The following is a 60,948-nucleotide window of genomic DNA, read 5'->3' on the forward strand; positions in this document are numbered from 1 at the left end:
TTCCTGCTCTCCCTTTCAATTCAATGCTCAATTTGGAAATTAGAGTAGCTATATATTGTAGCTAAGTTTGCTTCAAGGAAGAAAGTAGCAGGGCAAGAAACAAACTCAAATGCAAGCATCCTTAAGGCACAATTTCCAGGATTATCTGATTTCAATTTTAAGAAACCAAACCAAAGAAGCTATTTTGATTCAGAAAGATCATTAGCAATCTTTGTACTCTTTGGTTGTCCTGTGGGTTGGATCCACAGCCATAATTCAAACTCCTTTCAATCATATTGACTTACAAAAACAGAGGTCATATAATACAAGACTGTCCAAAAGGGAGTAAACAGCAGTAAAATAAAAGGAGCAAAAGGCACAGAGACTAGCATATAGAGCTACTATAGCTGAATTTGAGAACTCAGTTGTACAGACATTGACATATACTGACATATCCTTCCACCCTTTTACTCTTTACTCCCTAAAGTATTTCCAAATAATTTTCTTCCATGAACTTCACCTGTCTCTCTCCTCTTTACTTGCCTTCATACTATGCTACTATTTTGCTATGCATTCATGCTGACTTTCATACCAAGCAAAGTATTTTAAGAATTTCAAACCTTGATATAGTTTCAGGATGCCTAGAGCATAAAAATCAGTGCCCCTTCTAAGTCCCAGTAATACTAGACTCAAACATGATAGATTTGAAAATGTCATAAAGTCAACTAAGCATAAAAAAACTGAAGCCATTTTTCATTGAATTCAAAACTCACCAAATCTACCCATATGAAAAATTTCATGTTTGGACTAGGTCCAGCTGGCACCCTGCCTCCCCAGCAGCCAGGAAGAGAAACATGAGAGCAGGAAGAGTGGCACCATAGTGGTAATTTCTGCGGACATTGTACCTACAGGCTTTCCTGAATCAGAGTTTGTGTATTAAATCTAGTTCCATTAATTTTACTGAGGAGTTCTTGAACCATCTTAACTCAGCAGTTACTTGTTTTGCTCCAATCCAGCATCAGGTTTCTTTCCTAGTGCTGTTACAAAAAACAGAGGGTGAATCTGGATTTCCGTGGCTATTTCTATAAAACAGGGGGAAAAAGCAGTACAGGGAACAAAATAGGAATACACAGCTAACCTCAGTGTGAACCAAACCAGAAGGGTTATTTTGGCTATTCTGTTTCATGTTCTTTTGAACTTTTAGGACTTATTTTGGCATCTTGCTGCTTCACTTTTGTGTGGGCAAAAAGCCTGGCAGGAGAAAAGAGAGGCAATGACTCTCATTTCACTCTGAGATTTGGTTGAGTTTTGTCACTCCAGTTGAAACCTGAATGAAAGGGAGTCCCAAATCAAGCTCTCCATGCACTTCAGACATCACCAGTAATTTTTACCCTAACCAGTCCCAAAAGAGGACTATTCAGACTTGGTAGTAGGGTATGAGATCTCCACTGCTTCAGTCTGTGCTTGCAGTCAGGGGGTGGGGAAGGGGAATAATTCCCACTCCCACAGCCCTGGCCCTTGATTCCTGTGTTCCTACAAACTGCTGTTGTCACCTGATTTGAAACCATTGCAGTTTGATGAGCACATGTTGGTAAACAAAGCAGAAATGGAAGGGGAGCATCCTGTTTATATTTCACTGCAGGATGATTCATTTACAGTTCTTCAGCAGGGTAGAGTCTGTAATCATGCAAAAGGTCAGCAGTTTCTGCTAGGGCTTTTGCATTTAGTCAGATACTGTTTAGGTTTAAAAAAAATCTGGTGTTGATATAATCCTGCTGAACCATCTTCATCTTTCCTGGAAATCAAGAGTTTGACGTAGATGGAGCTTCTTTAATTTAAGGTATGGAAAACTACTCCCAAAGTTTCGAAAGGAAGTTGATTGTCTCCAAGTACATCTCATGTAATCTGCCTGCAAACTGTACCTTCTGGCAGGCACTGGCAATGTGCCACCTCCCACAGTTCTCCAAAACCTGTGCTGCCAGACCTGCAAGGTGAAGGAACAAGAAATCACCCTAAGCATGAACGTCCTCTGTTAAATAGGGTTGGGGGAACCTCTGCCACTGGTTGGATAAATAATTACAATAGGCAAATAGTCTAAAGCATTTACACTTCAATTATAAAGTACATGGCCTTCAGGATCAGCCACTGAACTTCAGCATCAAGATACTGAACACAACATCCAGCACAGCAGGAGCTCATCCGTTTCTGATGAGCTATGATTTCTTAATGCTTAGCATTTGCCTGGAATCTTATATTCCACCCCAGTCACTGAGCTGTAGCTTTCATATGCACTATGTAACATATTTTCATGGTGAGGCCTCACTGTGAGAGCAACACATGTAGGCAGTGCTTGTGTCCCACACCGTCACTGCCAGAACACACTTCATGAGATCCATGCATAAGCTCCCAGATAAGTTATTGATTTAGAACTTGACACCAACTCCTAAATATAGCAAACCCTCCAAAGGTGTACTTTCTTCAAACACTAATCTTAGCTCACCTTTACCAGAATACACACAAGGAACAACCTTCCCCAGAGTCTGACCTTAAAATGCTGCATTATTTATATTACAATCAAATAAACATGGCCTCTGAGAAGATTAGAGCTACTTTATTGCTTTCCAAATACTCCCTCACATAAGTACTTTCAAGCCAAAGATGTCCTTAAATCTGTAACTACTTAAAGAAACCCTCAGGGAACTAGGATGTAATTATTACATGTATTATTAGCTCCTGATTAAGGACTTGTTTGAAAAAGAGTTCATTAGTTTTCATGCACATCTGATTGACTGTGATGGAAGGGAGCAGACAGAGAGCAAGGTACTTCTTCGCCTACACAGTGCTTAGAGCATCAAATACATGTCTATTAGAAGAAATGCCACCTGCTTCTTTTCCACCTCTGCTATTCCTTAACCCCTAAAACCTCATATCTCTCCTTTTCTTGCTGACCAAATTATTATCAATAGTTCTGTGCAAGTCTGTCCAGATTATAAAGATATTCACAAAAAACAGTGTTTCAGGAAAGTCTGGTCTGCTTCCAAAGAGTGCCCAACAGGAGAGAGGGACACCAGCATGACTGTGGAAATAACCTGCTGCCTGTTTTCCATTTCATTTAGCTGCTATATAAAATACAGCCATCTTATAGTGATATGAAAAGTCACTCTGTGCAACTGCTAATACCATGTTAAGGATTGCTCAGGAAAATGTGACTATAGCTCCATTTTATGAGCACATTTTAATAAAGATTTCATTACAATTTTACCTCCTCTTGTAAAGAAGGTTTTAAGTCTTTAAAAAAAGTTTATAAGCTTTACAAGCCAGGTCTATGCCATTGGATTCACTTGGCCAGATTTAGTTTGGAAACCAGAAGGAAGACAGGTAAAACTACCTCACTACTTCAGCAAGACAAAGGGCACTGAAACAGGAACTACAGGAACAAAAAGTACGTGGGAGTACACAGGTCAATTTACCTGGCAGTGTTCCCCAGCATCAGCTGACAATGCCACAAACCCACAGGAAGGAGGGAGCCCCACATGCAGGGAGCCCAGGTGCCAAAATAGTTTCCCTCTCTGGTTCCACCCCTGCACACGTGAGCAGTTACTTCGCATCCAGTTTCCCAATACCTGCATACAACCTCACCTGGAATACCCTGGAGCTGGCTCAATTTTGATGGAAAAAATGGGAAGAAATGCTGTAGGAATGTCAGGAAGGCTCGTTTTCTTCATACCCTGGAACAGCAGAAATGAAGAGCTAACATCTTTGTCCTTCCAGTTACTTATATACTTCTTCAATTTGTAAAATATTTACTATTTTAGGTCAGACACTAGTACAGCTTTCAAGCAAGTGTCACAAAATTGCTTGCGGACAAAATTTTTCACGTTATTAATTCCAGGGAACAATGCCTTGAATAAATGGGGGCCATGCCCTGCCCCATTGCTGCCTGTGGGGCTGTCACTGAGCCACAGTGACACACAGCCCCAGCAGTGGCTCCAGAGAACTGGGAGACATGGTCACCACCCCTGGGGTCACCCCAGCAGGAGGTGGGCACTGCAAGCCCAAGGTCACATTGCCCCCCCATGCAAGAGCCATCTTGGTGGATTTTAACCCACTGCCTATCTTCTGGGATATTCAAAAGCCATGTGGACATGATCCAGAGCAGCCAGCTCCAGAGAGCAAAAAGGTTAGGAAAGATTACCTCCATAAGTCCCTGAAAACCTCCACCATAGCATGATTCTGAAATTGGAAATTTTGTTGGTTCCTACTGAATAAAGCTGAGTAAATCCTGTTCACCTACATGTAATAATCATAAAAATTATGTGACCAACTCCACCCAGTGCTTTTGTTGAGCACTGTAGAACCAGAATAAACTAAGATTTTAAAACTCATAGAACACAAATCAGCATACTTATATGAACATTACCAGCTGGCCTTAGATCCAAGAAAATCTTGATTTTCAGTAGAAAAGAAATATGGTTTAATCAAGCTGTCCCTGCATGACTGCAAATTAAATATTATTCTGATTCATGGGAACTTTGCAGTTTATAAAACTTGTGTATAGGAATACTACAGAGATCCAGAAAGAAAAGTGAAAGGCATTTAAATCAATACAAAAATGCTCAAAACCAATAAGACATGAAGTGAATTACTTGCATTTCTCTATAAATGGAAGAAAATTAAGATCTAAGATCTGCAGGTAGCAAGTTATAGAAATAATGGTTTTAAAAATTGTTTTACCCCTACCCTTTTATTTTATTCATGTAAAAGTTTAGAAAGAATATAATAAATAATGTCACCACAAAAGTAATTACTACAAAAGTGCGCTTGCATTCCATTTAGGAAAGATCTGATACAAAAAAGCCAAGAGCTGCAGATTGCTGCTTTTGTTTCCCAAATGTAAACCCGAACATGTTGTAAGGTCCATAAAACCAACAAACAAACACGATGAGTTCATTGGACTAAGTGTTCACTTTAACCCCAGAATACATTAGGTATATTATATCTGCATATACGAGCACTGTGTGAGAAGAATTCTCTGTTTCTCAATTACACACCATGTTTTTAGACATATAGTAAATAACCTTTGGAAAGGTTGCCTCTGATTTCCCTGCATAGTAAACCAATTCACTGCTCAAACATAAATATAATTCACATTCTCCAGGAAAAAGAAAACTGGTTTTCTTGAAAAGTCCTGAAGGGGGAACCTGCTGTCCTGTGGTTGGTGGCTGCACTGGCATCAGTGGGCCCCAGAAGTGACCCCAGCAACAGCCTCATGCCCTGCAATGCTCCTCACACATGGGAAAAGCATTTCAGAGGGATAGATCAGCCTCCCTGCTCTGAGGAGAGCTGCTTGATATATTTAGAAGCCAATGTGTGGTTTACTAATACTGAAAAATGACTGGCCAACACAAGAACTAGCTACTGAAGATATGCTTTTAGGGACACCTGCAGGTATTATGCCTGCACAGGTGCCATCTGCAGGTGATTGAACAGGTAGGTCAGGAAAGAGGCAGCATAGTTACACCCAATCTACTCTTCCAGATCTTCATTTAGGTTTATTAGTTCCTTACCTACAACACTTGAAAATAACCTCTGAGTAGTCAGGCCTTAGAAGAGAGTTCATAGTTTGGTTCATTGAGGCAGGATTTTTACCAGTAACAAACATAGACAATAACTTGTTAGTCTCAAGAGGTAGTCCCAGCCTGAAGGGAGGATAAGGACATATTCTGCTTGCACAAAGTAGAACAAACTTCAGACAGGCAGTCCTCTGAACTTTCTCAGGTTGTGTCAAACCAGGCACCTTCAGCAATAGCTGCAGGTCTGCCCACTACAACCACACCATGTATCTTTGACTAGCTGGGGCTGAAAGCCTACAGCAACAGTGTTAAACTTCTAAACAGCATGTCCTTTAACAGAGAAGGCAGAAAAAATGAAACTTTCCACAGAAAATTAGAGGATTCCAAAAGGAACTAAGGACTGAAATATGATCTGTTCTCAGAGTCCTTATATAGCTAAAGAATTCTACATATGTTCTTATACACGGACGCTCAGATGCATTTGTTTTAAGAGTTACTATGGGGTAAAAAAAAAATTAGAAAATGTACAATGTATTTTTTAACAGATTTCATATTTTTGCAACACCATCTCCTACAGAAAGTCATGAGAAGTTTAACAATAAGAAAACTTCAAGACTTCAGCTAAAGAAAATTATATTTCCTACTTAAAACTTTCACCTCCAGTGCCTGCTGCACACTTACATCGCATAGTGACATTTGTGAGATGGTTAGTTACTTCTCCTATATTTCACCTTACTCTATTGTCCATCCACTCCAAACCCAAGTGTCTTCCTTCAAGCACCTGCTGTCCCAGCAGCCTAATCCCTCATATTTTGGTGTGCTTCATGTGTTCTGCCTTTACAGTAGAGCAAGATAGACTACAGAATGTTCTTTTCTATAAAAAGGAGTGTTTTGGGCCTGTCTTAGAGGCAATGGAAATGATTTCATGGGTCTGGATCTGTTAGAATTCCCTCTGCTGTACAGCTCTGCCTCAAGCACTGCAGCACAGCGATGCCATCTGCTCACAGCAGCAAGAGGCACCCACCACACACACCCCAGCCTGTGCACCATTGCTGCCACCACCAACCTGGGAAAGACGTAATCTGCCCTGCCTCTGGCATGATCAGGATTTGAAACACCCAGGGTATTGCTGCTGAGTGAAGGGGGAACTGAAACACCTGAGCTCTTCCTATAGGGCAAAAAAAGCAACTGAAGAACTGGAAGATAAGGGCAAAGGATTTCTTTCAAAATACCCTTTGCAAATGTGTTTTGGTTTGAAAACCTGGGCCCTGATTTGAATGGTGAATAAAGTGGAGACTCACAGAAGAGAGAGAACAAAAACTCTTGTGTGGGCAGATGGGGGATTAATTCCTCCAATACAGAAGTAAAACAAACAAAAAAAAAATCTATGGATTTACTTTTCAGTTCTTGGATGGATACCTGCTGTTTCCAAGGAGATAGAGACAAGAGTGGGCACCTTTATTTCATTAGGACCTATATGAATCCCCAAAGCCCTATCATAAAGGAACTTTCTGCTGTGTAAATGCTTGACCTCTATTACACATGTAGCCTTTGGTTTTTATTTATGAAAATGCTTAAGCACCTCTCTAGCCCCACAGAGCAGGACAATGTGCCCACAAATACAAAAAAAAAGGGGTTGAGGAACTGAAGGCATTTAACCAAGGACACAAACACCCACAGCATCTGCTTTTCCAGTAGTGTGATTAAAGAGAAGCTAGGGAGGAGTATTGTCCATCTCCCTGAGGAAGAGAGGCAGTATCACCTCATATCCATAGGCAAAGGCTGGCACATTAATACATCTTATTGCTTAACTCCTTTAGGTATGGATAGATAAAGGAAATTTCCTTCTAATTAGAAGTCTAAAATCAAGTCATGAAGTCTTGTTTTCAGTTATTATATCATTAACTCCCACTGGTAAACAGCAAGGGATTTGGTCTCCATCTCTGAATAAAGCAATTACACCTCCAAATAAAGGTGCCTAATGCTAGCTCCTCAAAATTGAAGAGTTTTGTCAAAAAGCTACAAAAACCTGTTTAAGTGCTCATTTCCAACAGGCATGCATCAGCACCAGAACTGCAGGGCAAGACAGAGATTAAAACATCTTATAAAAATCCACTGAAAAAGAAAACTCGAGGAGAAGCAATCTGGCTGCAGATACAAAAAATGAGAGAATGTTTCAACTACATCTTTTCTGTCCCCTAGTGACAGCTTTTAGTGGTTAACAGAATCATAATAAGCCTTTTTCTGTTGTCCATTCTAACTGTTTCTGTAAAGCAAAAAAGTACTTGTACTACTGTGAATTGCCAAGCACACATCTCAAAAGAGGCCAGGTTTTAACTGAAAAACACCAGCTTTACCCAAACCTAACTGCAAATTTTCAAACAGCATCATTGCAGCACATAAAGCAACATACAAGCCTCAAACAGGAGATTTACGTAAGGGGAGAATAACAGTAGAACTGAGAAGGCAACTCATTTTACTTCAATCTTTTCTTATACTAATGTTCTTGTTTGCACAGAGTTTGTGTAGCTGAAAATATCTCTGAATGGTCTTTCCCTTCTTGATTTACAACAGACCTATGCACACTGGCTGATCTACTTAAGAACATGATTAGCCAAACTCCAACTTAAAACAGACTGACATTTCATGCATTTTATGAGTACAGGCATGTATGGTATCAAAGTACAGTAGTTCCATGAATAGTGTAATTGTCTCTGCATTTGGGTGCTGGAATAGTAAAGTATTAAAAAAGTCCTAGAATACTTATGTGCACTAGCTGAGAAAAGCAAAACCATATTAATAGTAGCTCCACGAAAGTTATGAGCAGAGCAGGAGCAGAGCAAGCAGATCTCCAGCACCATCTTCTGGCTTCTAGAGCCTGCAAGGACCCCTGCAAAAACTTGAATTACATTGATAGACCCAGACACAACTAGAGGAGAGTGACGGGGTGCTAGTGCCCTCTGCAGCATTGACTTATATATGTTATCCTATTATTTTGAAAATTTCAGAAAGAAATTTCAACAGTAGCGGGATCTTTCCTCAAACTCGCCATGCACTGACACACAACAGCAGCAGCCAGGACATGGCTGCTGCTCCTGGGCACCCCTAACCTTGGAACTGCTCTGAAATACCTTCCCCAGGTCCACAAGGGGAAAGGTGGAGCAGGGGCTCAACCCAATCACCACCCACCTCTCCCACCACAGGTACATCAGATCACTTCCCAGAAAAGCCAACACCCAGCCCCCTACCATACTGCAGCTCTGCCAAGACTGCCATCGTTTCAGAGGTCATCAAAAAGATTTCAGCTTTGCTGAGGCTTGTCACACATTACAGTCTGTCCATCCTGGTCAGGTAAATCCTAGTAGATACTTCATACAGCAGAGCAGGGTTCTATCATCTTTAAAAAAAAAAAAAAAACAGTGAAATTGTGGCAGTACCAGGCTCCTTTGCTCAGCTTCCCTGCCTCCCCCAACTACTTCTCAACCAGTGAATTTCACCTGTTTCCTCCACATGCTTCCACCTTTACTCTTTGACAGAGCTTAAACACCTTGTTAAGTACTCAGACATCCACTGCAGGTATTTGATGCCTGCACCAGATACAGTCTGCCCCATGCAACAGTAAGCACCCACCTTCCATCAGTCACGGAACCACATAAAAAAGCTGAGTTGAAAGGGACCCACAAAGATAATTGAGTCCAATTCCTGGCCCTGCACAGCACCATCCCCAAAAGTCACACCATGTGCCCAAGAGAATTGTCCAAACTCTTCCTGAGCTCTGTCAGGCTTGGTGCTGTGATCACTGCCCTGGGAAGCCTGTTCAGTGCCCAGACACCCTCTGGGGGAAGAACCTTTTCCTGATACTCAAGCTAAATATCCCCTGACACAACTCCAGGCCATTCCCTTGGATCCAGTCACTGGTCACTCAGAGCAGAGATCAGTGTCTGCCCCTTCTCTTCCCCTCATAAGGAAGTTGTAACTGCAGTGAGGTCTCCCCTCAGTCTCCCCCAGGCTGAACAGACCAAGTGGCCTCAGCTGCTCCTCCTATGGCTTCCCCTCAAGGCCCTTCTCCATCTTTTTTACCCTCCTTTGTGTGCTCTCTAATAGTTTAATACCTTCATTACAGTGCAGCACCCAGAACTGCCCCTAGCACTGGAGGTGAGGCTGCCCCAGAGCAGAGCACAGCAGGACAATCCCCTCCCTTGCCTGGCTGGTGATGCTGTCCCTGATGGCCCCAGGACACGCTTGGCCCTCCTGGCTGCCAGGGCACTGCTGGCTCATGTTCAACTTGTCCTGGACCAGAACCCCAGGGCCCTTTCCATGGCACTGCTCTCCAGCCTCTCATTCCCCAGTCTGTGCTCCCCCAGCTCAGCTGCAGAATCTGGCACCTTCCTTTGCTGAATTTCATATGGTTGATCCTTCTCCTTGAAGCTTCTCTTCCCAGGCATGTTTCTAATCTGTGATGTCACTGTCTGTCCTCACTGCTCTATCCCACAGCCCCACGAGGCAGATCAGACCCAGCTCCTGATGCACAGCTGCAGCACTGCTGAAGCCCCCCGTACCCAGCACAGCCAAGCTGACCATCCTTCATTTTGCTCAGCTGTTTCCACCACCCAGACATGAGAGCTATGCCTCTGCAGAGTCCTCTTCACCCTTGGTGTACTGGTTTGAAAAGCAAAACCAGTGAGACTTCAAGTCAGTAATACAATTTTTAATAGGGAAGAGAAAAAAAGGAAAAACAAAATACATGCAATAATAAAAATAAAACCACTGACAGAGTCAGAATACCACCTGATACCCTGTCAGTCAGGGTGCTGGTGCAGTTTTCCTCCAAAGGGTCCAGTGATGATGTGGAAAAAGCCTGGTTCTTCCTCTGGAATCCAGTGGAAAAAGGCTGCCTTTGGCGTTCTAAACCTCAGTTTTTATCTAGGTAGGAAAGGCTTGGCTCGTCCTCCTGGCTGGAGCATCTCCCAATGGGATGATGTAATCTTATCAGTTATACAGTAGGACTCAATGGCCCATTAACAGAAGATACTTCCCACAGAGATAAGAATGATCACCCTTATCAGTTATGGCCCATCAACAGAAGACATTTCCCACAGAGATAAGGATGATCACCCTTCTCAGGTGGTAATAGAATATGTATGTTGTATTGTAAACCAGGACATAATCTACACCTTATTCTATTACCATCTACATTATACCCAAACCAATACCCTATACATATATATATATATATATATATATATATACACATATAATACAGAATGAAACCCTACACACAGTTCTCTCTTAAAATAAGGTCTCCTTGTGGTACACAGCAGGTTTCCCCATCTTTCTGCATTACCCACCAAGTGTAACCAGGTCCTTGAGCAAAAATAATCCCAGTGATTGGTTTGCCTTTGCCTGTGGTGGGATTAATCCAAACAGTCTTTCCTAAAATACCTTTCATGTGTACCACAGGGATTCTGTCTCCATCCACTGTGTGCAGGGGTTCAGACTGGGCAGGACCGGCTCGATTGATGGACCCTCGGGTGTTGACCATCCAGGTGGCTTTTGCCAAGTTCATTTCCCAATTTCTGAAGGTTCCCCCACCGAGTGCCTTCAGGGTAGTTTTAAGGAGTCCATTGCACCGTTCAACTTTCCCGGCAACTGGTGCGTGGTAAGGGATATGATATATCCATTCAATACCATGTTCTCTGGCCCAGATGTTGATAAGGCTGTTCTTGAAATGGGTTCCGTTGTCTGACTCAATTCTTACCATGCCTCCAAAGGACTTGTTTTTCTAGGCCCAAGATGGTGTTCTGGGCAGTAGCATGAGGCACAGGGTAGGTTTCCAACCATCCTGTGGTTGCTTCCTCTATGGTCAGTACGTAGCGCTTGCCTTGGCGGGTTTGGGGAAGGGTGATGTAGTCAATTTGCCAGGCTTCCCCATACCTGTACTTTGACCATCGTCCACCGTACCACAGAGGCTTCACCTGCTTGGCCTGTTTGATTGTGGCACAGGTCTCACAGTTCTGGATGACCTGTGAGATGCTGTCCATAGTAAGGTCCACCCCTCGGTCACGGGCCCATCGGTATGTTGCATCTCTCCCCTGATGACCAGAGGCATCATGGGCCCAACGAGCTAGGAATAATTCTCCCTTGTGCTGCCAGTCTAGATCCACCTGTGATATTTTTACCTTGGCAGCTCGGTCCACCTGCTCGTTGTTGTGATGCTCTTCATTAGCTCGACTCTTAGGTACGTGCGCATCCACGTGTCGAACCTTCACGATTAGCTTCTTTACTCGGGTGGCATGTCCTGCCAAATCTCAGCAGCCCAGATGGGTTTCCCTCTGCGCTGCCAGTTGGCCTTTTTCCAGCGATCCAACCATCCCCACAGAGCATTAGCTACCATCCGTGAGTCAGTGTAGAGATAGAGCTTTGACCACTTCTCCCGTTCGGCAATATCTAAAGCCAGCTGGACGGCTTTTAACTCTGCAACCTGACTCGATCCACCTTGTCCCCCGGTAGCTTGCGCAACTTGTCGTGTGGGGCTCCATACTGCAGCTTTCCATTTTCGGTTAGTGCCTACAACTCGGCAGGAACCATCAGTGAAGAGGGCATATCATCTTTCAGTCTCCGGTAGCTCATTATATGGTGGGGCTTCCTCGGCACGTGCCACTTGCTCCTCTTCTTCAGAAGATAACCCAAAAGTCTCACCTTCAGGCCAATTTGTAATTATTTCCAGAATCCCAGGGCGATTTGGATTTCCAATATGGGCGCGCTGAGTGAGGAGGGCAATCCATTTGCTCCATGTAGTGTCAGTGGCATGATGTGTGGAAGGAACCTTTCCCTTGAACATCCAGCCCAGTACCGGTAATCAAGGTGCCAGAAGCAGCTGTGTTTCAGTGCCAATTACTTCAGAGGCTGCTTGAACTCCTTCATAGGCAGCCAAAATTTCCTTCTCTGTGGGAGTGTAGTTGTTTTCAGACCCTTTGTAGCTTCTGCTCCAGAATCCCAGTGGTCAACCCCGAGTCTCACCAGGCACCTTCTGCCAAAGGCTCCATGATAGACCATGATTTCCAGCTGCAGAGTAGAGCACGTTCTTTACCTCTGGTCCTGTCCTGACTAGACCAAGGGCTACCCCATGGGCGATCTCTTGCTTGATCTGGATGAAGGCTTGCTGTTGTTCAGGGCCCCAGTGGAAATCATTCTTCTTGTGGGTAACCAGGTAGAGAGGGCTCACAATCTGGCTGTACTCAGGAATGTGCATTCTCCAAAAGCCTATGGCACCTAGGAAAGCTTGTGTTTCCTTCTTGTTGGTTGGTGGAGACATAGCAGTGATCTTGTTAATTACCTCTGTTGGGATCTGACAACGTCCATCTTGCCATTTGACTCCTAGAAACTGAATTTCCTGAGCTGGTCCCTTGACCTTACTTCGCTTAATGGCAAAACCAGCCTTCAGCAGAATCTGAATAATCTTCTCTCCTTTCTCGAAGACTTCCCCTGCTGTGCTCCCCCACACAATGATGTATGTCATCGATGTATTGCAGATGCTCTGGAGCTTCACCCTTTTCCAGTGCAGCCTGGATCTGTCCATGGCAGATGGTGGGGCTGTGTTTCCACCCCTGGGGCAGTCAGTTCCAGGTGTACTGCACACCCCTCCAGGTGAAAGCAAACTGAGGCCTGCACTCTGCTGCCAGAGGAATGGAGAAAAATGCATTGGCAATGTCAATGGTGGTGTACCACTTTGCTGCCTTGGACTCCAGCTCGTACTGGAGTTCCAGCATGTCCGGCACGGCAGCGCTCAGCGGTGGAGTCACTTCATTCAATGCACCATAGTCCACAGTCAATCTCCATTCTCCGTCAGACTTGCACACAGGCCAGATGGGGCTGTTGAAGGGTGAGTGGGTTTTGCTGACCATCCCTTGGCTTTCCAGTTTACGAATCATCTCATGGATGGAGTCACAGAGTCTCTGTCGGTACGGTATTGCCGACGGTGTACTGTTGTTGTGGCGACTGGTACCTGTTGCTCTTCAACTCTCAGTAGTCCCACAGCAGAGGGGTCATCTGAGAGACTAGGTAAGGTATTCAGTTTTCTGATGTCTTCTGTCTCTACAGAAGCTATGCCAAAAGCCCAGCAATATCCCTTTGGGTCTTTGAAATACCCATTTCGAAGATAGTCTATGCCGAGGATGCATGGGGCCTCTGGGCCAGTCACGATGGGGTGTTTCTGCCACCCTTTCCCAGTTAAACTCACTTCGGCCTCTACTACACTCAGCTGCTGGGATCCTCCTGTTACCCCCGAAATTGAGATTGACTCTTCTCCTGCACACCATGATGGCATCAGGGTACATTGGGCGCCGGTGTCAACCAAAGCCTTATGTTTTTGTGGGTCAGATGTGCCAGGCCATCGGATCCACACAGTCCAGCAAATCCGATTGTCCATCTCCTCTACCTGCCTAGAGGCAGGGCTCCTCTATTCCTGGTCTTGGTACATGTTGCTCTCTTCCTGTAAATAGGTTCTTGAGGTCCCTTCAAGAGGATCAGTCATATCATCGTTCTGATACTGTTTGGAGTTCTGTGCACGAGAGACTAGAGCAGCGTTGACTCTAGATGAGCTTCTTGTGTTCAGTGTCCCTCTTTTCAGTTCACGTACCCGGGCTGCTAAGGAGGAGGGGGGTTTTCTATCCCACTTCCTCATGTCTTCTCCATGCTCCTGAAGGAAAAACCAGAAGTTACCTTGTAGAGTGCATCCTCTCTCCCTGGCTGGGAAATGCCAGCTCCTAATGGCAGAGACTCTTGTTGGTTCTGGTGAGATCTGGTAGTTTTCTGCCTTAAGTTCTTTTTTTAGTTTCTGATGACCCTCTTCAATCAAGCTCTGGACTTGCTCAACCAGCCTTGTTTCCACGGTTGAGACATGAGTACGAAATGGGGCAGTGACAGTGTCCTCATAAATTCTTAGTTTATTGGCCAAGACGCCTACCATGTCCTCACCTTCCCTCCATTGCAGCGTTGCCAGGTAACGGGAGTATATCTCTGGTCCAAGCCGTGCGAATCTCAACCACATCTGTGACGTGCACCGGACACAGTCTGGGCTCTTAGGAAATCTCTCATCTTCTGAGAAAATGATCTCCAGCACAGCCAATTCCTTCAGGCATCGGATACCTTGTTCCATTGTGCTCCATTTTCCTTGGTGCACCTGGAGATCTTCTTTACAAAGGTATCTGTCCTTCACACTTGTCAGCAGTCAGCGCCAGAGGCTGAGGGCTTCTTGGGTTTTCCCGATCCCCTGGTCAATGACCACATCCCGGGACAGAGATCCCAGTTGCCTGGCCTCACTTCCATCCAGAACTGTGTCATTGGCTGCAGCGTCCCAGATGCGGAGCAGCCAGGTCAGGATGGACTCGTTTGCCTGGTGGGTGAATTCCCTCCGCAGGTCACGCAGCTCACCCAGGGATAGAGAGCGAGTGATGATTTCTGGCTCTGTCTCTTCTGCTGGGTGCGAAGGTCCTGCCACGTCCTCATAAGTAACTATGCGAACTGATTTGCTCTTTGATTTCTTCTTCTGAACGGGGGCAACTGCTACTGGTCTGGGCTGTTCTGGTTCGGTGACAGTTTGTGTGGAGATGCTGATGGCACTTTTGGTTCCTTCCTGCTGGATAAAAGTCTGTGTAGAGACGGATGCTGTTTCTTTTCTTTTGGCTTTTTTCTCCTCTGTGCAGTCTGTGTAGACATGGACGCTGTTGCTTTGTGTTTGGTTCTTTTCTCCTTTGTGACACTCTGTGCAGACATGGACACAGTAGATTTGTTTCTTTTTTCCTCTTCCTCAAGAATACACTGCACTATACCATGTAGTGTTTTGTTTCTAAGCATTGTGAAGGCTGTGCAGAGAAGACAAAGCAGAACTAACAACAACATTATGCTGTCCTTGGCATCCAGCGAGAACTCAACATTTCCAAAAACTTCTGTGCCATGCCTGAAAGATTGGAAAAAATCATCCATTTCCCCTCCCCCCAGGGACTGGGTGTGATTGTTGAGACCCCAGATGTAGCAGCCTAGACTAGGACAAACAAAGTTGAGTATATATTCCGAATGATGTTCATTGCCTTAGAGGTTATCATGCAATAGACATAATAGACCAATAAAGCAATTTTTATACCATACACTGGTCTACACAGGAGCATTACAACTGGCAGATAGTTCCCCATGTGCAGAAAAATATAGAGAGTAAGATATAAAACCCCTGTAAGCATGTTAAGAATCATGGTGAATAGGGGGCTGGCACAATTCAAAATTGTAATGCTGATTTTTTTCTCAGTACCTTCGTGCCCCACGTTGGGCGCCAATAAATGCACTGGTTTGAAAAGCAAAACCAGTGAGACTTCAAGTCAGTAATACAATTTTTAATAGGGAAGAGAAAAAAAGGAAAAACAAAATACATGCAATAATAAAAATAAAACCACTGACAGAGTCAGAATACCACCTGATACCCTGTCAGTCAGGGTGCTGGTGCAGTTTTCCTCCAAAGGGTCCAGTGATGATGTGGGTAAAAACCTGGTTCTTCCTCTGGAATCCAGTGGAAAAAGGCTGCCTTTGGCGTTCTAAACCTCAGTTTTTATCTAGGTAGGAAAGGCTTGGCTCGTCCTCCTGGCTGGAGCATCTCCCAATGGGATGATGTAATCTTATCAGTTATACAGTAGGACTCAATGGCCCATTAACAGAAGATACTTCCCACAGAGATAAAGATGATCACCCTTCTCAGATGGTAATAGAATATGTATCTTGTATTGTAAACCAGGACACTTGGTTATCATTATTTCTTTAATTTCTGTCATTCTTTCATTTCTATCACTATTTCTATAAACTATTTTTCACTCCTCATTAGAGAAGATTATTCACCAGCTTTATCGCTCTACCCTCACTCCTTGAAGCAGGCTCTGTGGCTGCTACCTGCCTTTGGGCACAGGGGAAAGAAGCCAATGAGTCCTAATGCATGAAGGTCTCCTGCTCCCTCAGACTGAACAGAGCAGCTTCCAGGCAGGTTCTTTGGCTACCAGTTGGTTGTCTCTGCATCACAAAATCTACCAAAAATTCAAAGGTGAAGCCATCTACCTTTCAGAAATTTGAATAGCAGCCAAAAATTCAAATAGGAACAAAAAAATAATATCTCAGGAAAAAAAATAAACAAAAAAGAACACAAACAAAAATAATAATAAGAAAAAAAAACAGAAACAAAAAAACCCCAAACACGAAAAATACAACCCCCAAACACACAAAAAAATACAACTGAAAAGAGAAAATGAAGGTTTAACCTATATTGTAGCTGACCAGTGTTGATCTAGGCCAGACTGTGCATAATTCCTTTAATTCCATTTCAGTCAAGTACTGGTTCCCCCTCCTCAGAGAGCTCTGGCTTCTCTCCTCACTCCTACCCTACTCTAGCAGTGATGCATCTTTTAGGTACACCCTGGGTTACTTGGAGAATGCACTCTGAATCTCAGGCCTCACAGAATTGTGTCTGCTCATAAAAATACCTTCATAATTTTACAGAAGCTCCAGCTTTTTTTCTCATCCCTTCTTCGGAGATTTTCCCATCCATATGACAGGAAACTAACATCAGAACCACCTTTGAAAGGGCTTTAAACCAGGTTTGAAGGGGAAGGGGCTGCAGCTGGGCTGTCTGGAAGCAGTCCCAGGGGTGGTAAGCCTGAGCTAGGGGTGAAATCAGTAGCCCAGCTGAGGTGGATTTGTTACCAATGCACACAGCATGGGTAACAAACATGAAGAGCTGGAGGCTGTGGTGCAACAGCAAAGCTGTGGTGTAGTTACCATCACAGCAACGTGGTGGGACAGCTCACACAGCTGGAGTGCTGCACTGGATGGCTTCAATCTCTTCAGGAGAGACAGGAAAGGGAGAAGAGGTGGAGGGGTGACCCTTTGTATTAGGGAGGCTTTTGATGCCATGGGTATTGAAACCAGTGATGATGAAGCTGAATGCCTACAGATAAGAATTAAGGGGAAGGCCAGCAAGGCTGACATCCTACTGGGAGTCTGTTATCATCCACACAACCAGGAAGAAGAAGTGGACAACTTATTCTATAAGCAGCTGCAGGATCACCAGCCCTTGTTCTTGTAGGTGACTTCAACCTGCTGGCTACTGAATACAGCAAAAAAGAGGCAATCCAGGAAGTTTTTAGAGTGTATGGAGGATAACACACACACTTTTTGTTGCAGCTGGTGAGTGAGCCCACCAGGGGAGGGACTATGTTAGATCTGTTGTTGCAGCTGGGGATCAGTCACCAGTGGTGTTCCTCAGGGGTCTGTGCTGGGGCCAGTTCTGCTCAATGTTTTTATTGATGATGTGGATGAGGGTATTGAGTCTTCCATTAGTAAAGTTGCAGACGACACTAACCTGGGAGCATGTGTTGATCTGCTGTAAGGGAGGAGGGCTCTGCAGAGACCTGAAATGGTTGGATGGATGGGCAGACTCCAGTGGGATGAACTTTAAAAAATCCAAGTGCTGAGTCCTGCATTTTGGCCATAATAACCCCCTGCAATGTTATAGCTGGGGATGGTATGGCTGGGCAGTGCCCAGAAAGGGCACCTGGCAGAAAGGGACCTGGAGGTGCTGGTTGACAGCTGACTGAACATGAGCCAGCAGTGTGCCCTGGTGGCCAAGAAGGCAAACAGTCCCTGGCCTGTGTCAGGAACAGTGTGGCCAGCAGGAGCAGGGAGGTCATTCTTCCCCTGTACTCAGCACTGGTGAGGTCACACCTTGAGTGCTGTGTCCAGTTCTGGCCCCTCAGTTTAGGAAGGACCTTGAGACACTTGAGCACATCCAGAGGAAGCAAGGCTGGTGAGGGGCTTGGAACACAAGCCCTGTGAGGAATAACTGAGGGAGCTGGGGTTGTTCAGCCTGGAGAAAAGGAGACTCAGGGGTGACTCATACAACTCCCTGAAAGGTGGTTGTAGTCAGGTGGGGTTGGTCTCTTTCTCCAGACAGCAACTGACAGAACCATGTTGTTGTCTAGATAGCTGTTAAGGTGTTTGCAGGTAAAGCAGGAAGGGCCTTTGCATGGGTTCCACAGACATGTATCTCAGCTACATGTGTGGATGGTGTCGGAGGCAAGGCAAAGAGCCTGCTGAGGGTCCAGGTTAAGTACATGGGACGAGCAGAGTGGGGGAAGAGGTATCACAGACCAATAACCAGGGGACATAGGGCAGTACAGGGGTGGGGTTAGGGCATGAGAACCAACAGGGGAACAGGATGGGAGTGACCAAAAGACTGAGGGACACGGAGAGGGCACAGGCTGACACAGGAACAGAACAGGGGTATGCTGACCAGACAAAACAGGGCTTGGTGCTCTCAAAGGACAGCTGAGAGAGGCCTCTTGGGTCTCCCTAACTGGGAATGCCGTTTAGGGTTTCCACAGAACTAGAGGACACAGTCTTAAGCTGCACCAAGGAAATTAAATACAGGTTAGATATTAGGAAAAAGTTTTTTATGGAAAAGTGTGATAAAGTACCGGAATTGTCTGCACAGCGAGATGGTGGAGTCACCATCCCTGGAAGTTTTTAAAAAAAGACTGGGTGTGGCACATGGTGCCATGGTTTAGTTAAGGTGTTAGGGCCTGGGTTGGACGTGATGATCTTGAAGGTCTCTTCTAACCTAGTGATCCTGTGATTTGTTAAGTGGCACAAGAAAAATATTCAAAGAAAATCAAGGTCAAGATTATAAAGAACCTTGCTGAAGGCCAGGAAGCACAAACACATGCAACCTTCAACCTTCACTGGCATATGTTACTGTTAAGTTTTCAGTTGCACTAGCCTAATGCATTATTTGGTTTTGACTTACTTAACACATCATCCATGCTGTACACAGAACACAAAACCACTTCCCTCCTCTGGTACTGTGCTGAGTCCTTTATATTAACTTACCTTTGCATTCTTGTGGTTAGCCAGCAGTATGGTCCATTTTCTTCAAGTAAGTGAATTACCAAGGTTAAGGTAAGAATTTGCACAAACATCCACTAGAATCAAGATTTTGCTCACTCATTGCTAAGCCTGTCATGTCCTGACCAGCTTGTTCTCTCAACATTAATCAAAAGAAAAAATAAGAGAACCACATCAAACCTCTACACATCCCAGTGAAGATATTAACTTTCTTACCGTGAAACATCATAATCGGGAATCACTACATGCAAAAAATGTTGTCTGTAATCTAACACAAAACCAGCCACTAAGAGGCAGGGAGGAACATTTCACTGGCATCAGAAGACTCACTTTCCAGCTACATGATGAGGACAAACTTACTGCAGACCTTTATCCTTCAATATTATGAGACCTTTTGCTCCCATTTACCCTTATCACTGTAATTTTTTTACCTCTTTTGCCACCGAGTTCCCCACAATTTTTTCTGCTTTCAGCACATCTGCTGGGCTCTGCCAGCCTGCAGCTGCATGCTTAGGGGCGTGGTCAGCCAGGGAAAACCAGTCCCACAGTATATTCAGCAGTAAGTGAGCAGGAACAGAATTTTCTAGTGGAAACATAAGGTAACCATAACCACAGCCAGTACTACCAGTTTCATCTACAACCATGTCCTTGTTTTGCAGCAGTTTATAAAATGAAAGACTAAAAACTATAATTAATACTAAGTTATAATTTATCTGGAACATTAAGGTACTTACAAATAGCATTTTCAGAATAACTAATTAATTTATCTCAATTAAGGAAATGTAATTTTTCTGTACAAAGATTATTTGTGCATGCCAAATTTGGAGGTGGGCAATAAAAGAAACTGAAGCAAAGAAAAATAAATGTTCATATGAGGATTTAGTAAAATATCTGCGTAATTTACATTCATACTTGAGCTTCTTTCGAAACAGCCTTCCAATGCAGACAGAAGTATTTCTCAGCTTTTGGTAATGAAGGTTTGCATAAACAGTGGCTTGACTCAGCAGCTGCTTATAGTGTATGTCAATTCCTTTCAGATCAGCTCATTGCAGATAGCTTTCATTTTCATTATCTTTTCAAACAGCATGAATTGTTACCTAAAGCAGTTATTGTAGGAAAACAAAAAATTAACCCAGTCACTGAGGAAAAGGCCTTTCAGCCTGGCTATAATTTAAGGCAAGAAAAAAATGTGATATTTATGACAAAAGCCACCAGTAACACCAACCAAGCACAAATGGCAAGCACAGAAAATAAGTTACTGCTAACAATTCTACAATGTCCCCTTGTATTACATTCAAATTCTAATAGAACATATCTATGCCATACAGTGTGTGCATACATATGCTAGAAAACTCAAGGCTCTATTTTTCACCTATCCATGATGCAGCCACTTAAGCCCAGACAGAAAGCTCCTTGACCAGCTAAAGATGGTTCCACTTCAGCAGAAAGCAATGGGAGATTGAATACACAAGGATTACAATAGCACAGAGCCCCAGACTTGAAGCTATCACACAAAAGGAATAAGGAAGCTACAACACTAAAGCCACCATGCTGGAGTAAGCAGGATCAGAGCTACACATCATCTCCTGTACTGGCTACATCAAGTAGCTGACTGGGGGAAAAGCTGCATCACCTTCCCTGACCCAGCTGTGATAATACTAAGGCAACACTGGGTATTCTCTGGGTTCAGAGCCAGCCAGGAGCCCTGTGTTGGTACCTAATGCACAGCTGTTTCAGAACTTATAGGCTTAGAAGATCCCAACTCAGGACAGCACACCACCAGCCTGGTAAATTAGCAAAATGGAATAGCTCAGGCCATCAGGCTGGTCCAGGTTCTCAAGCATGTGGAATTTCCTGCAACCATTCAAAATCTGACACTTCCTGGAGAATGAAAGGAGTTTGTTTCCCTTTGCTTCCCAAGCTGAAACTCAGCAGTGCATTGCTTAGTATTCACAGAAAGAGTTCTCTCCCCACACCTCCTAAGAGAAACTCAAGTTCCCCCATATTGACCCAAGCTCCATCAGTCTGTTAAGCAGATGCCTGTCTGGACATCAGCAATCATCAGTTACCAAAAATACTCTTTCACTTAGAAGTTGTATCTTTCATCTGCATAGGAGACAGAACTAAATGAGCACTTGTCCTGCAGGTATGGAACAGCATTTCTCTATGAAAATCATGCTAGTGCCAGGGAAATAAATAGCTGCATACTAAAAATATGCAAGAAAAATGAGGTGTACATAGCAAGCTTATTGTCAGGTATCTTTTCAGGAATTTAAGGAATGTATGCTGCTATAGGGACTGTGAGACCTCCCACATCCATCAGATCTGATCTGCACAAGAGACTGCGATGGAAGGAGACTGTTGTGAATGTTGAACTCAGTAACAGAGCAGTAAACTCTACAGACCCACTGGTTGAAGGAATGAGGTTTTCTTTTTTGGTCTGAAGATGTCTCCCAGATGGTAACCCAGCAACAGACCTCATAATTTGCTTACAAATGTCTCGAGGAAGTGCAAACCTCCTGAGATAGAAGAGTTTTTGACACTGCCCTGTGCCCCATCCAGAGCCAGACTGCTTTGCAGATCATTGCCAGTGCTGGTTTAGCAAATGTATTTCCAGGTACCTCTAAGGAAGGCTGCAGAGAGATACAGGCTACAAAATAAATCACATTCAGTTTGCAATAAAACTCATTGATGACCAAGAACAACAGCATGAGGAAAGATGACCAGCTAGTCAGCACATTTATTATGCTAATGAGCCAGTGGTGCTCAAGTGCAATAATCCTTAATCAGATCAAAAGTTCCCTGCAGCTGAGTAAATTGCCTCAGCTGCTGCCTAGCAGCAAACAGAAAATGGAAAAACAAAGCATCTTTGACTAAACTCTCCTTCCACTTTCTAGCAGCCAGCACTTTAAACATATTTACTGAAAAATATATATTCTTTTAAAAAGAAACACTAAAGTTGAGGTCCCCATCTCAAATAAAGCAGATGTTTTTCCCCCACAGGCAATTGCACAAGGGAATAAAAATTAATTTCCTTCACACTTGGTAACATTTCTCAAAGACTGGGATGACAATTAAAATCTTCAGACTCTTGACTGGATCCAATATGAATCAGTGGACAGCTTTTTTGTAGTTTTAACACTTTTCAGCAAAGATAACTCACTTCTCTTATGCCTTAAGAAAGAGAAAGGCCCTGTAAAAGTAAATGAGGGAGGCCTCTGGTCATTCAGGATGAGGTAAAGGATCCCCAGTTCCCACCAGAAACTCAGGCACCCTCCATGCCAGCAGCAGGCAGAGAGTACATTCTCCATCAAAAGCAGATCAGAAAACTCAGCATGTGACTGATCACTCCTGTTTGCTTTTGAAGAAGGTTGGAAGAGGGAATCAGGAATACATGGTTCTCTGCCAGTAAAGCCAGGAAAATGAAGAGAAATCATAACAACTTCAAATCACATCTGCATGCAGCCACCTGTGATTACCATCACTGAAGTCAAGCTCTGTCAGCCCACCACCAACAAACTGTCTCCAAAGCTTACTAGTGCTCACTAAGGAAACGGGCAAGCTTTGTCACCAGCTCCTCAATCCTTTAAGGCTCAAGCAGAAAAACAAGTGAGGACTTATTGTGGGAGTGGATCATGGTTTACATATGAGAGAACAGAAAAGCCAATGCACTACTTAAATTGCCCTGGGAAAGGAACAAAGTCAAAGATGGATAAAGTTGCATTGTTAACTACTAGAGAATCAGATTTCATTCTTCTTTACATCATCAAGCACTGAAAGAAAAGGAAGGGGAACAGCATAATAAAATGCTTTCATACATTTTATGGAAGTGTTCTATGAAAACCAAACATTGGTATTTGGGTGATATTTCCCAGGAAAATAAAAAAACTAAAAGACTTCCCACAGTAAGTGACCACGAGCTTCTTAAGGTGACACAGAAGATGACAGACAGTCTACTCAGCTTTGTCATAAGTAAATATAACGTAAGGGAATCCACCTCCTCAGTGGAAATACCAAATCTCACCCATGTGAGGGGTGAACAGTAGTAACAGAGAAGGCAGATAACTATATAAGCCAGGGGCCACACAGACCTCTGAGGGGGTCTCTGAAATGGCAGAACTGACCACTGTACAGGACCAGAAATTAATCCACTAGTCTCAGCAGACACAAGAGGAAAAACCACACACAGAAAAGTTAAAGGCTATAAAAGTGTTTCACTCTACAAAGCAAAACCACCGCCCAATTCCTGCCACCTTCTTTGCCCACAGTTCATTTTAATCAGTGCTTCCATCACCAGTTTCAGGATACAAACTAGCAAAAAAGAAGTACCAAATATGACTAGAACTTCTACTTCCTCTAAAGACAATTTTCTCAATTGCAAAAATTGTAAATTTCCAAAGTCTATACAATTTTAACACAACTCTTCTATAATGATATTAACTTCTCAGAGAGTTAATTACTGAGGTGACACTTATTACTAAACTGAATAAAGAATGGGAGGAAAGCCGACCCCTCACTTTGAGAAATGCCAAGGCAAAACCATTTTCCCTTAGTATTAGTGCATCTATATATCACTACATAATTAGGATAGGCAGAAGATCCTGTTGATAGTATGTGAAAACCAAATAGTGAACAAACTACACCCATGTATCAAAATCAGTTAAAAAAAATCAGGATAAAGAAAGGAGAAAGGTGTATAAGGCATGCAGGTAGGAAAAACATCATTACAGATATGGTAGTTTTCTTTTTTAAAAGAAACATTTTTATCCTCTTGAATTGAGACTAGAAATGGAGTATTTCAATACACAATGTCAAAATACTACATCAACATTTGCAAGCCTCTTCTAATACAAAAACTGACCGCTTGAAAAGAAATACTTAAATTAACAATAAATCAAAAAGAGAAACATACCAACTTTGGCCCAAAATTGATGCCACCTTATAAAAGAAGCATGTTCCTAAAGAAATAGGGACAGAATCTCAACTTTATAAACAGTTTTCCTCAAGTTCTAAACTGCAAATAATTTACTCTAAGAAGAAGTAGAATTCAAAAACATTTTGACAGGGAAGGGTCTATAAATATAGATGTGCATATATATGCTATATTATAAACATATGTGATATCCCCAAGAACAGTTCTGCTTTATGAATTAATGCTACACAGCTTGTACAACTGTAGAAAATATTTAAAGAACTAAAATAAACCAAATAAAACTATAAATAATACAATATTGGTTTTTAAATGTGAGATCACAAAGAAAAACTCTGACACAGAATAAGCAAAACAGGTGGTTATTGCACACATATACTTTTGCTGCTATAAAAGCAAGATCTGGTGATGAAAGTATTTTTACCTTGTTCTGAAATGCACAACTGCATTGCTGAAATGCACAACTGCAGGTAATAAATACAAATGCAAACAAACTTGGCAGTTTTAAAAACAATACCCATGATGCTGTGCACTGAGACAGTACTCAGTCAATCAGTTTATTTCCCACGTAGTGGACAAATCCAGTCAGTGTAACGATTTTTCTCCATGTTGAATAGTAAAATCAAACTGCTTATTTTCCTACAAGTCACTGTGAGAATAATTGTCTTGCTATACCCCTTAAAGTTTTCAATTGAAAAGTTAATTCTAGAAATTTGGAACTGTAACATCAGGGTCTTTTGCCATTAATAACAATGACAACACTACAAATGGCTAAAGAGCACTTACTTGTAGAACAACTCAGTTAAGGAAAAGAGTTTTAGTGCACTTTGCTCATTTTAGCCAACATACTATATTGCCCTTTTTGCCTACAAAGTGGACTCATTGATTTCCACTGAAAGTAAGAAATTACTTGGCAAGCAAAACAAGTGCTGTGTCAAGCTGCCTTTTTTCCTTAGGTATTTTAAGACAGAAGCTTTGCAATACATTACACAATTCTTTGCTTTTATTATTGAGAAAGTCTGATTTGTAACATTGTCACATTGCTAGTCAGTGAAACCCTTCAGTGATTAAAGTTAATGCTGGGTCAACACAAGGCCTCGTTCTACAACATTCGTTTACAGAGAAATTATAGTGATTTTCAACACACCCAACAAAACATTGCTTGCTTCATTCAGAGGAAAGTCCCACCATTCTTCCTGTAGTGGGCATGTTACTACATAAATTATAATTTCTGTTTTTGGACAAAACATCCCCCAATTTTCACAAGAACAAATGGGCTTCTACAGGTGCTACAGAAGTCTTCACACATCATCATCATCTGATGTATCACTGCTGCTTGTCTCAGAATCCTCATTCTCCAGAGCAGGTTTGAAAGTGCTGTTCTTCCAGGGGCTAAATTTAAAATTACAGATGAGGCCATTTTTCAAAATGCCGTTTTTCCGAAGGCCATTTTTTTGTAACTGAAATATGAAAACATGACACATTTAGAGAAAGAAAATGCCAAATGCAACAATCTGTTGCAATTCAACACTTTCAATCTTCACCTATGGGCTACGCTGGATCCACACCTTTTCATATGTACACAGAAAGGATAGCTCCCCTGCAAGCCTTCACTTCTGGCCAGCCACCTGTATCCCAGTGTCTCCAGCTGTGTTGAACTCCTGCAGTCAATGAGAGTTCACCCTGTTCTCACCCATGTCCCCACAAGTCTTGCCCCAGAGATCCTCCTCCCAAATGGTCTCTCCCTGCAATCCAGTCCCCTTTCCCACAGTGCTGCAAACATCTGTGCTACGATAGGGCAAGGGGCAATAGGGGAGGGGCCCAGAAGAGATGCTGCATAGAGGAGTGGGTATCTCAGCAAATGGAAAGTCAAAGACACTGAAGAGAAAGGAAATAGATGATTCTGCAAAAAAGAAAGGAATTATTGCATTTCCAATATCATGCAGAAGGTGTGCACTAAGACAAGCACTCAAAAGTTTAATATTCCAAATGATCTACTCAGTATGTGTGAGGCTAGACACACATGGAAATACCAAATGTTCAGATTTAGCTCCACACACTATTCTCCTTTCTGACTCTCTCACTGACCCCGCCAAGCACACTCAACAGTCCTAATGAAAATAAAATATAAAAAACACCCAGAAAAATCGAGTCTAAAATGCCTTTTCATACTTTGTTACTAACAAATTAAATGTCTCTCAACTCCCAAAAAAGAAAACGTAGCTCTCAGAGTAGCACAGAAACTGCATAAAAACCTTGAAAGAAGACCTTAGGCTAAGATGAGGAGCATGAAAGCTTATGCACTTCCACCACCAACAATAGTGAAACTACTCAGAAGTACCCCCTACCTTCCCTTGATACTTTAGGACTAGGTCTGAGCTACAGTCAGCACTGATATCCTATTTTTTTGAAGCAACTATAGTTCCAAAAGCACAGTACTGAAATCATAGTGGAACAGCAATGTCCCTAATTATCAAAATTACTGCCGATCCTCCTCAAAGATAGGCATCTATGGTAACTAACTACAGGTTTAGTGGAAAATTAACTTAGTCTTACCTGTTCACTAATGACTTGGAACTCCCTCATCTCATCCTCAGTTAGTGGAGCACACGTTTCATCATTTTCACTGTCTTCCTGCCAGCCCATCTCCTTTAACAACCTTAAAATTAAGAAGGATGACATTAAGGATTTTGCTACACACATAGACATTTCAAATTCTGCCTACACACATGTCTAAAGACCTGTAACAAATGCATTGATTAATCAGCTGGTATTTTTTTTAAACAAACTCTTACTTAAGTGTGAGTTCAAAGTCTTGTAAAAGGTACGTAAAGCATAGAAGCTAAGTTCTTAAGTCCCTCAAAGATGTGAACTTTGAAAGAAAGTGGACTTTCTACCACTGTATGTGGTGAAAACCATACCCTCATTGTAGGGCAAGAGATCTGTGTCAGATGGAATGGTAAGAAGGTATTTCCTTAACATAACTTGTAACTGTTAGTGAAGCAGCAATGTACTCTCCTGAGAACAGTACAAAGAGACAAAGACACACTGAGGGACTATGCAGGTTTTCCTGAATAATAAAGTAGGCCAAAGCATGAGGAATATTGGTGATGTCCCCCAAAGTAAACCAATTCAGGATGCAATGGCCTCACATGATTTCTTTTTTATACCACATGCTAATGTCAAGAGCTGTGTCAGGCTTCTTCATAATTCTGTCTCAGCTAACAGCACATGCAGGTATTTCAGCCCAAACACCTAGGAGAGAATTTTGGGATAAGGGGAAGAAATGAGAAGAAAGACTCCTCTCCATAACTAAGCTTGAGATATACAAATGTGCAATAATCAGCGTGTTTTCACTAGTTCTAAAAGAAGGATGGCAGAGTCTGAACAGGAAGAAAGTGGTTTTACATTGGAAGATCCTGTGAAAACAGGGGTTATTTGAGGGTGAAGACACCGTGACGTTTAACAATGAAGTTATTAAGTTTGCTTGATGCAAAGCTTTTGCCAAAAGGGTTAGCACCTTCTTCAGGCAAACCAGGTATCTTTTGACTTTAAATATTAAAGCAGACTAAAGCTGTTTCACAAAAAATAAAGAGGTATCTAAAATGTATGCCACAGCTGGCACCTAAGAGCTAAAAATCAGTGAATATATTAAAATAGGGAAGTAAGACAAACTTACAGCTGATACCATATACCATGGACTTCATTTAGGCAGACATCAGCCCCCCAAAAAATGCCCTTCAACACAGCCCTCCCCACAAAGAACTCTATATCTCAATACAGTAGATGTGCACTGGGCAAATTTGCAGGTAACCAAAGCCACAAAAATCTGTTTTTAAAACTGTAACAAAAAACTGGAATTGTAGAAGGAGAAAAGTACTACTCTGCTTTAAAAAAAAAAAAACGTTAGTAGGGCAGTAACAGAAATGGAAATTGTATCCCCTGTTGCATTTGGACCAAACTGGAAAGCATAACAGGCAGGAACAATCAAATCATTAGGATATAGTAAAAATATATGCAAGTCATACAAAATTCTAAGAGAATACTTTGTACAGAAAAACACAATGCCAAATGTGGTTCAATGATAGTTGAGTTTAAGTTTTACTGCAAGCAAGCTCAAACATTAACATTGCATTCATGTAGTGAACAGTTACAGAGCTCCTCTTAATATAAGTAAAATTTAGGATAATGGCTAACTTTAAAGCAGCATTTCATAATGTTAGCAGCACCACTGTCCCTTTAAATTGATACCATTCTGGAATGGTTTAAAGTGTGAACTACATTAAAAAAATTACTTTGCATTAGCAAACTTGATACCAACAGGATTGCTGCATGTTGGAAACTTCCCCAGCAGGAAAGAAGACCTTTTGTACCATATGTGCCAATACTGTTACTAGATATGCAAAAGTAACCTTTTTGGGTCAGGAGCTAAGCTGCTGACCCAAAGTACAATTTACCACAAAAAGGCTAACCATAGTATCTGTCCACATGCAGGCTGAGCTCACAGCCAAACAACTGGGGCTGTATGTAGACACAGCCTCTCTGGGATACCACAAAAGAAAGACATTTACCCAGAAACCCTAGCAAGGCTATTTTAAGTAATTGGAATTGAAAAACTAAGAGTTAATTTGACTCCCATCTTCCAGTCAAAAAATCATGAGCCTCAAGTGGCCAAAGATTTCACAGACTCCCAGAATAACCTGAGTGGGACTGGACCCACAAGGAACACAGCGTCCAGCTCCTGGCCCTGCACAGAACCCCAACCCTGTGACTAAGAATGCTGCCTGAACACTTCTTGAACACTCAGGCTTGGTGTTGTGATCACTTCCCTGGGAATCCTGTTCCAGTGCCCAACTATCCTCTGGATGAAGAACATTCTCTCTTTCTGAAAGCCACAGATTTTCTCCCTACAATGGCAAGCAGCATTTCTGCAGTCTTCACATGTCCATGATAGTCCAAATATCTGGCAAGTTGAAGTCTCCCATTAGGAGAGCAGAAGTTGATTTTGAGGCGTTCTTTAGTTCCTTAAAGGACAGTCAGTGCTATCATCCTGGGTGGCTGACCTACAGTGGGCTCCAACAATATCTCTTTTTTTGTTTGTTCCTTAATCCTTATCCAGAGGTGCTTAAAATTCCATCACCAGCTACAAGCTCCATATATTCTACCCCATCCACTAGATAAATCACCACTCCCCCACATCTCCTGCTGTCTGCACCTCCTGAGGAGTCTGCAACCATCCACACCACTCCAGTGACAGAACTCATCCCACCTGGCATCACTTATGGCAGTGATGTTGCCACTCCAAGACTAGGCCAATGCTTTCTGTTTCCAAAGCCAATGGTGGGAAAAAAGGAACTCAGCAGGGTGCTTTGTACTCTTCATACTCATGAGGAGTAAGAGGAAATGAAAGTTCCTTCTACAGGCACTACAAAATTAAAAGTTGTCTAGTCCAATGCATAAACTCTATCACAAAAAAAAGAAAAAAAAAATCTGTCTAATCTATCACTGCAATGCTGTAGTTGCCAGAAACCGTAAGAATCTGACAGAGCTCATGACTAGCTCATTTCTAGATGGGGTTGTGATTTTCCAGCAGCATCATTCTCATATCTACCAACTTCTACTGCAGTTGCTTTACTAGGATAATAGAACTGTTTCAATCCTTTTCATGAAATTACTGTCTCACCTTCCAGCAGACTGTCTTGCTATATCAGTAGTAGTATCAAGAAGTAAGAAGTCAGCTACAAAAATAATTAACCACTTTAATGATGAAAAGCTCACTGGAGTTTTATATAAGATGCAGCATCTAAAATATTATTAATACAAACAGTAAGTACATACATTATTCTCCCCACACACCTAGACCAAAATCAGAGGGATGAAGTCACTATGTCGTTTGCTATATTCATTATTAAGAAATAAAGTTTATTCTCTAAAAATTCGATGTAAGTCAGTACACAGGTCTAAGAAACAAAGTATATCTCATGTTAAATTAGTACATGTCTAACAGATAAATTTGACATTACTCAGGAAACATTGCATGTGTTCTCAGTTTTCAGATTCTGACTTCTGAAGTAGTAAGAATTTATGATCATGCTCAGTTACCATGAAGGAACAGTCTTTATGTTATATAAAGTACATACCTATGCTCTGCCTCAAGAGAGCTTGAAAGAACATTTGCCTGAGGGAAAGCTGAAGACTGAATGATCTGCTGAGGTATAACTGAAGCATTGCCATTCTCCTGTGGAATCTCATGTTCAAAGTTTTGGTTTATATCTGTCTCACGATGAGGACTGTTGCTGTTATGTAAGCTGAAGGATTCATCATCCTAAATACAAAAACACTATGTTACAAAATGTAAAAGGGAATTCCATCCACAAGTAAATATCCAGAAGTGCTGAAATTCAGTAGTTTTGTTTAGTTTAAATTAAGTTTAAATGAAGAGGCTCTGTACTTCACAGGTAATTCTGTTCACCCCTCTGGCGTTTGAAATACCTGCATACTACAGAACTCCTAAGATACGCTGCTGATTAGGTAATGCAGAAAGCAGCTCACATGCTTTTGCTCAATTTTCTTCCACAAAGTTTCACACGTATCTTAAAATTCAAACTTACTTTATTTGTCCTTCATATTTACAGAAATAATGAGCTATTGAATTTTTAAATATTAGAGTTGTATGTGGCAGAAGTCTGAAAGTATATGAATTCTCAAGTTTACTTAGTCTAAGGGACAGGTCACAACAACCATATCTCAAATAGCAAATACTCTGCCATGAATTCAGAAAGACAGCATACTGCTCCTTAAATTCAGACAAGTTCACTTACACAAATGCACTCAACCCCAGCTTCTCAGGCTGTTGAGAACAGTAACTGCAAATTACTAGCCATGAAATACAAATCAAGAAGAAAATTTATTTAGAAAGCTGACTGTTCAGGTTCACTCAGAGATTAAAAGGTATTTAGCCTATAAACATGAGGTATTTCTTTCTACTCTACTCATTCAACCACCTGTAATTCTTATTTATGAATGAGAAAGCCCCAGAAGTCTTACTAACTGTAAAAACAAAGATGTGTACAATCATTATCTAGTTAATACTTTGTCATCAACAGAGGCCCTAAACTGGGCATGCAAAAGCATTACCCACAGCAGGAAGAAATCATGCAGTCTTCTGCAACTGTAAGAAATCTTATTTCAGAGCACAGAATCAAAACCATAATCACTTCCGTCCCACTCACATGTTGTCTGCTTTCAGTAATCTTAGAACAGTTAGCAAGATATTAAGAACACATATCCCAGTAAATATACATTCAGCTGAAGAATATGCCTGAACAAAAATTTATAAATTTATTAAATAATTCTAATATATAGGGCAAAACAGCTTCTTCTGAGTGCGATTCACCTACTGAGTACAATTTGCCTCATTATTTCATTATTCTGAATCTCTAGATAGGTCCTAAGATGTTTCTAATCTTAAATCAAAATCACTGTATATTTCCTGAATACATGAACAAAGCTATCCCCAATATCCATCTCAGGGCACTCAGTCACAGAACACCTAATGAAAAGACATGGGCCTTTTTTAACTCACACATACAACTAAGTTATAAAGTCACATTACAGCAAATTGCATTCTGCCTGAAAAAGGATCAGGGTCAGAAGAGTCAATCTAACCTTTATGAGCAATGTATGCTTTTCCTTTTTAAAAGGCATTGTTTCCTTTTTAATATCTCAGAAGCCTAATATCTCTTCCTCAAAATCACTTGTTTGTCTGTCTGATTTGTAATTTATGGGATTTTTTGTTTCAATGTGACATTTTAAACCACTCATTTACAGCAAAGAAGCTTGTAATCCTCTCATTCTGAATAATAACTTCTCTTCACTTGACCTAAGTAGGGTAACTTGTTGGTGGCTGGATGCATTCGACACATTCTCTAATAGCAATCAAGCTTTGCATGAATTAATTCAGACTGAATGAAAACTGATGATTATTATATACACAGCCATTATAAGCTTTCAAGTTCTCAATTAGTAGAAAGCCAGTGCCATGCATATGTTGAGCTCAATGGAAGAACAGAAGAATAGAGAACTTCGGGCTACCTAAACACTAATTAGAAAGGAAATGGTTTGAGAAGCAGAACCAACTTTTTTGTTTCGTAGGATAACTACCATCCAAGGTACAAAACACTGCCTTCCACAAGTCTGTTGGGGCCAGGTGGGATTCACACAAGAGTACAGAGAAAGCTGGCACTTCACTAAGCCACTTTCCATCATTTACCAGCAGTCCTCAATTACCAGAGAAGTCTCAGGCAACCGGAGGCTGGCAAATGTGATGCCCATTTGCAGAAAGGGTTGAAAGGAGATTCCAGGGAACTACAGGTCTCTCAGAGTAGCCATGGTATCAAGAAAGGTCATGGGGCAGAGCACTGTGAGTGCCATCACATGGCACATGCAGGACAACAAGAGGATCAGGCCCAGCCAGAATAGCTTTGGGAAAGACAGGTTCTGCTTGGCCAACCTAATCTCCTTCTATGACCAGACAACCTGCTTAGTGGATGAGGAAAAAGTCGTGGGTGTTTTCTGCTTGAACTTCAATAAAGCCTTTCTTTGACATAGTTTCCCAAAGAACTCCCTGCAAAAGCTAGCAGCCCATGGCTTGGAGAGCTGCACTCTTCACTGGGTAAAAACTGCCTGGATGGTCAGGCACAGAGGGTGGTGATGAGTGGAGTTATATTCAGCTGGTAGCTGGTCATGGGTGGAGTTCCCCAGGGCTCAGTACTGAGGGAACTTCTGTTTAATATCTTAATCAATTATTTGACACGTGCACCTCAGTCATTTTACAGGTGACACCAAAATGGATGGGAATTTTGATCTGCTGGAGGGCAGGAAGGCTCTGCAGAGGGATGTGGACACGCTGGATCATGGCTGAGGCCAATGGTGTGAGGTTCAACAAGGCCCAGTGCCGGGTCCTGCCCTTGGGTCACAACAACCCCAGGCAGTGCCACAGGCTGGCACAGAGTGGCTGGAAAGGACCTGGGGGTGCTGGTGACAGCAGCTGAAGAGGAGCCAGGCTGTGCCCAGGTGGCCAAGAAGGCCAATGGCATCCTGGGCTGGATCAGCAATAGTGTGGGCAGCAGGAGCAGGGCAGGGATTGTCCCCCTGTGCTGGGCACTGCTGAGGCCACAGCTCGAGTGCTGTGTCCAGTTCTGGGCCCTCAGTGCAAGAAAGACACTGAGGGGCTGGAGTGAGTCCAGAGAAGGGCAATGGAGCTGGGGCAGGCTCTGGAGCACCAGTGCTGTGAGGAGCAGCTGAGGGAGCTGGGGGTGTTTGTCCTGGAGAAAAGGAGGATCGGGGGGGTGCCTTATGACTTCCTACACCTGCCTGGAAGGAGGGTGTGGCCAGGTCAGGGGAGATTCAGGTTAGACACCAGGAAGATTTTCTCCACAGGAAGGGCAGTCAAGCACTGAAATGGGCTGCCCAAGGAAGTGGCTAAGTCACCAATCCTGGAGACAATTTAAAAGACATGTACATGTGACACTTGAATACATGGTTTACTTGCAGACTTGACAATACTGAGTTAATGGTTGGACTTGATGATCTCAAAGGTACTTTCCAACATAAATCCATCTATGATTAGGTTAGGTCAGTAAGGCTAATTTATTCTTTTTATTGTTGCTGAAGATACACAAGGACCAAGTCATGAACGTGTACTAACAGATACTGCAGAAAGACAAAAAAAACTTCAAAGCAGCACTGAAGGCAGAGCAGTACTTAGAGAAATATTTTTAAATTCATCAAAAGATATTCCTTTCCTTCATTTAGAGATCCAAAATCACTACTTAACAGCTGATTACAGCAAAATAAAAAGTAATTTATAGTTTGTTTGAAATCTACTGGATCTACAGTAAGTATGAACAAAAATTACCTTCTCTTGCCCATCATGATTCTCATCTTCATGTTCCTCTTTCACTCTATCTCTTTTCAATGCTTTCAAAAATTCACTCTTCTTATCAGTCCTCATTCTTGTCAATTTTGTTAAACGAGGCTGATCAGATTTGTCAACAGGGGATGAAGAATTTGACCGATTACACTAGTTAGGAAGTCAGAAAAAGAAAGAATGTTAGTAGTGTTTTCATTTAGAAATTTTTTAATTAAGAACAAAGGTATCTCTTGTTTTAGGTTTCACAGTCAAAAGCAGAGGGCAGATCTGTATTTTGGTATATATAGTTTGTAGATGTAAACCCAGAGATGCAGGTATATGAAGCACTGCTAATGAACAGTGGGCCTTCTGAAACATGTAATACCTTTAGCAGTTTTGAAGTCTAAATCTATCAGGCTATATTTCTAAATGTGGGTTTTGATTCCAAATCAAGCTTACAAAGGAAACTGCACAATACTTTAAGGTCACTGATGTGCCTTCCATCTTTCTTGCACATCAAGTTCTAAAAAACATATTTAATACAATTCTGCATAAAATTTACTGATCATCCTCACTTAAATAAATTAAATGTTTTATAGATGTAACTACAGTTGCTGCTTTACCTCTTTCACTGAATTTTGTGTTACAGCAAATGCCTTGACAGTTGATTTGAAAGGACTGAAATTGCCAACACCATATGCAGACTCATAAGGCAATGCATTCCCAAGTTTATTTTCTTTTGCTTGGCTTTTCCACTGTGTGGGCTAGACAGAAATATAAACAGAGACATAAAGAGTCATTAACTCCAAAAGGATTATCTTCAAGAATCTTAAGAAAAATGACTAAGCAAAAGCAAATCCTACGTGCAATCTTAATGTAGTGAAAACATCTGTTTTCTTGTGGAAAATAGGATGTTTATGGGCAATTCATCTACTCATAAATACTGTTCATGCTCCTTATATAAAGGCTAGAATTTCAAAACAATTAAGATCCTCATATTTGAGGTATTGAAAATGAAATATGGGACTTCAACAGCTGAAAGTATTATTTTAGACTAAAAATATTGCAGAGTTAAGAACTAATCCATCATATGCTTCAAGAGCACAGAAAAATTACATAAATAAAAAACCAGAGATTAAGCCAGTGAGAATAGCTCAGTTGGTTAGAGCCTGGTACTAACAATGCCAGGATCATGGGTTTGAAGTGCATATGGACTACTCACTTAAGAACTGGATGCGTGATTCTTGTGGGTCCCTTCCAACCTAGAATAGTCTGTGATTATGCACATGGAAAGTTGCATTTGGAAAGATACTAGAATTACACTAATAGGTTATAACATCATCTCTTTCTATTACTGGGGTAAATTCTGAAGGAATTATGCTGACTACACCTCTCCAATACATACCTAATTTTGTTCTGTTAAAATCATATATACAAAAGGGACTACTATTCCTTAGGTTAAAAACACCACTTTTACTCTTACTTGTACAGCTGCAGCACTTCTTAAAAGTGGTACAAAAGAAGCAAAGAGAGACTAAATTATAATTTTAAAAGAAAAATGCAAAAAAAAAGTTGTTTCTATTCAATTTTGGGGTGTGTTGCACTTTGCGAGTGTTGAATACATAATAATCTAGCAATGGCATTCTCAGGGATTAAATAAGCACACTCAGAATTACAGAATGATTTTTCTAGCTATGTTTTTCATAACACTGGTATCCAATACTCACTTTCGCAGGTGGAGTGACAGGTTTGGGGACTAATCCTTTATAAACACTTGTGCCAGTTCCATTCCTTACTGGCTGTGAGTGAAGACTTCCCACTACTGGGAATCCAGATATTCGCAGTTCTTTTGTACTGCCCTTTTTAATGACCAGCATTCTCTGAGATCTAGATTTAGGATTTAAAGGGTACTCTGGAAGAAAAAAAGAAGTGTGTATGTATATAGATATGCGTGTGTGTATGGATGTGCCTAGTTAGTTTTTAGTTCACAAGGTATTGGACAGCCATATGATCAGAGCAAACACGCATAAATCAGGAACTTAAATCAGTATTAGTTTCACAAGTAATGTGCAAACCTGGAAAAACACAGGTTCTTTTCCATTTTCTACAATTGTAATTTCAAAAATATTTCAATTGAGATGCAGGAATCGTACTTTTTGAAAGAAAATCTATTCTTCAAAGAACCCTGCTACACAGTTCTAAAGACTGCTGCATAACAATTCCAAAATCAAAATACTGTTAGTTGTTGGTAGTTACCCAAACTTCAAAAGAGATTATGGGTTTCATATTCCCCTTAAGGTTTCCTAAAGAATAATTAGTTATATATTTATTAACAGCTCGGTTTAGAGCTCTGCACTGAGGTTCTATAAATACAGGACAAGATGTGCACTACACGTTAGACCATGGCAATGACCAGTCTCTCTAGCTCCATGCTTCAGATGGACATAACAGGACAAAATTTCCATGTTCACTGGAGCACAAATTAGGAGACATACAGTCAGCTGTCAAACTAGACAAACTGCCATTTAGCAGGGCTAAAGAATATCTATTATAACCAAATTTTTAAATGCAAAAAAGTGAAAAAACATGTTTTTGTACATGCATTCCAGCAATGAGTTAAAAGCTTTCTCAAGGATTATCTCCTCTCCCTGCAAACAATTCTATTCCACATACTCACTGTATCTTCCGTTTAAAAAAAAAAACCAAACAAACTCTATCTTAAAAGCACACGTGACTTTCGCTTAGTTTAGCAGGCAGATGCTACAAAATAGTTATCATAATTGTAAGCTTCATTCTTATTAAACCTCATTACAAGATTTTTCATAATACTCACAGGCTCCCATCGCATACACACAAAGTGAAATGGAATCTAAGAGAGGCCTACATTTTTAACAGATATTAGAAGGGGTTGTAAAACTCGCTCTGTCCTGAATGTTGTCTTCTTCTAAAGGGAATAGTAAGAGCCTTAATTCCAGTCTCTCAATTCCAAAATAAGATTCTTTTATTGAAAGAGAGATTATCACATGAAAGCTGCTAACAACACAAAACCAAAAAGCTTTCCAATTATTTATGATGCTGCAAAGGTTTACAGCAATTAGACATTTATATTGAGAGGTTATCTAATGTTACTTTAAGTATAAGAAAAAGAATCAGCAAATTAAAATACCTCTAAAATCTCAGTATTAGCAGTAAAATAGAGAAGCAAAAGTTTTCATGCTTAGTTAATTTTTTTAAATAAAGAGAAATGTTCTTATTTTGAGTACCTTTATTACTTTAAAACCCCTGCCATCTAAAGCTACCACCTTCTTAGGGGTAAACAACTGACTATACAAGCCCATTAGAATTGTAAAGTCATAGCCAAACATAATCAGGTGAGGACGAGGAAACAATCCTGACTACAGGTCTGCTCAGTTTCCATGCTTTAGGCAAAGTATCTGTCATACAAATAATACACAAACACAACAAACAGCATAAGACATTTGCTTCCAGAACGAGACCTTAAATCTCTGCAAGTTAACCCACTCTTCCAGCTCTCCCAGGTTTCTTTCAAAATTCTTCCAACATATCTATTCAGTCAGAAGCATTATTTTTATACATTATAAAGCATTAAAGCATTATTAAAGTATTATTACAAGGCTTTCAGCTAGCAATCAACACCACCAATTTAGGTGACCAAATTTCATTGCACTTCCTCTTGAAAATAAAGGTGAAGATTTCTTGACATCTTTACAAAAGGATGCATACTTGTACTGGGAAAGAATACTAGTTGCAGCTGCACCTACAGACTAGCTGAGTGATACTCAAACTGAAGCCATTACCCTATAACAAAAAGATATCTACATTGTAATAATATTGAAGTCTTCTCAATCTATACCTTTATAATTCTAAAAAGGGGCTTGTGTTTCAAATAAAACAACGTCAGATCTCTGCTACATTTTTGCATTCAAAAACATCAAAAAATACTCACCCCACACACCTGCAGCTAGAGATTTATTCTGGTTTGGTTCCCTCTCATATTCAGGGTTTAAAGATGGCTGAAAGTAAGTTTTGTCATTATTAAATAAGTAACTCTCAAACTGTAGGATGAATGAAACAAAGACTCACAATAACACCAGCAGCATGACCTCTGCTGACAGACTAAACACCTCCCCCATTAACCAAAAATGCCAATGCTCACTTTTTCCTCTACTCCAACAAAATATCTCAGGCAGCAGCCAAATGCCATTACATGATCTGCCCAGAGAAAGCAAAAAAACAGCAATGTGTGTTTTTTCGAAGAGTAAGATCACCCTTCCCCTCACATCCTAATTGTAGGTTGAAGCATGGGATTGCAGAAGGCCACAGGCATGAAGATTACATTGTCACTATTTCAGATTCCAACAAGGTGACTGTGTAGAATTTAGTACATACACATATCACAGCAGATCAGAATCCAGCTGTAGTTTCACTTAAATACACAAGTAACAATAACAAACATATAGCAACAAAATCTGGATATAAAATGAGAAACAAGTTAATGGACAAACTACTAACACTCCCTTACCTATGAAAAATTCCTTATATGATGATCTGAAAATGGTGAAATCTCATGAAGTTACTTGTAATGGACAAAACAGTACTTGCAGACAAAATGAAACCTTTTGAACTGTAATTACAATTTACTTACAAAATCCTCGGCCTCAAACTGGCTGGATATTTCTTTGTTTTCCTTTTTGCGGGTTTCATTATCCGGTACATTGTTTTCATGCAGTCCCTGGCCTTTTCCACAATGGACAGTGCCACTGCGAGTACAGGAACCTCCACCATGTAAACCTGCACGATGGTGTATATTTTCTGGACCATTTCTTCCTTGTGAACGCCAACCATTCCTCTCTTTTCGCCCAAAATGCCCTTGGATTTTTAAATTTTAGAGAAATGTAACTACAAACAATTTTAAAAGAGTATTTTACTCTGAAGAATTATTAAAGAAGTTAAATCACAAGCTCTATTCACTGAGATATGGTAGCATAGGAAACAAGTTTTCACACCCATAAGAAGCGGGGAAGGATCTTACAAAGAAGTGCCAAGGAGAGAAGATATCCAGTCAATTCTACAAGTCAACCTCTTTTTCTGGCTGCTCATTTATATGTTGTTGGCTAGAGTATTAACAGTCTTATTCTACTCAAGAGAGAAATACACCAAGAATCACATTACTTTAACCAACCCTTAATGCTCACATCCTCTCCCAGAAGTGTCTTTCAATTATCATTCTTTTAATGCATAAAAAGCATTTAGCATAGATGAGCTATCATAATCAGACTTCCTTCCTAGCTAGTGCTACAAAGAAATGATGCAAACATATTCAGTGTTCCATAAATTATACCTCCATTTAGCCTTCCAGTGTTAGAATCAAACCCCTCCGAAGAATTGTGTCTCCTGCGATTTGCTTCATAACGATTCTCTGTCCATGAAAAATTTTCAGAATGTTTCTCAAAATTCAGCGATGACTGTAAAGAAGCATAAGTGGTAGACCTGAGATCTGATTAATAACAAAGCTTAATCATCAGAACTGTAATATGGACATTGTTTACAGTCTATATAATTCCTTCTTACAAGAACTTAGAGTGACAGACTTTGTAGCAGTCCTCATATTCAGAGCTGTGTCACCATCTCTCAGGCAACCAAAGTGGAAGCTGCATCTTCTGCTCCAGGACACTGAAACAGCCCTTAAATCACATGTCTGTGACACAAGGTAAAAAGTGTATACTTTGTTTTGGCAGCATAACAGAGCACAAATGACACGTGCTGCAGCAGAAAAAAAACTTTTTAAAAAATGTAAGAAAGGACAGAAGATCACAATTGGGAAGGCAGAAAAGAAGTCTAGGATCTTAATCTGGACACTACATACATGCATTCCATAGAAAGCAAGGAATCACTTCCACCCAAGGCAGCTATACCCAAATAAAGCCTAATTCATTAATCTTGTCATTATAACTTAAAAAGGCAAATACAAGTAGTTATGACATTCTAACAGAATCTAGAATCAGAAATGTCCAGATTCACAAAGACACTGTAAATGTTCATCTTACAAGCACACATAAGAGAAATTTAAAATAAATATTTAATATATCAGTAAGAAGTAGTAAACTAAAACCTTATCTTGAGAATAGCACCAAGAAATCAAACCACATCCTGACTAGGATTCATACCTAAAGGGATTAAACCAAAAAAACATTTTGGCTTACACAACCCATATCTTCCTCATTACTTTTCTCTGGGTGTACCTTTAAAATTACTTCCTTCTTCCTACATACCCCACAGAGGAAATCATACACACAAAAAAAAGATATCCAGACTCTATGGGAAATGCCCCTGTAGAGCTCAAGGTGCTGTTCAATATTCACTGCTTAAAATTCAAACTTAAGTATATATTTAAAAATCAAAGTATGTATTTTTAAATCGTACAGAAGTCAAATGTCCAGGCACTACCCTTTCCATCTGAGGCCTGGGATGTGACTTACTTGACAAATTCTCCTTGGAGAGAGCAAAACCAGAAAACAGCAAAAAGCTATTATATTATAAAGTACTTCAAAAATTACCAAATTAATCTAAATATTTAAGTGAAAGAAAATCCTTAAACAGATTTTTGAGTAAGCTGCCAAAATTTTCAGAAAGTGCTAGATCTGACAACCTTAGGTGAAATTTTAGAAGATGCTTTATGTGTTCATTTACGTACGACAACCTCTTAACATTGCTTTGGGAACTTAACTCACTTCTCTGTATTAACTTCAAAACAAACAACATTTTCACAATGTATGACTGATAGAATTTTTTATATTGTGTTTGAGTTGTGCATACTATAATGAATCTGTTGCTTCTGAACGGTGTGCAAAGATCATGCAGTTTGCATTTTCCCCACATGATGGAGATACCAGTCTATGAAGCCTCTCGAGGCAGAGATGACAGTAAGTTTTATAACCAAAAGGAAATCTATTGGCAACTTCTGTAAGTTGAGAAATCATCTGACTCAGTTCAGCCAATCAACACAGATTTTTAAGAAATAGAGGAAGCCTAACTGCTTAAAAAGAAGTAAAAACAAACTTGTAAATTTGACTTTATCATCTGCAATATCCCCTTTATACAGCAATACTTTCTTACAAGTTTTGTCCATATCCCAAGATGGTTTCACTACTCACTACACCTTCCCATTCCACCTGACCATCTGCAGTACTGCACTGATAAACAACTTAGTTCCAAACTTGCACAAAGCCCATTGAGTGACAGATACACATATATTTAGGTGAATTTTGCTGCGTAATTGACAGAGAGATGACAAAAGCTTGCTGTTAGAAGGAAATCAGCAGCACATATGAGATGGATTTCAGTCAAGCTGTAATATGTATGTCACATTAAAAAGCTCATTCGCAATCACTCCTTCCTGGTAGCAGGCTTCTATAATGCCAGCCTTGAGCTATGTAAGGACAAACATCTCAGCTACCAAGGGCTCAAGGGGAAAACCAAGGTTCTGTAGCTGTCATCTCTGAAAGTGATTACACTTCAGGAATATAAAAATTGACCAAGCAGAGCTCAGTTTCTAGTTCTCAAATCTAAATGTCATTGACACGATAGTATCATCCCAGGTCCATTCTGCATGAAACATGAGACACCTTGACTTCCTCACCCCTTCCTCTTCCTCTCCATCTCTCTTATCTGCTGTTCTCTTCTGCTTTTTGATATACAGCAGAAAGTAAGTATTTTAGGAAATAGAGGGGACAGGGGCCAAAACACTTGCAAGCTGTCTTCTGGAGTCTTAGTCTGACAAGTCTTTTTCTGTAAACTAAGAACTACAAACAGACTTTTCAAGCACTTAATATCCAAATGTGCTGTGTATCACAGAATGCTCATCATTGAGGGAGCATGTAATACAGGGAAATAAAGTGCATTCCAACAAAGACACACAAATACTACAACAAAGTAAGCATACAACATGGAGCTTTTGAAAGAGAAGAAAATCTAACTAAACTTCATGAGGCAAATAATCATGGAAGAGAACAGGAGCCAAAAAATATACTTGCAACAAAATTCCACACAATTCAGAAATTGGGTGACAAACACAACCCATACCTCAGATATATTCTGGTGGTACTAAAGTACTTCTGGAACTTAGTTTTATCCTGCTATATTGGCAAATAAAGCATGCCAATATAAAGCTCTTGCAGCAGATTCTAAATAAGTAGTGAAGATTGTTTTGCAATTGTGACACCATATCAAATTAAGCTCCAAATGCTTTTCCAATTTAAAACATACGACATTGAGAAAATCAAATCAAAATAATTGAATGCATCAGAAATCACAGAGAATGAAAACTAAAAGATTGCTTCTTAATTTGGATTTTTAGACACTGTATCCCAGAACAGACAGGCTTTATGTTCCATGAAACAGATTATACTAAGCAAAGAATCTAGATAGGTCAGCGTAGAAAAGACATAAAGCAAGTGAGATAAATAAGCACATTCAATGACCTGACTAAAATATATGTTTATGTAGAGATACAGACTCAAAGCATTAGGAACACAATTAACACTGCCATCTATCTGTGCATTTAACAATACCACAAGCCTATGGCCATAAGTTTCTCAGGGCTAAGCATTTTCCATGGACATGAAAGACTGCACAAAGCTTATATATTAAAGAAAAGCATAGCAATTCTCATAGCAGCAGATATAAATATCGAATTCAAACTACTACAATGAAGATAGGTCTACAAATAGGGAAGCAGATGACAGGAGTTTTAATATCCAGTGCTGACTCTTCTTCTGCATTTGCACAAATTAAGAAAGAGTAGAAAGGCCAGGAAAAAAACATTTCTGAGATAAGACATGCTCAAGACTTCCACGAATATTTACAAATTCTAACAATTCAGAGATTATTATTTCCCATTTGCAAGCTGATCCATTATAAAAAGTAACAGTAAAACTAGTCTAAATGTAACAGCAGTCTAAATGAGACAACCAGAGTGAAGATGCCTAACTGTATGAAAGCACCATACTCCACCAGTAGCAACAAGCATTCCACCATCAAATGCAGAGCTATTTCAGAAAGTCTAAAAAAACAGACTTTTAGTCACTTGGATGACAGAATAATACTCCTTTAAAACTTACAGGACACAAAAATCAGAAGAAAGAACATCAAGTACATGCTCTGTCTTGGTACTTCTAGCGTGAAACATAGTAATTAATTTTAAACGCCTGATGAAGGCAATCTTAAGCCTACCACAGCCAAGACTAGGCATGTGCTTCTCTCCATGTCATCTGTCATCACAGTGTTCATGAAGAGATTTGTATTTTTACTGTGACTGAGGCTACGACATTTAGACTTCCCTAATAATGAAAGTGCCTTTTCAAACAATACAAAACATACCTTTGTGGATGATGGTGGAGTAGGAAAATTAAGCCAGGCTGGAGCAAAGTCATGCTGCGCCATTTAGGTCCAGTCTCTCCAAATCAGTGAAAAAGGCTTAGCACCTCATGGCAAGTCCCTGTAATCAAAAGAAAATAAATTAGTCCTTTCAGATGCTTACATTACAAGGGAATTACACTTGCTGTCTTTTGTTCAGTATTTCCTTTCTGTTTTCCCGTATTATTTTCCTCACAGATCTGGTTTAGAGTCTAACTATAGTCATCTCATTTTCAGCATCAAATCTGTGCTTTTATTACCAAAGTAATATATAAAATATATCACAGGAATCATGAAAATATAACTTTAATATTTCTTTCTTTATTTTCTCTTATAAAGGGGATGAAGCACTTAGTGTTCTGGATCGGACCTTACACAATCTGGTACTATCTAGAACAGATTTCGTGAGCTATTTTATTAGCCTCCTAGAAGCTGTTTTTTTTTAATTAATCCCTAACAGTTAGTCTCAGCAGCCAAGCTGAAGTTCCTTATGAAAAACCTGCATACTTGGGCTCATCACAAACCTCACAATGTCTCTAGCTACAGTGGAAACAGATTTGCCTACATATCCAGAGTGCCAAAACCCAGGAAAATTACCTGGTTTGAAAATGGGCCAGAGAATGTAATGGTTTATGATTAAAACAATTTTAGTTGTAAGAATACTTTTTCCACCCTACACTCTTCTTGCAGGTAAGAAAATATTTCTCAATAAGCAAGAGAACACAAGGATCTTGTTTACTGAAGCTGAACTGTAGCACAGATAGGAAAGAAATGGATGAAACGCTTCCTGAACTATACAAGGGCAACTGAATCAAGCTCTGCAACTAGTCACTGCAAAATGGTCAACGACTCAAAAATATTTTAAGTATGATATACAAGCTACTAGAAATCCAGCTAGTGAAAACATCATAAACACCCACACACATTATACAGGGGGGACCAAATAAACATGAATTCTACATCTCTGTACAGCTGAGTGCAAATCTCTTAGTGAGCACAGATACAGTTCATTACAATCTATGGCTGCTATAATGCATTAATAAGACATGTGGAATCTGAACTTGGTAACACAATTAGGTTGTTCTCTGGCCTGAACCAGAATGTTGCAAGCTACTGCCAGATTTTCACTGACAGACAAGACTGTTCCAGCTTCTAAAAGGAAGTCTAACAGATTTGTTAGATTAAACTTAGTGCAAAACTGTACTTACTTGAGCTGCTGTTTCTTTTTAGTGAGCTCATATTTGGTTTTGTGTCCCTCCAATACCATAATTAAATTGGTAAATTAGGACATATAGTTATCACAGTTAAATAGAGACTAAGTTAAAGGTATGTCTCACCCAAATATTTAACTATAAATTACTCTGCTGATGTCATTCAACTCACTCCTAAACCAACTACAACAAAAAATCCAGAGAAATTTTCTAAGTGTTTCCAGTTATATCAAACTAGCAAAATTTGAATGAACAAAATTCCTGAGTCAATGAACCATCACAGAAATGGCTTATCTTTCTAAAAGGAACCATGTTCATTTTTACTGATATATCCCATTCAGCAACAGTATACAAAACGGCATTATATTTACAAATTAACCAGGAGATGCTAAATTGAGAAATAACAAATCTGAGCAGATTCCACCAGGAAAAAAATACATTCCCCTTCACTTAGACACAGTTCTCATCTCCAATCAGAAGAATCGTGGTATCTTCAGAAATTATCAACACCGATTTTTCAGTACTGAAAGACTGACAACAACAAAGTCTTCAGACTGAGGGACTTACAGTCTGAAAACCAGTGAGATTTATAAGAGTAAGAATATAAAGATTACACAAAGTACCACCAAGTTATTGGTGCATCAGCTATTAAGTACAGGATACAAATCCACTAACAATATAACTTAATAGATTTATCTTACTGTTTTTAGAAAACAAGTCAAGCTTCCTAACATTATTTATGCAACAGCCATGAGAAGAGTTTGCTATTAACTCATTAATATCCTTACCTTTTATCCTTTACACAAAAGACTGGGTGATCACCAAGTATCTGACGACTAGAAAGGTATTTTGTAAAAAGATATTTTCCCACAGCTCACTGACACTGGCTGCCTGTTTCTTCATGAAAATTTTTTTCTAGAAGCAGATTCAAGTCTTCCTCATGCTCTCAGCTAAAAAAGCTTTAAAAAATTGTTGATAGTATTGTTCTGTCAGATGTCAGCTGACTGAGTCAGCCCTTTTCTTAGAAAGAAAAACTTAAACGATAAAGGCAGAGATCTGGGCAAAAACTGCACAATACTCAGAGCACAAAGTCAGCATCAGAATACATATGCAAGTTTCAATAAGCCCATAAAAAGACAAACTTTTAGAGATAATTTTTCCAAATAGTTTTAATTTAAAAACCAGCAAGAAACAAAGCACAGATGTATTTCTAGAACACTACCTGACCAAACTCAGAGGTTTGCAGTTAAGCATTAACATGAAAAACAACTCCTGTGGATACTCTACACCAAAGTCAAGAAAACATTTTCTTTCACCTAATTGTATATATGCCTGGTCTAGCAATTAGACATGGGAACAGAGTGTACTTTCATTATTAAGTCTGTCTAACTTTGAATAGGCACAAACATCCCAGCCATAATTAAACTGGGAAACAAAAGGCAAGTCAGGAAAAGAGATTTTAAAACTGCTTTAGAGGACATAGCCGACCCAGTATTTTACCAGGTTTCATAAACATTCCTAACAGGTGCTAAATAAATGTTAAATAAACAGCTTTCTGATGTTGCCAACAAGTTTGCCCTGTATATGAAGAAAATTTTATTATAAGCAGGATCTCTGTTCAGATGATCTGACACATATTTGATAGCTAAAGGATACTCTATATTCTCAGAAACATGTTTTCGATAAACTGAAAACAGATCACAGAACCTAAGAATGGGATATAAGCAAGGCATCTCTGCAGCCACAGGCAGGATTTACTATGCTTAAACCCTTTGTGATCAGCTTGGCTGCCAACACTAGTGTGTTTCTGGCTTCTTTTCCAACTTAACTTGGACCAACAAATACCAAATTATTCTCCAACACATTCTAACATTAAAAAGGTTCTTTCTACCTTCTTTCCCTGCTATTCAGGTATAAGCTAAGCTATCCCAAAAAGTCAGAAATGTGTCTGGATTCTGCATCCACCAAAGCATTTGCAACCTTTATTCAGATACATACTATCTACTACTTTTAAATTAAACAAAAACAATATATGAAGTATTTTAATAGAATGAAAGTCAGAAGCATAAAATTGCTTTTACTATACTGACATGAAACCATATGTCTACTAGCAAGTTTTTTCTTGCAAGCACATCAAATACTGTTCAGTAACATTAATAAAGCAGCTGATATACTCCCAGCATTAATATAGCTATCAGAAGTAAACTTATTGAGGTGAACACCACAGATTAAAAAATAGTTCCAGGGCTTTCAGAAACTCTCTTGGCAACAAAAGAGCAGGCCCAGAATTTATCATGATTGTTTAAACCACCATTCCCCATTGGCACAGATCTGCCATTCTTCAACCTCACTTGGCTCAGGCTCTCAGCTGTGGAAGCAGAGCAATTCTAAAACAATTCTAAAATGATAAGAAAAAGATACTGAACTACTGCTATCCTCATACTATTAACACTCAAATTCATTTAAACATCTTTAGTCAGACTGGTCAAACTGTTGTCTCATCTCAGCACTAGCCTCTTGTGACCAATTCAAATAATGTATGACCTCAGCAAAAAAAGTCTTCTGTAGCCCATAAATTTAGATAAAAGTCATGTGTTGCTGTGCATAATATAACAGTTTAGAGCGACAAAAGAAGAAATCCTATTCTTAAGTTTTACATCTTGAGGGGGCAATCTGATAGAAGTCTGTAAAGAATTTTACTTTAAGTAACATGCAGTAATTAATACAATGTTCAATTAAATAAAATTTAATTCTATAGTTCTGTGAAGTATGATCTTCAATAATAAGGCAATGACTGACAAGGAATAATGAACAGCTGGTTCCAGATGATGTACAGTGGAGAGATTTGTCACAAATTATACTCAGTCACCTACTTAGAACCACATTTGGAGCTGAAATAACAACACTGCACCAATACACTCAACCAACACACAGAAAAGGCTGGACTGGGCTTTTTTTATGATTGAGTCAAGGTTCTTTGGTGACAGAAACTATTTCTATTCAGTCGTAAACCAGCAGGAAACCCCATATTCTAAAGAAATGTGTATATTCTGCATAGCATCTGGGAAAAAATTGATGTATTGTCTCCATTTTACAAAAATAAGTAACATGCTACGAAAAAAGAACCAGTAAGCAACTTCATGAATCAGGAGTCAAGCCTTCAGGGAAAAGGCTAAGAAACAAACCTAGGGTCAATACCCAAACCTGCAAAAACAACAAAAATTAAGCTGAAACTAGTAGCATTGGTTTATCTTGTGCTTACCAAAGTAAATTAAGAAATCAAACATTAAAGACTGTAGTCCATTTTCCCCATGCTACTACATTTTTCTTTTTTAATTCCCACAGAAAAAAATGAAATCACACTTAAGAATAACAGCACAGGGATTCAAGATTTTACTTGGTGCAATAACAAACTATTTCAGTGATCAATGACATGGAAAGCCTAAGGAAACTATCTGGCTTACTTTGCCTCACAAAATGAAGACATAAGTAGTATTTTAAAAGTGGTTATGAACATCTGAAGGAGAAAATTTCAGCAAGAAAGGAGATGTGTCAATCTGAAACACCACCAAAATCACAAGGTATCAGTCACAGTAGATTGAGGGTGAACAAACACATGCTCCTGAAAACCAGAAGAACAATATTCTGAAACAACTTAAAGACTTGGACAAATATTTGAACCTCTTAGTTTATATTACACTTCCAAATCAGACCCTAACAATTGTAACTGAAGAGTTTAATATGCAGGATGGTGCATTACACAAGGGTAACGCTGTAAAAGCTAATCCACTTTTCCCCTATTTTCAGTGCTACCTGTGCAAGAGTAATGTCCCCCAGCAACTTTTTTTTCTCTCCCCTGCTATTTGCAATCAATACACAGTTTTAAACACTTACTTTTTATCCAGTAAGAACACCCATTACAACCAAAATATAAGTAAAACTCTGCACTTTTTTTCCTGCAATAACACAAACAGAATTCAATACAACACAAAAGCAGGCAGAAAACACCCTCCTATTCATGATCTTTCAGATTAGCCATCTTTCAGATTATTTTAGCAAAGTGGTTCCTCAAAATTCATCTTAATATTAAAATTTTCACCTTATCTGCAACCAATAATTCACTATTAGTAGGACAAGCAAACTCGCTTACTAACATTCAAGTTTCATTAGCAAAGTTTGTTCATTAAAAAAAACCTCCACCACTCAGTTCACATATAAAACAAATGCATGAAATACACAGATCAAGGAGACCTAGATAAACAAATTAGCTGAAATAATGTTGTAGAGTACATCTTGGCTTAATAAACACGATTTGTTACACTTTAATAAAGTTATGTGACTTCTTGCAGTAAAAATGAATTTCTTTTAATACTAGTTTTTATCTCCTCTACTTCCTTACTGGGGGGTGGGAGGAACAGGCAGGAAAAATGCTTGCTCATTCTCACACCATTTGCACTAAATGCGGGACTGCTGCCACCACAGTCATCTTAGTCATGGATTTTATGCCCTTCACTCTGGGGCAATTCCACCCAACAGGCAGACTGCCAGTACATGGCAGTACTTTCCAATCACTAGTGAAGCCTGAGAGCACCACAGGCTAAGCACAGTGCAGAACCCCAGCAAGCATCTGCTACGCCAGATTGTATCCCTGCATAGCACAAAAGATGGGAATACGCTGCAGCCACAGACCCAATACAGGGTAACTGCAGAGTCACCACAGACAAAAACGTGCATATGAACTACCTCACTTAAATGCAGCATTACAGCAGGAAGCAGTTGTGCTGCCAAACATTATGAAGAAAAAGAATAAGACATGAAGACAGACCAAGATTATTTTTCCCCCATTCCAGGCACTCCTGGAAACAGTTAGCACACACAAAGCTCTAAAATAAACTAAAATGAAAAACAAAATTAAAAATAAATTAAAATACAAGCAAAACTAAAAATAAATTACAAATAAACTTTAAAAATTAAAAATAAAATGAAATAAACTTCTTTTAAAAATAAGAAAGTCCCCAGCTCAAACTCTGAAAAATTTACAGTGTAAGCAGAACACTTTCACACAGTAGAAATTCATATCACATTTTCTGCACTGCTTCTGACAACACAGTAGAATAGCAAATTCTTTTCCAAAAGTATTTAATCTGGCCTTAAATATATCATGAAAACAAAGGCTACTGAGGCCTAGAATAAACTGGTTACACAAAAACATAATTCATCTGATCACTCACAGCCCCTTTTACAGACAATCTTTGACACAGAATTTCTTCTAGTTTTAATTGTATTCATCAAACCTTAACAGCATTAAAAAAAAAAACCAAAAAACAGATATCTCTGTAAGACTTACACAACATTATAAACAGCCAGAGAGCATCTCTGGAAGAGCAAAATACACTCTACAGGAACTGGAAAAGTGACTGTTGTGAGAACTGAGTTGGAGGCAATCTCCACACTACGTGGACACAAGAGCTTATAGATGGCAGGGCAAAAGAAATCACCTTCTGAAATACTGCAAGATGGCAGGGCAGAGAAAGTAGATGTAATCAAAACATTCGGGATTTCAGTACTCTTGTACCTGCAGTCTCTAATCCCATCAATAGTACTAACAAAACTAAAGTATACCATATCATTTGCACCTTCATACAATTCTACGTGAGAAGTGAATTTAATGGCTCACTAATTTTAAATTTTGGAAGGACCTTCTGAAAAATTAAAATATAACATCCAGAGATAACTCTGAGAGACTAATGTCTTGTACTTCCCTAAACTTCAAACCAAGACTAATGGCCAACTTTTACTTCCCCAGAACTTTAAACCAAGTATCTATCAGCCTTTGCCCATTGGAAAGATACTGCAGACTCTTTACCTTCTTTGTGGTCCTTTATTGAACTCTCTCGACTAAGTCTCACCGTTTCTTGCATCAGGGAGCCTATAACAGTGTTAATACATCCTGAAAGGGTGACACAGTCCTCCACAAGTGGCTTCACCAAGGCTGCACACAGCAGAACTCCCCTTGACCTGCCAGCAACACTCTCCCTAATATCACCCAGAGAGATTTTCACTTTCCTCCTTATGAGGATGCATTGGTGCTGGCTCATGGTTGCCTTGCTGTTCAACAGGACCCCCAAGTCCTTCACTGTTGATGGTATATGCAGCTGCTATTCCAGAAAATTCACACTTCCCCTTTGTTTCATGAGGATCCTCTGTCCATACTTTTCCACACAGCAAACCAAACATCAGGTGTGTATACCAGCCAGTGCTCCACATCTTACATGATCTGCAAACTTGCTGAGTGTAAACTCTGCCCCACTGTCCAGGACTTTAATGAAGGTGTTCAACAGCCGGGGCTCCACTACTGAACCCCAGGGCAAAGTGTAACAGCTTCTTCCAAATGGCCTTTGTGCCACCGACTGGGAGGACCTGCGCTTGACCATTCAGACAGTTTTGGATATGCCTCACTGCTTACTTCTCCACACATACTTGTCGCCTTTTCCATGACAATGTCATAGAAGACAATGTCAAAAGCCTTAGTGAGGTCAAGATAAACACCATCCATTGCTCCCTCCATCTACCAAGCTAGTCACCTCATTATAAAGGGTTATTAGCTTGCTGAAGTGTTATTTCCCCTTCATAAAAGCATTCTGACTGCTCTCACTCACCTTCCCCTCCCTCACATTTGGAAACAAGTTTCCAGGATCAGATGGTGTACAACTTTTCCACAGACTGAAGTGAGGCTGACTGGCCTATAGTTCCCTGGATTCTCCTTCTCATCCTTACTGATGACAAAAATAATATTTTCTCTCTTCTCTTACTCAAGAACCCCTCCCAATGACCGTAAGACCTCTCAAAGATAATAAGGAATGGCTTTGCAATAACATCAGAACTCATGGAAGAATGGAACACACATCTTGGAACACACTGCACCCATGGACTTACACGCCATTTAAGTGTTCCCTAACCTGATCCCTTCTTCACTGAGGGTGGAGAAAAAAAGCACAGCATAACTTGAAGATGACAAGGACATGAGACCAGAGATGGTCCCCACCCAATTTTAAGGGTGTTGTTTAACTTCTCTAACCAGTATTCAGCTGGCAGAGACAGTCCCACTGGTATTGAACAGATCCAACCTCAGGGAAGTCTCTTCCAGTGAATAAAAGCATTTTTCTAGCTCAGAAATCTGTCTTCAATAAAGACTTAAAATAGGTTCCATTGCTTCATTGTTATAGATAAGATATATTTAGTAACACTATCCGTCTGAACTGTGAGAATAAATAAAAATGACTCTGTTTTTTCATAACGTTCTAACATGAAGAAACAGATAAAATAATGCTATTACTATAATAAGAAAAAAACAGGCCAATAATATAGTAAAATAGCCAACACTTCTACATTTTAAAAATTTAATCTATTAAAAGTTGTGTGCTTTTGGAATAATTTACCACAGTATAACTACATAATGGAGCTGACCAAAATTTTGTAGGAGAAACAAGTTTTAAAATAAAGCCGGGGCGGGGGGGGGAGGTGGTGGGGAGGGAGGGAAGCAAAACAACCCTGTCAGCACTGAACCCATTGGCAAAAGACAAGGAAAACCAAGGCAAAATTCTTCTGTATTTTCAGGTTCTATGCTTAACCTTTTGTCTCTTCATAGTCTGTATCGTTTCACAGGAAACAGTTTCTGTAACACTTAGGAACTTGAGAGATTGTCAGAAGACCATTAAAATAAAAGGCAATCTAAACTCAAACAATTAGGAGTACTTGAAGCTTGTGAATGGAATTTCAAATTTAGTAACAATGCGGGGAGGAAAGGTTCAATCCATGAATTCACAAAATTAGAAGAGATACAAATTTCTTGATGCTCCCTGAAGACCAGTTTAGCAGTTTAGTCAATTGATTTGCACAGAGAAAAGCTCGAACATAACACATGTTAAAAGCACTGAGATGATACACACATTTATATTTTCCAAGGGAATCTAAAATTATTATGTCTGCATATTTAAGTGGTGCATTTCTACGAGCTCTCATCTAATGCCTCACAGGTTGTTATGACAGTAAGTACAGCACAACACAAATTACATAGGGGACCCTTAACCTTAACTCCACTTCTCAACTACACACATCTGACAAACCACTGTCACTTTGTCAATGCAATTGTTAGCATAATATTTATAAATAGGGCACAAGAAGGTAGTAAGCCACGAGAATTAAAGCACACTATAGTGGTGTTATGTGAGCATGGGAATGAAAAGGTTATATGCAGCATCTAAATTTGCTGCTACTGCTTTGCTTCCTTGATAATAAGCTCCAGCGTACATATCAAATTCTTATTTCATCAGAAGACAAACAAGAGCATACGTATGAATTTCAGAGGGTCCAACCAGAATATTGGCCCTTCAGTCCTCCCACCATGGGCTAGCTTCGAATTTTGGCTTCAACTCTTTATCATGAGCCAAAGGAAAACTACCAAGTAGTGGTCTCAATCAGGCAAAGAAACTATGTGCACAAGACACATCCACCAGCCTACACACTGTTTCTTCATATACAGAATCATTCAGGACTTTTTTCAAGCTAAGCAGGCCTTCAAAATAACCCACGCCACTAAAAGATTTTTCTTCTGCCATTAAAACACATCTGTCAAAAGAAAAATTTCCAGTGATACCAGATCCTTGTTTGTTTTCCCCCTCTGCTATCTCTGGTTAAGAGCAGCACTAATTTGAAATCAAGTTGCTAAATATGAGGTCTAAACAATACTTTTATTTAAAATATATAAATCTCAGTTTTCATTCCCCTTTTGAAGGCAGTTTATTCAGTATCTTCCTAACCATTCTGTGATTCATATAGTTCCAACAAATCAAAATAACCTAACTTCAAGTTATTTTGCTATGCAAAATTTGCATTTTAATAAAACAGAAAATAATATTCAAACCCTTACACAAGTTTTGTGAGTTTTTGAAACTAGAAGCATTTCTACTGATCACAAATTGCTACAAAAGTATGACAATCACTTGAACTGAAGATTCTTTCCTTCCCCTCTGTGTAAATGAACAGCCACAACAACAGAATAAGTTTACATCTTAATAGTCAAACTTTTAACACTCCGAAGGGAAGTACCTTGTGGCATTTCAGTGAAAAACTATTTTTAAAAAATATTAGATTTGGGTATGCTAATTGCATCAAGTTTCTTGGTTTTCTAAAATTTATTGCCAAAGACTCATACATTCAATGGAAAGGAAAGGGAGCTGAGCTTTTGAAGGTCTCTCCCATCAGTTAAACAAAACATTCTGAAATTCAGTTCAACTGTAGCCTTTTATTTCTCAATCATGCTACTACAGAGTGAGGTAAATCTGTAGTTTTAGTTTTGAAGTTCCCACCATCCAATACAGAACTGTCCTCATACATATTCTACCACTGGACAATATAGAAGAAAAAAAGAAGATATCCATACAATTTATAATTTACCTTCTTGCCTCATGTTTTAAAAATAAATATAAGAACTAAGGTTTCCTGCAGAGCACTAAGGAAGGAGCAAGGTCCTCTGTTAGATTTGAACACTTAGGTATGAGGAATACACAGAGTCAAAATATAGCAGTCAGTTTTTTAACCAATTAAAGCAAACACATTCTTTATTATAGCCACAGACCCAATACTGACCTTTACAGAGATTAACAAAAATTTAGAAAACTCAACCAAAAAAAAAAAAAATCCACCCTCATTTCCACTTTGGACTCAAGTTCCTTATGGGAAAATGAACCAACTTAAGCACAATGGTTTTTGTATAAGCATCTAGAATGCTCTTTATCATACGGCCCCCTTTTCTATGCACAGTTATGGTTCACAAGCAACAGGTTTTAACATCACCTCTGTGAATCAAATATAAATGTCACAACAATCAAAACATCTTTTTAAAAGTGTTATAGGCACAGATGGAGCTGCTGAGTACTTCAGATAACACAATGATGACTTTTTAATAAAATAAAGTTTTTGTTTTTGCACTGTACCAAAATGAAGATGTAAAAAACATGCAAACTATTTCATAACATGAAATAACTTCACATATGAAAGTAAACTACAGACAGATTTCTACTTGAGAGTCTGACACACTTTGCTGTGTAATTATTCCACTAAATGGTACTGACCATTTAGCAAAAGCCTGATAGATGCTCATTTCTTGCCATTTAACAAGGTTCAAATTCAAAAGCTGAACTGCGACTTCAATTACATCACTGCCCTAGTCAGCATAGGTTACGTAGGAAATCACCAGGAATTCTTTCGCACTTTAGAATTGTCACAGGGAAGAAGTAACAGCTGAAAAAGTAGAAGTTTTGCCCTATGCTGAGCACATAAAGCAGATAAACAACCCCCTCTTTCAGCTGACTGTGTTTACCCAAGATATAAAAGGAGGAGACTCTGGAAGACTTGATAGCACCACAGAGGGCATTATCAACAGTTACCATGTTCAAACAGAGTAAGAAAAAACAAAACAAAAAGCATGTCTAGTTTCATTCACATTGGTTTATAATGAGGTCTGCAAAGAGTTGTCTTTGCAGAACAGACTTTACTCCTACTACGAAAAAGAAAGGAAACAATCCCAATTTTCTCAGGTGTTATTGATGAGCTGTCACTAAAACAGTTTTAGCCACACATTAAACAGAATAACCTTATTAGAATGGAGGACAAAATAAAATGAGCACAAAGTACATTAACTTATACCATGCTAAATATCTGCACAATTTGCCTCTATCACTTTACCGATGTAATTCTGTTTCAGCTTTACTGCAAGATTAAAGGATACTTATTCTCAAAAGTTTCCACAACAGTTTTTTTTCACACAGTAGAGTAACCTGAACCATTCTAAAGAATAACCCAGTACAAATGTACCCATTTTATGAACCTACCAGAATAAACACTTCAGTAAAAGACACAACCTGCTGACAGTTGCCACACTACAAAAGCTATGTTTACATCAAGGCTTAAAGTATAAACTCTTAGCAGCAAGGACATTATCTTCATAGATAATGAAGACATGTGTGCAAAGACAATTTAACAGCCTGTACTTGAAAAACAAAAATCTAGGGAAGAAATTAAAGTGGACCAGCATGCTTGGCATCCTCCTCAGTAAGTATGAATTTTGTTTAGGGTACAAGGGCACAGCTGTAAAAATTCCTGTATCTTTGTCAAAAACATATGCACACAAATTAAAAAAAAATACACTTCTATAGAATCACTGAAGGTAAGGGGCTAACATGCATATCTCAAACACCAATAGCTGGATGACTGCAGCGCCAACCAACGGTTGGTGGTAAGTGGGATGTGGAAGAAGGGGCCATGCTGAGGTAGGACAGCACTCTTCTGAGACAAACATCCTCATTCTAGCCCATGGAGACACAACAAACAAAAGAAAACAGCAGCACAGAAGCGGGCATGAACTGTTGACCTAAGGCAAATGTAGTAGGGGGGTAATGAGATCACCAGAGACCCCCCAAGCCATTTCCAGAAAGGCCTCAAAGAATGACCATGCAAGGTAACTGATTTACATAGAAAATTAAAACATTAGCTTCAGGATGAGAAAACTATCTATAAAAAGGTACCCCAGCAAGCCCTGGCTGCACACCTCAGGACATCCCATCAGCCAGACCAACACCAGGAACCAAGTGTTTTTTCGTCTTTTTTTTTCTCTCTCTCCCTGTCCTTAATTAATCTCCTCCTTTCTACCCTATCCCTACTATGTAAGCTGTGTGCTTATATAGTAGGCCTGGGACTGACATACCCATTTCAATGCTAAGTGTGCAATTTATGTATAAAACCTGGTGATTTTTTGTGGACCATCAGACTTTTCTTGTCCCTTTCAACCACAAGCATTTATGAAACTTGGGTGTTCCCTTCCCCTTAAGTGTGAGACACTACAACTTCCCAGGTGTAAGTACTGTGAAAGGAATAATATAATTATTGCACCAGCAAACAGAGAGGTGTAAAGACAGAATTAATTTAATGAAACTAAAAAGCAAATTCCTCAGAACTTCCAGAAGGAGAAGAGTCTAGAAAAAGATGTCACCCAAAATAGTAAGTGGGGGATGCAGCTTCTTGGTTTTCAGTGAGAGCATCTTGAAAAGAAATAAAAGTATCTCACAGTACTGAAAATTAATTGCTTGGAAAAACAAGCAACATATCACTTTTTCTATGAGTTAAGAAGTGAATATTTCTATTACTCTCATGAGCATACAATAGACAACAATCAAATTAAATGGCCACTCACGCCTGAACTCTCCATCTACCAAATGCTTTGAAAAAAAGCGTACTCATGCAAGTAAAGGAACATACAAGGTCATTCTTTTCTATTGGTTTGGTTCCTTAACAAGTGGCTCAGCTCACCACTCAATCCCAGCCACACCTAGACTCAATACAGAAGAGCCACAAACAGAGATTACAGAAACAGCACCCTACTCATGTCCCACAGTTTCCATATTTTCAAAAAAACAAAACTGAAACACAAGTTAAAATAAAACAGCAAGACTATCCAAAGCAGAAAACTGAAGCTAGTTCAACTTTTAGATACTGACAACACACAGATAAGAAGTTTAGTGAGACCAAGAATTTACAAAATTTATGCAGATATAAGTCCTTCATTTGTGGTCAAAATAACAAGCTACAGGAGCTAAAATACACTCTCCTAACTTCTTACAGTCTAACATGCTTAACTACACTTTTTTCTACAAGGTTTTAACACAAACAATCTTCCAAACACCTGTGCACTGCCCTTAAAGAAAACGCTTTTTTCATTAGTTCATTACTACTAATACTTCAGTATCACAGGAGCTCTCAAAAATAGTTTAGAAGGTGACAACTGAGGTAAATGTGCAACCTCTACCAGATACTCAGTTTAAAGTCTACCAAATAACACTTTAATTATTTAAAGCTTTATGAATCATCAGGGTGAGGTAGGGGAGAGAGAACTTCAGTAAAATTACCACTGACTTTTGAATTAAGTTGCTCTGTCCATCTTAATTTTCTTTCAGGCAGCCGCAGTTCAGTTGAATGCAAACCTACAAAAAAATATTATGAACACATTAATGCCAAAATTAAAAATATTTATTCACTGTGGGATGAAGGAAACTACAATACATCTAAAAATAACAAGGAAGATAAGCCAATTCACCACTAGATTTAATTTTGAATCATTAGAAGGAGAAGATTTTTTTTAAGTATTATACTTGCAGACCAGTCCGACTGATTATTTCCCATTACAAAATAGGAAAATACATTGAAGTCAATCTTAAAATATCAACACAATAAAAAGCTAGCTTGCATAGACAGTGAAATATTTTTTGGTAAAAAAAACTCTGGATTTCATAAGTGAGAAAGAAGAGTGGAAAGAAAAAAAAAAAAGAAGAGTAAAAACCCTCTATATTATTACCACCCTGATGCTGCAAACACATCTTGCACAAATGAAAGGACTGACACATGCAAGCTATCCAGAAGACTTGGCAAAAGGACACAACATTCACTGCTGAGATTACAACATTAACATGAAGGCTAAACTCCTTATGGATTTAGTCTAGATATAACTACTTTCTAATCTCACATAAAAATCACACTCTTACCTACACACTTCTCCTTGTACCTGTATTCTTCAAAGCCTTAAGGAACTATTCCATTAATTTTAAAAGCCAGCAAGTAAAAACAAGTTTCAACATTCTCAAAAAAATAAACAGAACCAAAAAAAAAACCAACCCAAAGAACCTCTAACGAATAAAAACTACTGTTTTAACTGTTCGACTGATAAAATGTTTTTTTTTAAGTGTAAATTGATTTATGAACACTACAACACTTACCTAATCCAAGAGGACTGCACAAGGTGTTAGTATTGCTTGATTTATATTTTTCCAGTTTGTTTTCCTTGAGATAATATCCCAAGTTCCTGTTGATACTACATTCGGAGCAGTTTGACATAGATTTAACCTCACAGAAATCAGCTACCCATCCTTCTCTCTTACAGATCCTGCAAGGCTATTTACAAAGTCTGCCAACGTCTGTCTTAAAAACCTTTCTTTTTCTCTGGCAGTTTCTTGTCTATTCCATTTCTATTCCATAGATACCACTATATGCAGCATCAGCTTCAAGTGAAATAAACAGAGGTTTTACTCCACAAATGCGATGCCAAACCAAATTTCAAGTATGAACTGTAGAACATTTCTTACTTTCCAGCAGCAGAGGCATTTGTAAACAGTTATCTGGATACCTCCATACTGCTTTTTGGCAACAACATTTTTCAACAGAAGCATTAAATACAACACAAAAGAAGAAAGCATAAACAAACACCAATTAAATTCTTCATTTATAAAATCGGTCTCACTGCAAAATGAGAGAAGACTGTGTCATAAAATTTAAAAAATGAAATAAGGGGAGGGAAATCTGCCATGAAACTTTTCAGCAATGTCTCCACAGTGACTCAGGCCACATTTAACCTGGAGCCAGTTAACAAAACCGGTTATGCCTCTGACTCAGAAAGAATGTTGTCGAGAAGAAAAAGAGTATGTAAAAAGAGGAAAGCACTTTATTTTGGCAGCTGAAGTATTCAGAACTTCATAAATTTAGCTATGTATCCATGCCATGCGGACAAAAGAATCCAAGGGTGATGTGTTCAACACTGCTAGAAGAAAAAAACCTCACGACTTCCTCAATTCTCTTGCCAGATGTGTACTGATTGTTTCAGAGGCCTTTTCAGGACGAAGCACACACAAATAATCCCACAACAGTGTCCGATATTTCTTCCCTTCCACGAGAAGCAACTGCTGCAGGTCACTGTTCACCTTTTTTCTTCTCTGCCAGCTGAAGCAAAAGGCTGCGAACATCCAGGACTGACTCCGCCGTTCAAGCCACCTACAGTAAAAAGAAACAGAAAAATCAGTTTCCCCTTATGAAATCTGGACTGACGTTAGACAAAACAAACCAAACCTAAAAACCAGAATCTGAAAAACAGAAACGAACAGAAACCTGGATCCCAAGAGCAAACGCGGAGGCAGGGAGGGAGCCGAGCCCGAGGACGGAAGCCCCGGTTACACCTCCACTCACACCCCGGAGAGGGCGGCGGCAGTGCTTGACGGAGGGCGCAGCCTATCAGCGAAAACCTCCTCCTGCCTCTCATCCCGAGGGAAAAACACAGCGGGGGCAGTGGCAGTGGGGGCTGGGAGGAAAGACGGGGGAAACCAGGGAAAGAAAGGGTAATTTCTCGTTTCATTGGGAAAGCTGCGCAGACCTACGGAAACAGAACTACAGGCGGCAAGCGCTAACCTGGGCCAGGGACATGTCGCGGGGGGGCGGCGGGGGCCGCCGGGGGAGCCCCAAGGCAGCCCGGGGCATGCTTTCTTTCCCAGCGTGTGGGGACAGACAGACCCCGCTCCCGGGGTGCGCGGACACACAGACCGCCCGCTCCGGAGCGTGCGGGCACACGGAACGCGCTCTCGGGGAGCACGACCTCCCGCTGCGGCTCCGCCGAATGCTCTTCCTCTTCCCGCTCCGGCGGGCGGCTCGCTTGCAGGCAGCCCGGCCGCTCCGTGTGCGCTCCAGGCCCGTTCCCGGCGGTGTCCCGGGGCGTCCCGAGCTCCCCCCACCGGAGCTGCGCGCGCAGCGCGCGCTCCCTCCCTCTCTCAAAATGGCGCCGCGCCGCAGTGCTCCCCCACGCGCACGCGCTAGCTTCGCGAAGGTCCCCGCCCCGCGCGCGCGAGCCCGGGGACGACCGGGCGGGGCTCCGCGGTACCGCCCCCCGCCGTGACGTCACTGGAACCATCCCGAACGTTCCGCTCGTGACTGGGAATCCCCAGAGCGCGCCCCGCCCCCGCGGCGGGAGCTCCCCGGCGCCGCCGTAATTAACCGTGCAGCGGCGCAGCACAGCGTGGGGCGCTGGGACCGAGGCGCGGGATCGGGTGGCGAGTGGGTCGGACCTGACCCGGCCCGGGCTGGCGCCGCGGGACCTCGGCT

The 60,948-nt window shown here is 40.2% G+C and overlaps 1 protein-coding gene across 2 annotated transcripts; it reads right to left on the minus strand.

Annotated features, from left to right (window-relative positions):
- Positions 1-24,223: 24,223 nt before the first annotated feature.
- Positions 24,224-60,163, minus strand: GPBP1 (GC-rich promoter binding protein 1). 2 transcript variants are annotated; one of them, XM_062513261.1, is made up of 13 exons: positions 59,965-60,163; positions 58,803-59,850; positions 57,946-58,013; positions 43,730-43,847; positions 39,693-39,816; positions 38,997-39,142; positions 38,298-38,364; positions 36,058-36,242; positions 34,954-35,094; positions 34,337-34,501; positions 30,558-30,742; positions 26,974-27,076; positions 24,224-25,877 (listed from the first exon to the last, which is right to left on the minus strand). In XM_062513261.1, the coding sequence occupies exons 4-13, from the start codon at positions 43,790-43,792 to the stop codon at positions 25,719-25,721; spliced, it is 1,338 nt and encodes a 445-aa protein (XP_062369245.1). In that variant the 5' UTR covers positions 43,793-43,847; positions 57,946-58,013; positions 58,803-59,850; positions 59,965-60,163; the 3' UTR covers positions 24,224-25,718. The 2 variants fall into 2 exon arrangements, with proteins under 2 accessions (XP_062369245.1, XP_062369244.1); XM_062513260.1 differs by having other exon boundaries at positions 38,997-39,220.
- Positions 60,164-60,948: the final 785 nt, after the last annotated feature.

This window comes from Cinclus cinclus, chromosome Z, assembly GCF_963662255.1.
Source record: "Cinclus cinclus chromosome Z, bCinCin1.1, whole genome shotgun sequence".
Classification (NCBI taxonomy): domain Eukaryota; kingdom Metazoa; phylum Chordata; class Aves; order Passeriformes; family Cinclidae; genus Cinclus; species Cinclus cinclus.

Excerpts from the sequence above, each read along its gene's own strand:
- GPBP1 (XM_062513260.1), bottom strand. The coding sequence starts at position 43,792 with ATGGCGCAGCATGACTTTGCTCCAGCCTGGCTTAATTTTCCTACTCCA. Across the intron at positions 30,743-34,336 it reads ATCATGATGGGCAAGAGAAG|GATGATGAATCCTTCAGCTT; the intron begins GTAATTTTTGTT and ends TTTTGTATTTAG. Across the intron at positions 27,077-30,557 it reads TCTCTTGAGGCAGAGCATAG|GTTGTTAAAGGAGATGGGCT; the intron begins GTATGTACTTTA and ends CTTAATTTTAAG.